Source organism: Pinus tabuliformis, chromosome 6 (genome assembly GCF_031772625.1).
Source record: "Pinus tabuliformis cultivar Carrire ecotype Pingquan chromosome 6, CPIR1, whole genome shotgun sequence".
In the NCBI taxonomy this organism is placed as follows: Eukaryota; Viridiplantae; Streptophyta; class Pinopsida; order Pinales; family Pinaceae; genus Pinus; species Pinus tabuliformis.
In genome coordinates this window covers 1,685,751,532-1,685,823,620 of record NC_142292.1, presented here as the reverse complement: position 1 = coordinate 1,685,823,620, position 72,089 = coordinate 1,685,751,532, and positions in this window count along the sequence as shown.

The window sequence follows — 72,089 nt, the reverse complement described above, 5'->3', positions numbered from 1 at the left end:
TGGGTTAAGTGAAATCCCATACCTTAAACATCGTTGAAAGATCTGTTTTAAGTCTCTGAGATGGTCGCTTCGCTTCTTGGAGTACACTGTTATATCATCCAAATAAATTACTACGGATTTATTGACTAAACCCTTGAATGCGATGTCCATGGCTCTCTGAAATGTAGCGCCGGCATTGATCAAACCAAATGGCATCTTCTGATATGCGTATGTGCCCCATTTAGTTCTGAATGTGGTTTTCAATTGATCATCGGGATGTACCAACACTTGATTATATCCTGAAAATCCATCCAAGAAAGACATTAGTTCTGAGCCTGCTACTGCCTTTAATATCTTTTCCATAGGTGGGAGAGGAAAATTGTCTTTTTGACAGGCTTTGTTGAGATTCCGAAAATCGATACAGATTCTAATATCTTCGCTTTTCTTTCTAACGGGTACCATATTGGAAACCCATTTGGAATTTCTGACGGGGAAAATTATTTTGGCTTTTAATAACTTATTTAGCTCGGTTTTTATCTGATTTTCTAAATTGGGGTGGATCTTTCTCAGTTTCTGTTGGACAGGTTTTTCGTTGTCAATCATAGGAATAGTGTGCTGAATGATAGAAGTGTTGTACATCTTCAGCTCATCGTAATTCCAGGCAAAGACATTTTTATATTGTCTCAAAAGACGAATATACGCTAGTTTTTCTTCCAGCGCCAGGCCTATGCCTAGAGTAAAGTTTTGTGGTTTATCATCAGTCCCTAGGTTTACTAATTCGTAGTTCAGAGTTGAACTGTAGAGCTTTGAATTGGCAGGCCTTTTAAGCCGATTTTTCAAATCGTATAAGTATTCTAACTTAACCACCGATTTAGGTATAGCATTATCAGTGCCATTTTGTTGTATTTGTCGATCGTGATGGTCTTCGTCAATTATCTTATTGGAGTAGGATCCTTCGGAAGTGAGGAAATTTACAATATCAGGATCATCGTTGAATACTCTCCAATTTGTAATGTTGTCAGGGATGGATGGTCTAAAGATTAATTCTATTGAGAATCTATCTGGACTAAACTCTTCGAAGGGAATAAGCCTAGAGGCTACGTTAGCCAAAAGGTCTGCACTTGCGTTTTGGAGTCTTGGGATTGAAGAAATATTGAATGCTATGAAATGCTTAGTCAGATCTTGTACTAAAGATTGATAGTGTTTTAAATGACTTGATAGGCAATGTATAGTATTACGTACCTGTTTGACGACAATCTCATAGTCTCCGAAGACTTGAAGATACTTGACATTCAACCTGATTGCTTTGTATAGGCCTTGCACCAAGGCTTCATATTCTGTTGTATTGTTTATGCAATCGAATTCAAGTCTGCACGTAAGCATGGTCTTATTTCCTTCTGGACTAATCAGAATGCATCCTGCTCCTGCTCCTTCGTTAGATTTAGAGCCATCAAAATATAATTTCCAAAACAAAGATGTATTTACAGGTTTATCTACAAAATTAACACACTTTGAATTATCAGTTTGGGAAAAAATTTCGACTTGGGATAAAACTGAATTTTCTAAGTAAGGTGATGTATGAGCATTGAAATTTCCGAGAAAAGAATCTACCGAGTAATTGCCTATGATACTGCAGTTATATGCTATTGCTTCATTTTCTCCCTCCAATTCCGTTACTATGTACTTCTGGTGTAACTCTCGTTCAACCTTTATTTGATTTGGTTTACCATTGTAGGGTAACCACATGTGTGACCAGTCGGTTGAAAAGTATCCATGGAGTTTCTCTGACCAATCCCTCCTAAGAATCAAGCCATAGAATTCTGGGATATCAGCCACTAGAATGTCGATAACCTGACATACCTTCGGGTTGGATGACAATCTTATGGTTACTTGATTAAGTTCACCAATCACTTTGACTTGAGATCGATCAAGCTGAACTATGCGCACTGCGGATTTTTGTGGTTGAACATTTAACTTGGCACATATTGATCTGGGTAAAATATTCGTTGAAGCACCAGAATCTACCAAACAATTGTGCACATTTTTATTGAAAATTTCATAAGTGAGAAGAAAAGGGGGAGTGTGAGATCTTGATCTTCCTCCAATCAAGGCGATGTCATTTGGATCAATATTATTGATCGTGTTGGTTGGAGGTCTTCCCATGTTGTGGGAAGCTACAGCTGTAGGCAAAGATGTAATAGGCACGGCATGTAATTCTTTCATCATTATCTTTTGTTGATGTTTCAATTTGCTCAATTCGTAAAGGGTAATATTAGCCCTAGTCTTTTTCATGTCGTCAATAATATTGTATTCCATTTCATCTGACACTATCAGTGTTCTTGATGGAGTTGTTTGATCTGGTTGGACTGGGCTAGATTGAGTCGCTTTAGCGGTCGTTTTCTTTGTTGCGACTTTATCTTTTATTGCAGAGCTTGTGCTCTTCTGCTTAGGGGTAGTTTGGGGAGGATCAAGTTGATTTTTGCTTCGTGTGCTAACCGGAAATGCTTCTTGATCTTCTTCTTGTGGGAGGATGAAATCCCACATTCCTTGTAATTCCACAACTTCTTCGTCATCAGTCTGTCCTTCAGTGGTACTTTCTTCTTCTTCCTCTTCTTCGGATTCGACATTTGAAATAGCGTTGGGTGGTTTCACATCCATTGAAGGACCTCTTTTAAAAGCTCTGTAGGGATTTTTTGAAGAAGTTTCTGCTACTTGTTTTTTTATGTCAATCATCTCATTGGACATGGTCTTTAATAATTTCTGCAATCCTTCCAAATCGAAAGGGTCTTTTGTTTGTTTCTTCTTGGAGTCTTCTTTGAAGGTGACTTTTTTAGACTTGTGTTCCTCTAACGCAGATCTCTTTTCCAGGGCTATTACGCGTTTCTCTACTGCTATCGCCTCTGTCAAGTTTTCAACTAAGGTTGTTTTATTTGCCCTATCCACGAAGATTGCTAAGTTTGATGGTAAGGCCGTAATATACCATTCACATCGTACTTCTTCGCTGGGTTGGGAAGCAGTGGGAATTTTGTTGAGGATCTTATTGAACCGTAAATTGAAATCTTTGATGGGTTCTCTAGCCTCGGCTTTAAGGTTGGATAGGTCATTGATTAACGTTGCCGTTGATCTATCATCACCAAACCTGGTGAGGAATTGACTTTGAAAATGTCCCAACTTGTGATAGACCCAGAGGGTAATGAAAAGTACCATGACCCGGCTGTTCCTTGCATTGTATAGGGAAAAAGGTGAACAACAGCATCTTCGTTAGTAACTCCGTTGAGATTGACAGAAAGCATGAAATTGTTTATGTGTTCTTCTGCTAGCATGCCTGCTTCTGGATTGAATTTGGGTAGCCATTTCTCAAGATGGGTCGGTATTTGACTCAAGGGTGGAGGCATTAAAACTGCCCTAGGATTATTCCATGGAGACTGGGCCATCGTTGAGTTGCTAGTGAATGAAAGTGCGGAAGATGATCCCTGTGGCTGGGAAGATGAGGATACTATGATCGTAGATGATTGAAGAAGGGTTGTGGGAGTTCCGGTAAGCGGATGAATGATGGTTTGGAATGAAGATGTGGGTGGCTGACTTCGCGGTGAGGGAGTTGAAATGGACGATGTAGATGAAAGAGTCTCAGTGTCAGACTCTTGTAGTGTTTTCCTTGCTCTTTTCCTGGTGGGGAGAGGGAATTCAGTTGGCTGGATGCCAAATTTTTCACTCTTTAATCTGGTCAGGGGATGAGCAGGATTGTACTGTGAAGTCACGTTGCTTTGAGATTTATCAGACCTCTGAGTAGAAATGGAAAATCCCTGGAGTTTGTGAATCAGAGTTTGAACTTCAGGGGGTTCAAAGGTAAATTGGTCTGAAATATTAAGGTGTGTAGTAGCGGTTAATACTCGAGCGACTTCTGACTCAAGATTTAAACTTGCTGGGGAAGTCGAGGGAGTTGATGAGGGCGATTTACTCTCAGAATGGTATTTAGATTTTGATTTAGGTGCCATTCATAGTTTGGGCCCTCCTTCTAGCGCCAAATATGTTGAAGCCCCGAAAATCGGGTCGACAACAAGGGGGATACCCACCCAGTCCGAACCTTGGTTGGCAGCTCCTTATCCGTTTGGTATAGCGGGTCCGACTGGGGATAATGGGACCAGTTTCCCAATCTAAGGGTGTGTGTGTGCAGAATTGGATATTGCTGATCTAAGGCTACTTAAAGCTAATCTAATTCAAAGTTTTAAACTAACTTTATGCTATTGTAATCTAATGAAAAACAGCACATCTAATCTATGCTAACCCGGGATGTATTTCTTCTATTATGCGATCTAAAAAGATTTCAGACAATAACTGGTAATAAAGATCATTCAGCTATCATAAGAATGGAAATCAATTAAGATAAACCACTTTGCATAAAAAGTTAGGCAAAACAGTTGTGAACAACATATCGCATAATAAGTTATTCATATATCAAACATAAATAAATGGCTCCACCGTACAAAAGTGCCAAATGGTAACTCACACATTCATGCAATAACATATAAACAACTACAGACTGTATATCACTTTAAGAATATAAGCAGAAATGGCCAAGAGATAAAAGTACCATTTATGACTGGTTCTACTCATAAGCTTCAAGCAACAATGATCTATCTCTCCTTGCTCTAACATCTACTAAGAGTACAGAAGTGCAACATCAGTAGCAGATATCAAATGCAAACATTAATAAACCTTGATCCATCCATTCATCAAAACCCCCTCCAAGGGTGCAAAAGTGCATGTTCTGAGGACAAGTTTTTGACAAATTTTTGGACCCTTCTCCAAATGCATGAGAAGGGTTTAAATACTGCTAACTAAAATAACTTAATTACATAAATTTCGGATACGGTTTAAATGACCGCCCTTTTTCTTAAGCAAAACTATTTCTAAAAATTGAATCTAATTCCTAATTATTTATGTATTTGCTCCTCAGTGCTGCGAGCATGCAACATTCGCCTGGGAAGAGTCGGCTGGTCCTCTTCTGCTTTTGTTTGAGCTATGAAAATAGAAATGGCAAGCGCTGGCACTACTTTCTAGTAAACTAGAAGGTATTTTTGAGAATCTTCCTTTGGCTGGGTGGATTTACTGCGTGTATACTTGGTAATAACCCAAATTTCTCTCAAATTGCTTATGCTTTTGCTATTTCGGTTTCCGTCCATGTGAATGACTAAGCAAGTTAGGGACTTTGCTTTCTGAACAATTTTCTTAGCGATGCACGATTAGCGCTAGGTGCTAATCGCACATCGAAAACTGCCTCCGTTCTTTGTTTCGGGCTTTTCTGGTGCATTTTCCGCCTTTAGCGCTTTTTCCTTTACCAGGTAGAAGTTTCAGGATTTTTCGTAAACATGCTGCTTTTGTGAGCTTTCTAACCCTGAATGTTGAATCACCTATTGACATCAGCATCTGTTGAGTGACACTCTGGAATCTGCGGTTCTGTTGCATGCAGCATCCGTTCATGAAGGCATCTCTTCTCTGTTCTCCGAGAATTGACGCTTTCCCCTTTTCCTTAGATGTTTCCTGCTCATTGCTTCATATTGTTTCCTGTTTTTCATTCCTGCAGTTCACGCAAAGGAAAAGAGTAATGATAATAAATACTGATACGAAAGGTCTAACCTCTATGAATGTATAAAATCATGACACTCATCGTGAACTGATTCTTCGAAAAACACAAAACTGTCCTTCTTGAATACTTTGGTGTACATTCATTAATTTCTTTTAAGGCGCGCGCCCAATTTTGGTTTATAGACAGCTTTTCTTGAATGTTGAGCCGAGGAAATTTGCGATGGGTGGTAGCAGCATCGCATCATCGCATTACCTAGATGTGTCATCACAACTTTTTCAGATTAGATTATCGCAGATCGCAGATCGCGTTTATCGCAGATCGCGACGAGTCGTTAAATCATTGGGTGTTGCTTATGCGATATTGCGATATGCGACGTCGCACATCGGCCGTCGGAGATTTCTTAAGATTTTCATTTAAGAGCGCTTCATAATGTATGCAATGCGACGAATTTCGCGTCGCTTCTTTGCAGTTCCTTATGCTCATAAGAAAATGCTTTATTCTCTTCTCGTGATGTGATATAGTTTTAAGGAGTTAAATACAAAAGTTTTTATAAAAATGTTTTTTGGATTTTTTATTAAGGGTCCCCATTTGCTTAGTGTTATTGCTAATACTAGACAAAGAGGGGGGTTGTTAGTGGCCAAAACAAATGCATATTAATAAATTAATTAGTAGTTTTGGCTTATTAAATTTTGGGGCGTGAAAAGTTTGGGATATGTGTAGATTAGGTGAAAGTAATGATATATTATTCTTATGTTTCTAAAATAAGCGACAGATGATAGTACAACACACTAGCCATGTGAGACTTAGTTATTTGTTTTCAATGTGAACCTGTAAGATGACAAACTTTATGTCATTTAACAGTAGAATTAGTGCATGTGTTTATCTTATTAAAACATGTCATTGTTACAAGGGCTAAATGCAAGCATGTTATCCATATCTTTTACACACATCAATAGCTTAAACAGCTCACCATATACCAGTAAAATCAAGGATTACCAAGAAAAGTAAACATTTTTCTTTCTATAATGAAACATTAGTGTTAATCATTGCAATCAAAGAATTACATCACAAAATATTTGTAATGACAACAGGTAGCATACAAACTGTTGAAAGCATTTAGTACTAAAACATGTGAGAAAGGACAAGTGTGCAAGGCAACCCCATATATGGGAAAACTGTGTCGAGATGAAAATGTTTGCAAAGGTACAGGAAGCTACAGTGATGGATACTCTGCACTTAGTATTAAAAAATTAAGTCCTAGCCATACTATTAACTTCTATTTAGTGAATCGACATGCAACCAAGCCATCGTTCAAGTTCTTAATAACATATACTTTGAAGCATTGTGTAATGATTACTGGTTGTAAGTGTTAGCTCTGCTGCATAATTTGGTATTTGCTAGGTCAAAGACACCGTGGCCGTGTGTTTTTTGCAAAAAGGGAGCTCGCAGCAGTTCATTTTATCCTTTCCCCTTCACTTTCTTTATACCCTTATTACTCTCGCTACCCCTGTTTCTCTCCGTTTTGCCTCCAAAACCCTCTATGAACCCATTTACCCCAAGCCCCCAGGTGCTAATAGCGTTACACCCATATGATTGCACCTTCGCAAAGTCCCCGGCCCGCGGCTTTCGCTGTGACATCAATCTTGTTAAACCCCGTTCAGTTCTGCACCGTCCAATCATTTGCCGCAGGATCTAACGTTGTTCGTGCCTCTCGCCACCAAAACCTGCGCACACGTTAACTCTCGATCACGGTGGTTTCCCACAAGTCCCATTTGCCACGGGTCGCTATTATTTTGGATCGCACGGTCGCGTACGAATACCGCCCACCTCCGATAAGCGGTGCGGGGAAACCACTTACCGTCGTCCCGTACAATCCCCGCGCATTATCTCCCGCGTAGCTCCTGCTCCCAATAGTCGTCGGATCTGCCCGACCGTGATTGGACGGCCCACATATGTCTTCGCCCATTTTCCCCGATAGCTCCCTCCGATTCAATCTCCTTCGTCCATCGGCAAGATCCGACGGCTGTTGTTTATTCCCTTCTCGCCCATGCATCCTCCATGTTTTTTTCATGCCTTTGACCTGTATCATTCACCCGAAGGATGAAGCGATCAGCTACCAAGTACTATGCGCAGTTAATATTTCAACTACTGCATTCAAGAGCAGTATAGCCGAAGAAGTAAGGACGTGCCTCGAGCGGTTAAATGTACTGATCAGTTATAAGCCCGTTTCATTTCATACTCCACCTGTGCAGGAAGGACGGCTAAGAAACAGAGAATGTCAAACTAATTTATTGAAGCAGAAGATTGTATCAAAGACCCATATTAAACAGTTAATGTGGTTGGTGGTCCATTATGACCCCTCCACGCATAGGATAGCAGATATTTTTGTAATCAACCTCCATATATACCGAGAAACAAGATGTAATGAGGGTTGATGGATATTGTTTTGATGTAAAGTTCAACTTCTGGAGACTGTAACTACTGTGATACCTGCAGCGTCTGGTCTTCATTTTCAGCTAATGCAAGCTTCTTTTGTTGTTAATTGCTCACTTTCCACTTCTTCTTTGTTCCAGGTTGTGCCTGTTATGCATTTTTCATGTGCTCTTAATTTTTAGCATTAGAGGGTTGTCATCCCACCTCTGTGTTAGAATCTAGTATGTATTATTGAATGTGTATGCAGGTTTCTGTTATTTTAATGCCAAAGAGCTGTCATCCTGCCTGTGCATTAAGAAATAGATTTACAGACCTTTTAACTGGTTGCAGCTGGCCATCACAGGGTCCTGTGCATCTGTTGGTGTGGTCAGTATTCTCCATGTTCACATGTTCCTTAAACTGTGAATAATTGGTGGTCTAAAGCCTTGTAGTCTAGAGGTGTTCACCCATGTCTGGGGTTAAGCATAGTAGAAGTGGTTATCTGGCTTGAATATGCATCATTCCTTCCATTCATCCACCATTTTCCAACATTTTTGTTGAGTTTGTAATGTTCCTGAGCATCTCTGATATACAACCTAGGAGAGTTTCTTGGGGTGATAACATTAATTGGCGCCGTTGCCGGGGAGAGGAGATTGAAGCTCAGCTTCCTTGGGAGAACGACACAGTTCCAAGATTTGATGATAGACAAGGTTTGGACACATTTCTGGTTGTAATCATCTATCTGGTGACTCCACTGGAGGAAGACCAACATTTGGCGACTCCACATTGAAGTTCTGGCTCAGTTTGTGAGACATACTCGAAGAAATCCTCAAAAATCACCAGCTGAACCAGTGCCTGACCCTGAGAGGGCTGTCAAATCGAGGAAAACATCACAGAAAGGGGCATCAGGATCAGGTAAGCCTAAGAAAACTCATGTATCTCTGAAAGATAAAGTGATAGTTGAAGATATACAGTTTGAAAATTTAGAGCTCAGCACTGTTAATAAGGAAATTCCTTCAGAGATTAATACAGCCCCTTGTGCAATTAGTTCCCCTCTAAATCTCAATCCAAAGAGAGTTTCCCATACAGTCCAAAACATCCCTTTGTCTTTGCCATCCATCACATTACTCCCTACCATTCAATCTGCCAGTATCCTTCCACATACCCCAGTCATGGCAGGTCAGCAAGCACCTACGAAAATAGAAATAATTGTAGTTGCCAGGTATGGACCCTTGGTCTTGCCTTTTCCTTTAAATCCCATGCCTATGGGATAATATCAAAAATATATGCCTAAGTTCACTGGCACAGAGGGAGTAACAGCTGAAGAACACCTTGAAGCTTTTTATAGTTACGCTGATAATTTAGATATAAGTGAAAATGATGTGTGGATGAGAGTTTTTGTCCACATCCTTGATGGAGAGGCCAGGAAGTGGTTTAGAGAAATAGCCCCTAGATCTATTGCTGATATTGAAGCTTTAGATGATGCATTTTTGAAGCACTGGCAGATAAAAAGGACTTGTTGTATTATCATACTGATTTTGGTAACTTGAAGAGGGAAAATGGTGAATCACTGCCTGATTTTAATAAAAGATTCAACAGTATGTATAGTAAGATACCAGCTGAGGTAAAGCCTACTCCTACCTCTACCAAACTCACTTATGCCAATGCTTTTGACTCTGATTTCTACGTGTTTTTGAGAGAAAGGAGATGTGCTACTCTGGCAGACATGCAGGATGTAGCCCTAGAAGTAGAGTCTAATATCATGGCTGCAGAAAAGCTCAAAAGTCAAGCTGACAGAAGGAGGCAGAGAGGTCAGGCTTCTACTTCCTCTACATCATCTTCAGAGCCTAAATTAGACAAAATGACTAAGATGATAGAGTCATTGGCTGCTAAAATATCTAAGCTGAAGGTTGAGCAAAATTCAGGAAAAACAAGGCAGCAGAACACATTTGCTCCAAGAAATCCAAATCCATTCAGAAGAGAAAATGAGTAGTTACAAATAATTCAGAGGGGTGAAGAATCAAAAGAAGAACAGAAAGTTAAAGCTCCTTTCCAGAATGTAGTCATGGAGGAGGAACAGTTTGAAGATGAGGATGAAATTCATTGCATGGAAGATAAAGGCAGCGCTGCATTTTTTACTTTGGCTGCTTATGAAGAATCATTGTTGCAGGAACAAGACAGTCAAGAATGGGATAGAGAAGCTATCCTACAAACTGGTGAACAACAAAGATACAATCTGAGGTCGAATGTAAAAAATGTCAAGCAGAGTCCTGCCCAAAGAGCTGCTGTCCAAACAGAGTCACAGAATATCAGACAGAGAAGGCCAGCAGCTGACCCAGTCATCTTAAAAGCACCAGTTCAAGAGGTAAGAGGTTCTGATAAGTTGCCTCCCTCTTACAGCTTTGAGTCAGAAGTCCATAAATTAAAAATATGTGTGCCTCTGGTAGAGTTGGTAAAGAGTGAAGTATTTAGAAAGTCTATCCTTGAGGCCCTTGAGCTGGAAATCACACAAACCTCCACTGACTCTGTCAATTTGCAAGATGACAAACCTGCCATTGTGCTTAGCCCCATGATTGAACCTGCTGATAATAATTCTCCATATTTTTATGTCTCCTTGACCATTCATGACAAAATCCTCCACAACTTCCTGTTAGATACAGGGGCCAGCCACAATTTGATGCCTAAAGCTGTCATGGAAGAGTTGGGCCTTGATATCACTAGACCCTATCATGATTTATTCTCTTTTGATTCAAGGAAAGTGAAATGCCTAGGATTAATCAAAGACCTGGCCATTACCTTAACTCAGTTGCCCATGAAGAGTATGATGATGGATATTGTGGTAGCAGATGTGCCTCCCAAGTTTGTCATGCTGTTGTCTAGATGATGGATTAAGAGACTAGGTGGGACATTACAAAATGATCTATCTTATGCCACTGTCCCAGTTTTTGGGGGTGAAAGAAAGAGGTTGTACAGAGAAGAACAGTTGGCATATATCATCAGTAATGAGAAGAATCCTACCAATCATCCCATATATGCAGTGGACACTGACTTTGGAGCATGTATTCTTCAAATAGAAGAATCTCAGAAGGCCTCAATGCAGATCAGGAAACCAACAAATCAGGCCGAGGAAGAGCAAGGAAATCAGGTTTGGGAGATGTTTTTTGATGGAGCATGTTCCAGGGAAACTGCAGGAGCAGGGGTGGTGCTAGTATCTCCAGAGAAAGAAAGCACACAGCTGTCTTTTAAGCTAGCTTTTCAAGTCACAAAAAATATAGCAGAATATGAAGCTCTTCTATTGGGCCTTAAGACAGCAAAAGACAGAGGAATCAGGAACATAAAGGTGTTTGGAGATGCTAATTTGATCATTCAGAAAGTAAATAAAACATTTCAGGCAAAGCACCCAAGGCTGATAGCATACAGAGATGAGGTATGGAGACTCAAAGATTCCTTTGAAAATTTTTGTATTTCATATATTCCTAGAGCCAAAAATCAGCTTGCTGATTCCCTTGCTGTGTCTGCTAGTCTATTTATCCCTCCCATGCCTCCCAAACTAGTTTATGAAGTCCAAATGAAATATATACCATCCTTGCCTGATAATGTCCAACATTGGAGAGTTTTTGAAGATGATGATGAATTAAATAGGTTCCTTCAAGTCATTTATGAGTTTTCCGAAATGAAAATTGACCAAGAGAATGAAGCCTTGGAGGAAAGTCCTCAATCCCAGCTTAGAAATAAAATTGGTAAAAATAGCATTGTCCAGCTTCCTAGCAATCATATTCCTAAGGGTTTAATTCCTCTAGAAAGACTGTTTGACCAGAATGATGTTCCTTACAAGGTTGCCCAAAAAGAAGATCAATCTGCAGTCTGTAAGCATGATATCGAGAGTCCAGGTCAGCGTAGATACATAAATTTTTCCACCCAACTATCTGCTGACCAAAGTTCTGAATACTGCAAATTAACGAAGCAATTTGCTGATGTGTTTGCCTGGGAATACAGTGACCTGAAAACCTATGATAAAAAAATTATTCAGCATAAAATACCTCTGGAGAAAGACACCATTCTTTTCAAACAGAAGCTGAGACCAATAAATCCTATGCTTCTTCCTCTAATTGAAAAAGAAATCGAAAAATTGTTGGCTGTCATGATCATAGTCCCTCTCAGATATTCAAAATGGGTAGCAAATTTGGTGGTATTGAGAAAGAAAAGTGGAGAAATCAGACTGTCTGTTGATTTCAGAAACTTAAATAAATGCTCTGAGAAAGACAACTATCCTCTACCCAAGATGGAGCATTTGTTGCAGAAGGTCTCAAGAGCCAAAGTAATGTCTTTCCTAGATGGATTTTTAGGTTTTAATCAGATTGTTGTGCATCCAAATGACCAAGAGAAGACTGCATTCACCACTCCTTGGGGCACTTTTATGTATGCCAAGATTCCTTTTGGGTTGATGAATGCTGGAGCTACCTTTCAGAGAGCTATGGATATAGCATTTGTGGGAGAGAAGGATAAATTTGTCCTTATCTACCTTGATGACATAACAGTATACTCCAGCAGCCATCAAAATCCTTTGCAACATTTGAAAAAAGTGTTCCTAAAGTGCAGGAGATTTGGAATTTTAGTCAATCCTAAAAACTCACAATTTGATTTAGAAGAAGGCAAGATGTTGGGATATATTGTTTCTGTTGCAGGTGTCCGGATTGATCCAGAAAGAGTAAAAGAAATACAGACTTTGTCTGTCCCGAGATCAAAGAAGGATATTCGATCCTTTTTGGGCAAACTTAATTTTGTAAGAAGGTTTACACCAAATTTTGCAGAACTGGTAAAGCATGTTACATCCATGTTGAAGCAAGGGTCGGAGATGAAATGGACTGATGCAACAAGAAAATCATTTGAGTTTATTAAAAAAGCTATTATGGAGGTCCCACTTTAATAAGTCCATATTACAGCAAGGAGTTCCATATATTTTCATTTGCCTCTGAAGACACTATTGCGGCAGTTTTATTGCAAGCTGATGAAGAAATTTTAGACCATCCAGTAGCTTTTTTCAGCAAGAACTTGAGGGATGCTAAACTAAGGTATGATATTATTGAAAAACAAGCATATTCTCTTATCAAATCCTTGAAATCTTTCAGAGTTTACATTCTGCATTCCAAGATAATTGCATATGTACCCTCTGCTGCAATAAAAGATGTCTTCACACAACCTGATGCTGATGGAAGAAGGGCTAAATAGATTGCAAAATTGATTGAATTTAATATAGAACTGAAGCCCACCAAGCTGGTCAGAGGTCAGGGTATTTCCAAGTTATTGGCTGAAGAAAATTGCAGATCATTGGATATTGATTTCCTGTGCACAATTGCAGAAAGTGGTCAGACAGATGAAGAAGAGGAAGCAACTAAACCAGACAGAGAGAAGTCAATGGCAGAAAATATAGCTTCTTGTGATTTGCATTCTGCAATAGTTAAATTCTTGCTGAAGATAGAAATTCCTTCAAACTTTAACCAAAGTCAAGCTAGAACAATAAAGCTTAGGGCAGTTAAATATTGCATCAATGCAAATCTGCTCTATTTGAAGGATTCATCTGGAATTCTTTTGAGGTGTCTGGACAAAGAACAGTCAATAGAAGTCATGCAGTAGTTTCATTCCACCATGTGTGGAGGACACCATTATTGGAAAACCACTGCCCATAAGATTCTCAAAGCTGGGTACTATTGGCCCACTTTGTTTTCTGATGTATTTTCATTTGTTAAATCTTGTGACAGGTGCCAAAGATTTGAAGGAAAGCAGCGGTTGAAGTCCCTGCCCTTAAAACCAATACATGCAAAAGGACCTTTTCAGCAGTGGGGCTTGGATTTCATTGGAGAAATCAATCCACATTCCAATGGCCAACACAGATGGATATTAGTAGCCACTGGTTATTTCACTAAGTGGATTGAAGCAGTCCCTACCAGAAAGGCTAATCATAATGTGGTCATAAAGTTTTTGATAGAGAATATCTTCAGCAAATTTGGTTGTCCACATAAATTAGTCATAGACAATGCACCAGCCTTCAGGGCAAAAGAATTGGTGGATATGTGTGATTCAATGGGTATAAAACTGGTTCATTCCACCTCGTACTATCCTCAAGGTAATGGTCTAGCAGAATCTTCAAATAAAAGCCTGATAAGGATAATTAAGAAGATGTTAGAGGACAATAAAAAGAATTGGGATTCTAAGCTCAAGTATGCACTGTGGGCTGACAGAGTGACCATTAAAAAATCCATAGGGAATTCTCCTTTCAAGCTGGTATCTGGCACTGAAGTTGTATTCCCAATTCAGTTGACTCTCCCTGTGGCAAAATTCCTTCAAGCAGAACAGAATGAAGAAGAAGACATGGCAAAGAGGATCACTGATTTAGCAGAAGTACATCAGATTAGAGAATAGCTGGTTGAAAAGGCTACAGCACATCAGAAAAAGGTCAAGGAAGCTTTTGACAAGAAGGAAAAAACAGATAATTTTCAGGTTGGAAACATGGTGTTGAAATGGGATGCACTAAAAGAAAAGAAAGGCAACCATGGGAAATTTGACGCTTTCTGGACAGGCCCTTTTATAATTTCTCAGATTCAAGGGAACAACACCTTCATACTGGAAAGTATGGGAGGAGAAGCAGTTTTTGATGGCCCAGTTAATGGGCGATTTTTGAAAATTTATGTGTTTTAAGGTCTTTTGGCCTTAAAGGTTGTAAATATTTGGTTTTATCAGTTTTAATCAGACTCCATGCCCAATGGAACGCTAGGAATTTTGCTAATTTGTTTTCATCAGGAAGGCAATGATCTACAGGTTCTTGAGACCTCACAGGGAGGATCTCATCCCCAGAAGGAGCCAGTGTTAGCTCTGCTGCATAATTTGGTATTTGTTGGGTCAAAGACACCGTGGCCGTGTGTTTTACAAAAAGGGAGCTCGCAGCAGTTCATTTTTTCCTTTCCCCTTCACTTGCTTTATACCCTTATAACTCCCGCTACCCCTGTTTCTCTCGGTTTTTCCTCCAAAACCCTCTATGAACCCATTTTCCCCAGGCCCCCAGGCGCTAATAGCGTTACACCCATATGACTGCACCTTCGCAAAGTCCCTGACCCGTGGCTTTTGTTGTCACATTAGTCTTATTAAACCCCGTTGAGTTCTGCGTCGTCCAATCATTTGCCGCAGGATCCGACATTGTTCGCGCCTCCCACCGCTGAAACCTGCCCGCGTGTTAACTCGCGATCATGGTGGTTTCCCACCACTCCCATCTGCCATGCGTCGTTGTTATGTTGGATCACGTGGTTGCGTACAAATACCGCCCACCTCCGATAAGCGGTGCGGGGAAACCGCTTACCACCGTCCCGTACGATCCCCGTGCGTTATCTCTCGCGCAACTCCCGCTCCCGATAGTCGTCGGATCTGCCCAATCGCAATCCGATGGCCCACATCTGTCTTCGCCCGTTTTCCCTGATAGCTCCCTCCGATTCAATCTCCGCCGTCCATCGGCAAGATCCGACGGCTGTTGCTTATTCCCTTCTCGCCCATGCATCCTCCATGTTGTTTTTGTGCCTTTGACCTGTATCATTCACCCGAAGGATGAAGTGATCAGCTACCAAGTACTCTATGCAGTTAATACTTCAACTACTGCATTCAAGAGTAGTATAGATGAAGAAGTAAGGATGTGCCTCGAGCAGTTAAACATACTGATCAGTTATGAGCCTGTTTCATTTCATACTCCACCTGTGCAAGAAGGACGGCTGAGCAACAAAGAATGTCAAACTAATTTATTGAAGCAACAGATTTTATCAAAGACCCATATCAAACAGTTAATGCGGTTGGTGGTCCATTATGACCCCTCCACGCATAGGATAGCAGATATTTTTGTAATCAACCTCCATATATACCGAGAAACAAGATGTAATGAGGGTTGATGGATATTGTTTTGATGTAAAGTTCATCTTTTGGACATTGTAACTACTGTGATACCTGCAGCGTCTGGTCTTCATTTTCAGCTAATCCAAGCTTCTTTTGTTGTTAATTGCTCACTTTCCACTTCTTATTTGTTCCAGGTTGTGCCTGTTATGCATTTTTCATGTGCTCTTGATGTTTAGCATTAGAGGGTTGTCATCCCACCTCTATGTTAGAATCTAGTATGTATTATTGAATGTGTATGCAGGTTTCTGTTATTTTAATGCCGGAGAGTTGTCATCCTGTCTGTGCATTAAGAAATAGATTTACAAACCTTTTAACTGGTTGCAATTGGCCATCACAGGGTCCTGTGCATCTGCTGGTGTGGTCAGTATTCTCCATGTTCATCTGTTCCTTAAACTGTGAGTAATTGGTGGTCTAAAGCCTTGTAGTCTAGGGGTGTTCACCCATGTCTGGGGTTAAGCATAGTAGAAGTGGTTATCTGGCTTGAATAGGCATCATTCCTTCCATTCATCCACCATTTTCCAACATTTTTGTTGAGTTTGTAATGTTCCTAAGAATCTCTGATATACAACCTAGGAGAGTTTCTTGGGGTGATAACAGTAAGAATATCAAGAAGATTATATCTATCGATATTATAAAATCGTCTTTTTGGTACTTATTCTTTGAATCGACACATGATCAAACATATCATTTGAGTGCTTAATATCATTTACTGCTTGTAAAATAGTCAATAAGATGCACAAGGCTCCGCAACCAGCATTCGTTATAGCAAATTGAAATGATGTGTCGACCCCCTCCACATACTTCTTCCATATGTTTCCTCGTTTTTCGGCAATGATTTGGTGAAATGTTACATAGATTCAATTAATCGACACTTATGGATTAATGGATAAATAAATAAATAAATAATAAAAAATTGACATAATTTTATGATTAATTGAAGCTTCGTGGCCAGTAAATGTGAGTTGGTGAATCAACTTGTAATCAGGACATTGTTCAAATGCTTGATAACATATTAAAATAATAATTAAGGCTTAATCCTACAAAATTTACATTCCTGGTAAACATAAACATGTATTTGATAAATCAACGTGCAACCCATAAATCATTCCAATGCTTAATAGCATTTACTCTAACGCATTGTGGAATGATTAATGGTTGTTAACAAATCAAGAAGATTGTATATATCGATATTATAAAATAATATTTTCAAAATTTATTGGGCGAATTGGTGTGTAATCAAGACATCGTTCGAGTGCTTAATAGTATTTACTGGTCGTAAACAAATTAAGAAGCTCTACATGGCTCCCCAACCAATATAAATTCTAGCAGATTGGAAGGATGTGCAGAAGAGAGATATGTGTGCGAGAACCTTTGTTCCCTCATTCTACACCTCCACATACGTTACCCCTCTATACATATCAACTTCTCGCAGCGCAGATTGGCAGATATTAACAACTTATACATGGCTTAATCCTATGATTAACAGTTATCTTTTCAAATCTTAATGGAAAGTAATATTGAAATCATAAGCGTTCATACCTGAGTAATGGTAAAATAATGATATATTTAGAGCTTCTGCGAACTAAATTATATTGAATTTTTCTTGTGGTTCTTGTTTGTTCGTGCCACTGAGTTGTCTCAATAATTCATTGTTCATACTAAGAATAAATTGCAACAGGTTCCTCTTGTCTAAAAGTTGTCTAAGTTAGAATGAAAGAGGGAACATGGGCCAATGAAATATGGACCCTTGTTAAGAATCCAGAAGTGAATTGGGAAACAAAGCTTAGTTATTTTGTTTCAGCATTGTAGAAAGCAACACGGCTTAGTATACATTACTAAGTAAACCCATAATGTTTACAACATCTAAGGCCAAAGTTTAGTACACAAAAAGGAATGAAGCAGCAAGTTCAATTGACATCTGTGAGAAACTCATAGCTTATAAATCTACTCTTTATGGCAAGAGTATTTATAGTACCCTTTGTCTTATTTGCTTAGTTATCATCTCATTGTGAGAAGGATGATGAAGAAGCTGAGAGACCTCTATCTTGCAATACAAAAAGAGGTAACTGATTCTGATTGTATTTTATTCAATACTTAAAACTAGCAACCATTAAAGATAAGAAATTAGAAAATGGGGTGACAACAGCTCCAGGATTTTCAAGGAAAATTTAAGTATATGCAGAGGACTCAATCTGAGATCTATGTTTACTTAGGTCATGCCCATATCAACAGAGATTTCTAAAGCAATGCAATCAAGATGATTGCTTCAAGAACATTGTCTTAGAATCCATGTGGATATATTTCTATCTACTACACCGGCTACTTACACATAATCACATTGAATATAATAAAGCATCAACTGTAATTTGTCCAAATTTCATGAATTATGGCATTTGTTCTAATTGCATGTAATCTAGTTATTGTTTACTAATTTCGCTATATGTATTTATGTCAATATTGAAATTTTAAATGATTATAGAAATATAATATTTATGATTTAAATTTTGCTTTTTATGTTGCAATTGTTTCAATAACTATTGAAATAAATGCAACTGGCGGAGCATCTATATCTATCATGCATATTCGATCTTGGAAATAGAAAACTAATAAAACAAGTTCAGTTATGTTATTGCAAACATTCATTAAATTGAGGATATTTGCAAATAAATGAGACAATCATCATAGCCGTCGTCAAAGCCTCTAGAGTTGATAATCATGTAATTCCTTTTTTTCCTATTTTAAAATTGTATTGCAACCTTTGAGAAATAGGGAAATTAAATTAGGAAAAATATTTTAAAGTTAGGGAAATATTTTGTGGTTTACAGAAAGATGGGGAAAATAAATTTTAACACTCGGAGTATGGTAACAGCGAAATCAATGGTGATCTACATTGATGTAGGATATAGCAAACAAATAAAAAAGAGGTATACATATACATGTTACCAATGGGAACTAAATGTTATTTATTCAGTAAATCTGATAAGATGTTATTATGTTGTTCAAAGATGGGCATGCCAAGAACTACGCAGCAGCCCTCTTCCAAATTCCTAGTTCGATAACGAGGTAAGGTGGAACGCTTCTATGCTCCAATTTCATCTGATCACTTTTTTTGTATTTTATTTTTTTGGTTGGGTTGTTTGACCTTGTATTTCTATTTTTGTTTGGATTTTGAAGGTCCATCCAGAGTAGACAACTCTAGGAGATTGACTTTATGGTTGTGTATCTTTGTTCTGACTGGATTCTTGGGAGTTTTGTAACTTTTCTTTTGCAGTATGTGACTATTCATTTATACAGTTTCATTTCAGACTGCATCCTAGTTCATTGCACTATGAGATTGGGTAGGTTTTTGTTGTTCTTAGTTGGGTTAGTATTCTATTTAATGTAAAAGGTTTTGTTAGTTTAGCTCATCCATAGCATTCTTGTATTCCAATCTTTCTTTTTTTTGGTAAAATACAAGATTCAATCTTAGTGAGGTAGAGTAAGGCATGGAGTTGATAAAGGAGGGGAGTCAAGCTAGTGTCACCAAGAAAGCATTGGTCAAGGTGAGGCTATAGATCCCAACCCTATCAATAGAACTAATTTTAATAACCCTGCATCTGATCAACAAAACTTTGGCAAATAGCTTGGATATCTCAAGATTCTTCAGGAACAACTCATAAGAGACAAATATGATGACCGGAATATGATCATATCATTCATGAATGATCTCCAATGCAATTAGTGGCAGATGTAGGATAGATTAGGGAATCTGCAAAGGAGATAGGGGTGTCTACAAGAAAAACTAGACTACTTTGAAGGCAGATTCGCTCACATGGAGAAACATGTACACTATGTTTCAGCCTCCACAATCACTTGGCTCAAGACCAAAGAATTTTGTTCAGTAACTACCCCTCATAGTTAATGGCTCCTGGTTGTGTACTAATCCTGAATTTTTTATGGTTCTATTTACCTTTTCATTTTTGGACAGTGAAACAATTTATCACAATTTGTAACGGTTTTTTACTAATTACCTACTAGTCAATAAATCTAGTAAGAGTGAGGCTGGTAATATTTTGTCAAGTTATTCTCAACAATGTAATCTTTTTGCATAAATGAAAACCTGAGATTCACAAAAACTCATAATATTATATGTTGACAAAAATTAATGCATATTACGAGTTACATACATGCAACACAAACATAGAGCCACAATTCACCATAATTATATAATTGGAGGAACTTATTACTTGTGCGGCAGAAGAATCAAGGCATGTGACTATGTGCAGAGATAAAGTAATTGCTAAATTTGTTTTACCAATCATAACATTAAGCCTTAATTAATTTTTTAATATGCGCTAGTCTGTGGTGCGGGAAGTTGATTGAGTTTATGTGACATTTCGTCAAAACGTTGTTGCAGAACAAGAAAATATGTGTATCAAATAACATGAAAATTGATGATTTGTTGTGCAGAAGAAGTGTACGAAGGGGGAATATGTGAAGAGGTGCGGATGTGGGGGAATAAAATTTCTCACCCACAACACTCTTCCACATGTCATTTCAATTTGTTAACAGTAAATGATGTTAAGCACTTCAACGATGTCTTGATTACTCATTGATTTATCGAACAAATGCCCAAAAGACTTATATTTACTGGCATAAAAAGATTTTGTTAATTGTACAATTAAACCCTCAATTAATTTTTTAATATGCAGTGATCTAAAATGTGAGAGGTTGGTTGAGTTTATGTTATATTTCACCAAAACGTTACTATTGAACATTAAAATATGTGTCTCAAATAACGTCAGAACTGACCTTTTTGCAATATGTGGAAGGAGTGTACAAAGAGAGAATGTATGCAAAGTTTCCCAAGCAAAGGGATAAAGGTTCTCATGCACATATGCCTCTTTTGCAAATCCTTTATTCTGCACACTAAAATTTAAAATCTTTCCATTCTACAGAGTTAAGTTACGAAACTAGTTTTAAAATGCCAATTTAAAATTAGTTTCAAAGTTATGAATTTAGTTAATAATAATATTAATCCTTAATTAATGTTTAAATATATGCTACTCCCCAACATTGGAAGTTGATTGAGTTTATGTGACATTTCGCCAAAACATTTTCGTGTAACAAGAAAATATGTGTGTCAAATACTTTGAAAGTTGACGTTTTATAGCATGCAGAAGAAGTGTCCGGAGGGAGAGTCCACGGAGGTGCGGATGTGAGCGAATAAGGGTTCTCCCACACATGTCCCTCATATGCACATCATTTCAATCTGATAGAACGGATACTAACTACGAAGCTCTTTGCACCTTCTTGATTTGTTTAGAACTAGTGAACATTACACAATGTTTGAGAATAAATGTTATCAAGCATTCAAACTATGCCATGCTTATGCTAGATTAAGCCTTAATTAATTTTTGAATATGTTTTGATTGACACCAAGACAAGTTGGTTGAGTTTATGTGATACTTCGATAAAATTTTGTTGCAGAATGTCAAAATATCTACATCAAAATTGAGTTTTTTCACTGTGCAGAAGGTGAATGTATGCACAAATGTGGAAATGGTGGAACAAAGGTTCTCGTGTGCATACCCCTCTTCTGCACATCCTTTACTCCGTACACTAAAAATTTAAATGCTATATTAAAAAATGGAGAATCGTTTTAAAAGGCTAATTTTTATCCTAACATGAACCGGTAGAAAATTAACGTGCCCATGTAGCTTGTCGTTAAAATGTCAATGTGTCGAAGGGAAATGCATGCAGAGATATGGTATGTGCTCTGTTATTCACCATATCGAGTTAAGTTACAAAATCGGGTCGTGGAGAGAGTTAATTGTCTACCCTTATTCCACATTCGATATACACGTAAACTGAACTTTTCATGCTCCAAACTTTAACAAGCCAAAACTGCTAATTAATTGATTAATGTGTAGTATTGTGCAAAAGAGAAGTGTGCGGAACAAATGCGCTGAGAGAGAATGTATGTGCAAGTGCATAACATTGCAAAAGAATGTTAATGTTCTTTGTTTTGCACACGTGTTCTCTTGCACAACACTACTTTCTCACACATATTAAAAACACACTTCATTTGATATTGGATAATACACAAATGTGAAATCCCTAATTCACTTAGTATTGAGGAAATGTGAATATAAAAATTCCTTGACTCTATTTTGATAGTAAAAAATTGGCTAGTAGTGAAACAATTTGAGAGATTAAATGTTATTAACCACTCAAACGATATCAACGAAGTTACCAACTTAAGAAGAGCTGTATCAAGTTCTCATTTTTTTAGAGGTTGCAAAAAAATATCTGATTTTGAAAAGTGTTAATGTAAAATCAACCTTATTTTTTGGAACATATTTTTGACACTTTAATTTTTCCTATTTATTAAGTATAGAAAACATTTTTTTGAATGTTAGTGATTTTCATGCCAATTTTGAAAAATATTGATGCAGTGTCAATCCCCTTTTTTAGGGCTTATTTTTGACACTTTAAATTTTCTTATGTATTAAGTATAGATAAAAAAAATTAAATGTTGGTGATTTTCATACTAATTTTGAAAAGTGTTGATATAACATCAACTTTTATTGGGGGGTGGAATATTTTTGACACTTGTAATTCTCTTATGGCCTAAGTAAGTACTTTTTTTTAAATATTGGTTATTTAACCATTTTTTCGAGTTGTCTTCTTCTTCTTCTTTCTTCGAATGCTTGTTTTTTAAAGGTTTTTCAAGTTTGTCTTTTTTATTTTTACTTATAATGTTTTTTTGTAATGAATTTTTTTTTTTTTTTGCAAAGTTTAAAAATAGATATAAATAAATAAATAAATATCCATTTCGGGACCTTTTTGCTAAAAATGACATGTCAAATAAAGGATTTTTATGGAAAAAATTGCACCAAAAAAATTTGAAAAAAAAAATAGCAATTTTTATGAATTGTATATCTAGAGATCATAACAATTGCTTTTGTTTTTCAAAAATAATGATTTGCATAAATTTTTAAATAAAAATAGCAAATCAAAAAAAAAATTGTGAAAAAATCAGCATTTAAAATAAACCAAAGTAACAAATTAAAACTATATTGTTTATAATTATTAAAAAAAATGACAAGAACATTTCAAACAAATATTTAAAGAAAATATGACATTATAAAAAACCAGGGAAAAAAATTGTAAAATTATAAATCAATAAAATGTAAATTTATTAAAAAAATTATTGGCAAAAGAAAATTAATATATATATATATATATATATAAAATAATCAAAAATTTAAAAAAAAATAATAATAATAAATATAATATATTTTATATTTTATTTTTATTTTTAAAAAATAAAATAAATAAACATTCAAAAAAATAAAAATTAAAAATTAAAAATATTAAAAAAAAATAAAAAATAAGAATAAGAAAAATATGAGAGTTCAGTGAATTAACAAATAAAAAATAAAACGAATAAATTAAAAAACACACACACAACAAAATTAAAATAATGAAAAAACTAAATAACTAAATAAGTAAAGAAATCAAATTTAAAAGATAATTTAAAACAAAAACACACACATACACACCAATAAACACCAATAAAGAAATTTAATTATAGTTCATTTATATTTTTCATTTTTCACTTATTTTATTTTATTATTTTTAAATTTTTTTAAATATTGTGTTTGAATTTTTGTATTTATGGGTTATTTTAGGTTTTTTTATAAATCGTTAATGATTGATGTTTTTTTTCTTATAATTCTTTTGTCAAGTTGTCTGAGTTCGACTACATCCTTGACATGTGGCTTGAGAAACCATGACCCAAGAGTATCAAATCACTAGAGAATCATACCTGGTCTAGGCCACACCAACACTTAACATGGCTAAATTTTTTCCCACGAAGTTTCGAACCGGTGAGCTTCACATCACAGAGCGACTTAATAGTACACCCCATCGTTGTCTAGTCTACGCCTTATGGTTAGTTTTGTTTTTGTTGTAAGCGTAGGTCACCTGTTCAAATCTTGTTATAGATATTCAGCAACTATATGGCTTGTGCATATTGTATCGCATCGACAAGAGGGTATTTAATATGATATTACAGGCAGAGGAAAGGCGAAGTGTCAAAAGGACTTCTGGACTGGGACGCAGCCGACAAAGAACATCTAGGCGAAGAATAAACAAACTGGCAACATTGAACCCAACGTGAATCGAACACGCAACATTCTGATTTGGAGTCAGACACGCTACCATTGCACCACGGATACCTATTTATTAGTCTTTGGAAGTTCACGTAATCAAGTTGGGCGAAGGTCGCGGCGGAGCTGGGCGAAGGTCGCGGCGGAGCTGGGCGGAGGAATCGCTGGCGGCCAGAGCCGGAGGTTTTTCCGGGTGGCGACGGAAACCAGGCCATTCCTCCGCCTAGGTAGACTACTCCTTTCTAATTTTGTAAATTTTGTTTTGTTTTTTTTTTTCATTTTTTTTATTTATCTATTTTTTTTCCTTTTTTTCGGTTGAGGGGTTATGTCGATGCTCGACTAGCACCCCGACATACTATGTGTCAATTTGATAGCTTATTTTTAAGCGTTTGTTACAATAGATCAAGTCTGACTACACTTTGTGTCAATTTCATGGTTAATTTATAATATTTCATTGCAATGGGTAAAGTGTGCCCTCATTATGTGTCTCTTTGATGAAATTTTCATTGTAATGTGTCAAATTATCTTAAGTTAAGATTTTAAAATATTTGTTTTATCTATATATATATATATATATATATATATATATATATGACTCTATCATATAGGTATTCATATAGGTATTCATTTTTAAGTAATTTTTTAGTCATGATATTTGGTTTAATACCATGAATAAAAAATGTTGGAATTTCAACCCCAAAAAAATTGTCGATGCAACATCAACACTATTTTTATTTCATGGTGATTTTTCATGTTTATTGCACACAAAATTTATATTTTAATGTCATTGTTAAAAAAAAAAAAAAAAAAATTGTTCCAACATCAACACTTTTCATTTTCAATGTGTTTTTACATGTTTTTTTACACAAAAAAATTGGTTTCTATTGTATTGTTAAAAAAATGTTGTAAAATTATCTTGAATAAAATAAAAATTATTGTTCTAGCATCAACACGTTTTTGGGTATTTTTGCACAAAAAAGGGGTTTTTTAGATAGAATTTTCGTTTTGAGGTTACGTCACTCATTAAGTCAGTAACTTTGTTTATCTTGATTATGTATAGATTTGCCGAATAAATGTCGAAAAGAATTACATTTATTGGCAAGTGAGGCTTTAGTTAAATGTAGGATTAAACTTTATGTTTTTTTTTTTTTTGTAACAAAACATTATTTCATATTTTTTGTATAATTTTTTTGAGATTTGTATCCCAAATCGAACATTAGGCTTCAACTAACACGGAAAATAGCACTTCCCTAAACAAGCAATAACCCAATGCAATAAAATCAATGTTTAAATGTCATTGTATCATTACGTAAATCTAAATAGAATATGAATTAGGATATTAATAATAAAGTATGTTGATATCGATTTCTAAAGTGTGTCAAACACAACAATCATGAAATGCAATCCTATGAATTGGACTATCTCAAGTGTGAAATTAAGAAAAATGCATATGGTTTATAATAACCGATATCGGAATAGTCTTTTGTGATTGCAGGTCGAGAAAATTAATACTAGTCAAATTGATGACGATCAGTGGTAAGAATACCATTAAAATCAATAGCAGTCAAATGTTCTTTCATAAATTTGATGTCAATTCGTGATTTAGATGACTTGTGGCCTTCGATGCACTATATGTAGGCATGTCGGCTCTGAACTGATTTATAAAATCTTTGTGAAATCAATTTGCTTCATTTGTTATAAACCTAAAGAGCGTTATCGAGGTTTGATCTATCATATGTCAATTGTTTTTTGAATTTCCTTAATCTTGTTATAGGCCCATTAACATTGAACACGTTTCTAAAAGCTCTATGCAAGTGGTTGATTTGTTTATTTTGAAGCTGACAAGTGTGATCAGGATTTGCTTTATCATATGTCTATTGTTTTTTGAATTCTCGGTCTTGTTGGTATCATTGTTGTCAGAAATTTTCCTCTAGTCAAGTGCCTTCTGAAATTGTTTTTGTTTTAAGCCTAAATTACTCTAAATGAAAACTCTGTTAGGACTTTGAAAAAGGATTTCAATATTATTGTCTTTATTAATTTGGCATTCCACTAGAATCTATTGTAGTAGTTCCAAACAACTGGCAAGCTGAACGGGGGGACGGGAGTGCTTTTTCGCTCATAATATCGCAGTTTAGTTGTTACTATTATAATATTAACAGTGAGACAAATGGTCAAACGTAGCAATGGCATAAGGATGCAAGAAGATTTATATGAAATCATCCAAGATATCTTAATGCTTAGCCAATATGTCTTAATTCTTAGCCAATATATCTTAATGTTGGTAAATAGTATATTGGAACTTCAAGAGAGGCTTGGACGGCTGGAAGATGAATTGGATGCCATAAGAACGCAATTAGTAGATATCTTGCAAAACATGAATGGAGCAAACAAACCTCCATTCCCACAACAAAATCAGAAGAAATGTCAACCTCCAAGAACCATCGTTGATTAATAAAGAAATCGTTACCAATTTTTGCTACTTTCTCAGCCAATTTTGAAATTCACTATATGCTAAAGGATATTTATTGCAATTTTCCGAAGGCAGTAAAACAAATACATTTTCAAAACATGTAGCAGAATAGTCCAATAACCTTTCATCACCTATATCAAGTTCATGGGACATATATTTTGTAAATTAAGCCAAATTGGATCATTAGACTAACATAAATATTATGTTTGAAAGTATTTTATTTTATTTACTAATCAAATTATGCAATTGCAGATAGAAAATTATTGTTCTCTCCTTTAGAAAAATTTACATGCTAGCAATTACAAACAGACAGATCTTGTTCCTTCCTTTTGGAAAAGTTACATGCTTCCATTAAATTTTCTTATCGTTTTGTTTAAGAATGTGATGGAAAATTTTATGCAAATATAAACTATGTGTGAAGGAAAAACGTTTTCTAATATTGTTTTATTAATCATAGAATTTTTAAATTTGATAAATAAATAAAACAATGCAAAAAATACATACATGACATAGAACAATGACCTAGCTACACATTATATACTGCAAATGTTAGAGAATATATAATGTAAGATATTAGCATAATACAAGACATGGAACTTAAAAAAAAAAAATCATTGAAGTACATTTTTATACAATGTTAATAGCTACATATCAAGAAACCACATGATAAAATCAGACCTCAACCATCCAACAAACCAGAAAATATCTTGAGCGATGGTCAAACTCTTCAAGCATAAAGTAGAAGGTAGAATTAGCATTGGAATTGCAGAGATGCGGAAGTGTAGACACACCCCCACCCCTCGCAACTAGTCAATGGTAATCCAGTCTTGCTAGTTATTGGTAACAGGGAGATCTACACATTTCGTACAACACTTCTTGATTTTGGTAACTCGACAATAATACAAGTTCATGAAGTTGGTCGTGTTATACCATCTCTAGAATACCCTTAGTAGATTGCTTAACAATGCAACTAAAACCTGATTGTGTCATCATTACATTGCTCGACAATGCAAATAAAGAGACCCTTCGTTGTATACACAAAATCAAGTTTTGATGGTTTATTGTAAATGTGTCATGGATCTCGAAACTAGAAAACAAATCAATAACAACTAATTTGTCCGCACAGTATTTCTATTATGAAATTTTTTGTGGATCAAGAAATACCTTTCCACACATCTTAGAACACAATACATTATATTCATGTCTTTTGCATGTATCATACAATTTAACCTATGGAAATAAACAAAATGACAGTTTTTTCTACAAATGGTACAATAAACGATAGTTTCATTCATAGTTTTAGTAGTTCCAATTGGATTACTGCATTTCGCACATAGAGTCTCAAAGGAATTCGTATATGCACTATTTGTTGTTATTAGTCCTTGCAAGTGCTACAAAATTGATATAGAAAATAAAGAGTTGGAAACATGAAATAAAATCAACTCTCTCTCTCTCTCTCTCTCTCTCTCTCTATACATATATATATATATATATATATATATATATATATATATATATATATTACCATACATACCCCACTCGCCAAAGAAATCAGTTTTCTCAGACTTTCCATTTTCTTCTTTGGTTTCAGTGAACATATGAACGTCAATTGTGAAGTCTGGAAAACTTTGTCTTCTTTTTTAACTATACTTTTTAGCAAGATGAGCATAAAAAACATTTTCTTGCAATTGGCTTTGGATCAAAAGATATAATAAAATAAGTTTTTTGTGCACTTGAACTTGTCACATACATATTATTTGTAAAAAATACACATAAATCTATAAGAGATGGACAATAACTTGTTATCATTGAAAAATTCAAATAAATCTAAGATTATTATTTCACTGTCCTAATTAGTATTCTCGCCTTTGATTTCCAGTACATATTGCATCCCTATCTGTGTTGCTAAAATTGCAATGGCACCGATTGCGCCAAGCTTGAAGATCCCTCTTGATGTGCTCTTCCTTTAGGATGGACTCCATGCCCAATCTGCATCGGTGAAACCTTGAAGCTTCACTACCTTTGTCTGTTTGTACCACAATCCATACTAAGTAGTGCCTCTAAGGTATCTCGGCACATGCTTGGTCACCTTCCAATACATCTTGGTAGGCCTAACCATCGTGTGACTAAGTTGGATAACTTCATAGCACATGTTCGGTCATGTGTTCTCTAAATACATGAGTGAACCCACAAGCTTCCTGTAAACAGTAGCTTCCAATACTTCACCTAAAGTAGTATCCTTCGTCCTCCAATTACTTGCTAGAGGAGTCTCCATGGGTTTACTACTCTCCATGTGGAACCTTTTCAATATCTCGTTGGCATAATTTCCCAGAGAGAAAAAAAGGTCCCCATCACCTTGCCATACTTCCATGCCCATAAAGTAGTGCATGAGCCCCAGTCTTTCATTTCAAACTCTCTTGAAAGATCCTCCTTGCAAGACTTGATCAACTTATCATCACCTGTCAGAATCAAATCGTCGACATATAAAACAATAATCAATAATTTACCTTCCACCGAAATATGGTACAAGTTCGCATCTACTTCACTTTTGTTGAAGCCTAACCTGGTGAATTAGCTATCAATCCTAGTGTACCAAGCATGGGGTGCTTGCTTCATCCCATACAACACTCGCTTGAGTCGGCACACATGTGACTCATGGTCAAAGGTGTCAAAACCTTTAGGCTTCTCAATGTACACCTCTTCCTCAATCATTCCATTATGGAAGGTTGTCTTTACATCCATTTGATCTATCTTCGAACCCATCTGCGCTAGTAGTTCCACAATGGATCTGATTGATGAGTACCTTGCAACAGGAGCAAAGGTCTCATCGTAGTCAATCCCCTCTACCTGAGAAAAGCCTCGGGCCACAAACCTGGCCTTATGTTTCTCCACACTACCATTCATTGCTCGCTACCTTGTAAAGCCATCAGGATCTCACCACTGACTTGTCTGTCGGTCTTGGGACCACATCCCAAACACTGTTACGAACAATGGATTCATACTCCTCCACCATGGCATCAACCCAAACCAGTTGTTGCACTACCTCCTCAAAGGAAGATGGCTTTGTCTCAACACATTCGCTCATAAGAGCCATGTATCTAGTGTACCTCTCAGGTGACCTCCTCTGTCTGTGTTGTGATGTGGGTGCTCCCACATTCTCTCTCGCATCCTGCAATAACCTGTTAGCCTCTCTGGTGCACTTTCTCCCATCTTTGGAAGACTCTGCCTGAGTGGATGTCTCCACTCCCGGATCCTCTACATGTGGCTGCTCCACATCAATTTGAGGCTCCTCCTTAGGAGCTAAAATCTCCTCAACCGCATGTAGTTGAATCTCCCTCTCAATGGAACATCTCATGGCCTTCTCTTCATTGAATTTGTCATCCCTATGAACCACTATCATCCTGTTGGTTGGTAGATACACCCGATAGTTATGAGTTGTATCAATGTACCCCACAAATATCCCCAACTATGTTGTCATCTCAAGCTTCTTCCATGAATCTTTGGTCACATGGAAATATGTTGATGAGCCAAAAATCCTGAAGTGACCCACATCTGGTCTCTTCCCTGGGAAAGCCTCCTCTGGGGTACTCATCCCAAGAATCCAATGAGGACTTATGTTCTACAAATAAATAGCTTTGTTGCATGCCTCGTCCCACAAGTGTAGTGGTAGGCCCTGATCATGGAACATCACCCGTGCTACCCCTACAATGCTTATATTCTTCCTTTCAACCACCCCATTCTTTTGTGGGTTATGGGGTGCTATAAACTCTTGTTTAATCGCTTCTGCCGCACAGAAGTTTTTAAACTCATTTGACACATACTCTCCACCATTATCACTCCTGAGAGATTTAACCTTCCTACCAGTATCTTTCTCGACCAATGCTTTAAATTCACAAACATTTTCAAAAGTTTGATCTTTCTTCTACATGAAAAAAATCCAGCATTTACGAGAAAAATCATCAACAAATATAACATAATACTTGTGTTTGGTCGTGGATGTTGTTGAGAACGTTCCACACACATCTGAATGGACTCTATCTAGAACCGTTTATGCTCGACTGTCTTTGTCGTGAAAAGAATATTTGGTGAATTTTCCCAAAGTACAACCTTTGCATGTGTCAACTTTCTCTAGTGTACCTTTGGGAAGACCGGTAGAAATCTGTTGCGTGATTTTCAAAGCGCCATGATACAAGTGACCCAATCTCCTGTGCCACAACTCACTGATGTATCAGCTTTGCACCTTCTCTAATTTTTTGCTCAAGGAAGCACAATCTTCTACCTCCAACTTAGATATTCTTCACCTAAATCCCTATCCTCTTTACAAGTCCCGTGGCTATGTGATGAAGGAACGCATTTCCTTTACTAAAGATCACATCATAGCCTCTATCCTCCAACATGGAAACAAATACCAAGTTCTTCTTCAAACCAAGAACATACATAATATCTAGCAAAGTGATGTGAGCACCCGAATCCCTCTGAAAAATAATTTTACCCAACCCAGTAGCACTATACCTCTTATCATCACCCATCTCGATATGCATCTAGAGATCCTTCTCCTCCAACTCACTGAAGAGCTCCTTGTTACCAGTCATGTTGAAAGAAGCTCCACTATCTAGGTACCATACACTACCCATCATCGACGACACCATGCATGAGATGAGGGTAAATTCCAATTCGAAATGTGAGGCAATAGCCTCACTTACCGCTCATCCTGAGGACTTCTTGAGCGAACAATTTGTAGCAAAATTTCCTAGCTCGTGACAATGAAATCACTTGACTTTCGACATGTCTTTCTTCTTCCCTCCATGACAAGAATATGTTTTGGAATGGGATGCCTTCCCCGTCCCTTTCTTTTCCTTACCTGCTAAGGCACAATTTTCCTCATCATCAGTCTTTGACAAGGATCTGTCTCTGGTGCTCCTCTGAATCTCTTCTGGTACCAAATTCAACCACATTTGTTCCCAATCTGGCAGCTTCTCCCTCCCATTGATAGAGTCCTAATAACTGTGTCAACTCTTAGGGAGTCCTATAAGAGCTAGGCTCACCATATCATCCTCAGCAACAGTAATATCAACACTTCCAAGCTCATCTCAACAATGAGTTAACATGGTCAAGTATTTTGGGATTGAGTCGCCCTTCTCCATCTTAATCTTTCTGAGTTTTTCCTTCAGTGCCAACTTCCTATGGTCACTGCTATTCTGAAATAGGTCTTTCAATGCCTTCCACATAACATATAGAGTTTTCTTGCCATGGAGACTCAAGACAGTGTGGTCTTGAACTCCCTCAAGAATAATCTGCCTCTCCTTTTCCACACACTTTCTCCATTCATCGATATCATTAGCATCTTATGTTGGAGGCTTAGGAATGTATTGATCAATGAATTCTTTGAGGCCATTTTCTTCTAGCACTACTTCCATCCTATCCTTCCAGGCTATGTAATTCGAGTTGCCTTCTAAGGCATACTCAAGTCTCAAACCGTAGAAATCCATTTTTCGACTCTAAAGTATGAATTGCAAATTTGAATATCACCTACACAACCAAACTCGAAATCTCCTCTTCTATATTGTCTTCAAATCTGATTCCATGTAGATTTTTCTAGAGATTCAATAACTCATGTAATTTTCTAAAACACAAGACAAGAATCTACTCTACTTTCAACTGTGGAAACCAATAATGATCGATGAAAACAATAATCAACAAGAGGAATAATATCAATTGTACATAACACAATATGTCTCTGGGGAAAGCAACTGCTCACAAACCCGACTATCTATATTGCATTAATTAGAAATCTGAGAAGAAAATACAATGCTTGGTCTCACTAGAACAATCCCTACACAAGTATGATAAATTATTTGCTTCACAAGACCGCTCTAGCCAACACTTAGCCACTTTTTCTTCCTTCCAAGCCCCTATTTCCTTGCGAAATTCCTAAGGGGATCAGCCCATATTTAATTGGGAAATCCTTCTTCCAAAACTTCGCAATCCAATCTTAGGTCCTCAACTGATTGCATGCATGATCTATACAACTCGAAAAATCATATAGCTGATAGTACATTGTCTCTGCACTCTAGTCTCAACTGGGTCTTCCTCTGAACTCACATGCATGAATTATTTGTGACTGAATCTTCAGTTAACTGGTGTGGCACTGAGGATGCACTGGTGCACTGACTCACTACTAAACCTCTACTAGTTCCTCTAATAGTTAGAACTAGTTTAGCTTAATATAACTCAGTTATTTGTGAGTGAATCTTCAGTTAACTGGTGTGGCACTGAGGATGCACTGGTGCACTAACTCACTACTAAACCTCTACTAGTTCCTCCAACAATTAGAACTAGTTTAACTTAATATAACTCAGTTGAACTGAGTTATCTAATTATAACTCCAAAGAACTCAACCTGGACCCCTAAAATTTAGGGATCACACTTACATGACTCCATATAGACTTCCAACTTGAAATTCCTAAGCCAATTAAGTCAACTTAACTTAATTAATTATTCACAAGTTGCTATGAGAATAAAATTCGATTTTAATTCACAATCCAATTCAAGGAAAAATTAAATTGGAATTTCTTGTTGCTTTTTTTAATAGTACCAATACGATCAGGCTCCCACAGGGTGATGAACTTGGCCTGATGTTCCCTTTCTATAATAGCTCCTGTCTCCTCTTAATTTCATCATTCTCCAGAATAGAGTGTCGGTAGATTGTTTCGTTGGGTATCAGTACGCCGAGGCAGATTGATGGAGTGCTTGACCTGACAGTGTAGGGGTACCCCTATGGGTGAGGTGAATATGTCCCTGTACTCTTCCACAATCTTGTCCATCTGTTGTTGTTGTGTGGAGGAGCCCTGTCTAGAGGTTATGGATGTGACCATATTTTTCTTCTTGCACTGAGGGTGAATAATAAGGAAGAAAAATTTCCCAGTGTGGGAAATGATCTTACTGCATTGCTTCATAGAGATCAAAGAGATGGCAGTAGGTAGTGCTACCTCTTGTATCATGTATAACTTATTTCCCAAATAAATAATGATAGTGTGAGGCCTAGACTTAAATACAGCATGAGGCCTCCACAATCACGGTTTGCATAATAATACATCACAAAATTCAAGAGGAGAAACAGCATACAGTACCTCATCTGTGAAGGGCTCGATGTTGTCTGAAGGTGACACTATTGGCTGACGCAAAGATCTCTCCCTTGGTGAAGAAACCCGATGGTGTACGATTGCAAGTTTGATGTGGTCGTTAGGCCCAACTTCTTCATGACCTTTGCTAAAATGAGGTTCTCTTGGTTTCTGCTATAAACAATGAACTGCAAGATAGAACCCTTCACCCACATATGTGAGTGGAAGAGTCTCTCCCCCTCCTTTGGATCTTCAACGTCAATATTCTAGATATTTGTGGTGGCAATGGTGGCGCTAGGATTTGCATGAATACTTTGCTTCCCTTTGTCATTTCCCTTATCAATTTCTGACTCAGAGTTGCAACATGCATCTGATTCGGACACCTTCAGCTTGACCACTAGTGACTGCTTGACCCGACACTCACTTGTGTTGTGAGTAGGGATCTTATGGAACTCACACCATTTCCTTGTGTCCTTTGTCTTCATGGTTTTTTTCTTTTCTTGCGGCTTTAGAGGGTTGTCTTTGGTCGCACTGCCTTTCCTTTGTCCTTTGTTCTGTGGTTTGGGGGCACCTTTCCCTTACTTCGGATTTGCAGACCCAAAGTCTTGCTTCTTTTGTTTAAATTTTTGTTCGATCTTGACAGTATATTGATGGGTGACACCAAGCTAGGAGATGTCTAGGAAATCCATCTCTTCTTGGATTTACTTTCATAAATAGTTGTGGTATTTAAGTACCAAATGCCTCTCAAAATACTTGATACCCAGCTTCGTGCGAAGGGTATGAAAAATATTTGTGAACTCTGACACATCTTGGTCCCTTCCCTGTCGCAACGTGGTCCACTTTATGTATTTGCCTTCATAGCTCTCAGCAGAGTAATATTGTTCCTTGATGGCATCTCGGAAATAATTCCAAGTGGGTGCGGCTAAAAACAGTGAAGATTCCCTCTCATCCTTTTGTTCACAGTAGGTTTCCCACTAGTCCTTGACATGGGGGTTGACTTTGAGAAGGGCAAAAGTAATATTTTCCTGATTGGAAAAGTCATGAACCAAAAAATATCCTTCCAACATATCTATCTGGACTTCAAATATGGGAATGATTCCCAAATTTAATTTGTACCTTAAAAAGAGTGGTGCCTCCAAAGTGGTTATTGGATGAAGATGTGTCACATGTGGGTAGTCACCAAAGGATCTAGGCAAAGTTATCCATCATCGTGCTCCAATGTCACTCGAGAGCTTCCTCGAGCAATATTTTGAAAGGATCTCCTACTCCCTCATCTTTCTTTTCTTCCACCATGACAGGTCATCAAGTTTTGCAAGGCTGGTCTTGAAAAGGTTCAACCACTTCGAGCCCTAACTCCTTATACCCTAAACTTTTTGGGGACATGCAAAGAAAAACATAAAAAGAGCAAACCACTCTGATACCATTGATCCAGACTTGTGCAAGAACATAAAAAATACAGATATAAACATAAACACAAAGATGCAGCAAAAATAAAACTTCATTTCCTTAATATCAAAGAACTGAAAGATGCTTACATACAGAATGGAAATAAACTAGATCGGGTAATGGTAGCCTATCTATGAGAAGAGATGTGGTGGCTACATACCTCTAAATTGTGTTACAAGGAGGCTCAAGGGAATTTTTATTATTTAACAACAAAGTAAAACCTTAAACAACCAAAACCCTAACCCCAAGAGATGAAACACCAAGAGATTGTGGGCCTTGTTGGGGTAAGTTGGGAAGCCAACTTCTGGGGGTCGTAACTTCATCATATGATCTTCGTTTATCACATACAATACCTCGTTGGAAATATATCTCTGAGTACTACAATATTTTCTGCAAGCCCATGCCTATAAATACAGTCATCCTACGGACCTCAAAAAAATGCTGCTTAGGGGGTAAAAACAGCTCCAGAAGTTTAGGACCCGAAAATTGTTAAAAATAGTAAATGTTGCTATAATCAAGGAAATAGACGAAACCGACTAGAGGTCTAGGTGGAATAGGTAGGTGGCCACAAATATCCACCTGGATCAGTTGTAATATATATTGTATAAGCACTCTAAGAATTCACATATATAAGGAAGGACACAGCGTTTACCTAATATAAATGCTACACCTTTTTTACTTGTGTTTGAATTGAGCTTGTAGAGAAAATCCTTCATATCATGCAACCACCACAACGTCCACCATAGAGTCTGGAGAACAAATCTTTCTGTAATCAGCTCCCCTGAAAAGTAATTGAACATATGTTGGCAATGTGTATGCTAAAAATTGCATGATAAACACTTGGTCAATGCACCTATGGACATAATAACTAAAACTACTCGTTACAATTGTCACAATACTTTTTTAAATTTCAGCATATGTATTAGATACTAACTAATGATGATATGTTATTCATGATATCTTATTTTGAACTTCTAACCAATGCACCTTCGGAAAAAATTAATAGGATTAGTAGTTGGAATCATCACATTACTGTTACACTAAAAAATGTCACCATGACTATTCACAGTTAGGATGGCTCTATCAACAGTCATGCTACCCTCTTAGGCAAGTCTTATGCCTCTGCTTTCCATGTCAAACTCCAAAAAAGAGAGAAAGTCTTTCTAAATGTATTTATCTCTGGGGACGCAGGTTCTCTCAACCTTACCTGCGGGGACGCACCCAATGTTCACAAAAGCTGCGTCTTTGGACGCTCTGTATGTAAAGGTGCAGGTGCGTCCCCCTGAAAAGGTTAAAATGCGCAAGTTTCATCTTTAAAAAGTCACTTGTGGTCATTTCTAGAGCATTCTAGAAGGTTGTTCGACGTGTATTGAGCGCCTCCAGATGGTTCATGCACTCCTACCAAAGAGGAACTTATCCCATCAATAGGGGAGCTATCCCATCCAAAGAGGGGATTATCCCATTGATGGTGGACCTGATTAACTTCCTCTTGAGCACTATAAATACAGGCATTGGGCCAGAAGGAGGGGAGGTTGAAAGCTATACATTTCTAAGGGTAAATGCTGCAGGAATTAGGACTCCCATTTAGAAGCTTGTGAGGAGAGATTGCCATCTTTGCTTGTTCTATTTGGAAGTGGGTGAGCTTTGTCAAAGTAAAGGAGAACTCTTGATGGACCCTGGGAGGGACTTGCACAACACCAAGGCTCAGGTTGTATTTGTTCCTTTTGTTACCTATTAATGCAAATGAGTCCATTCTTCTCAATAACTTGTTATTTATGAGTTGTTTCATGTACTCCTTGGTCTATGTGTTAAATATGTTTTACTCTATGACATTATCAAGTGCTATTTAATCGTTTGATTGTTAGTGTATGCAGGTTTCAAAGTGAAGGAGGAGCTCATCCGGATCAGTGGAGCTGGACTGCTACAACAGCGTTGGATTACAGGTAGGATCTAAACACTTGATTTCCCGTATAGTAAATGCATGTTTAGAGAAGGATTGCTCTTGTTTGTCTTGTTTGTCACTAGAGAGTCTTAGGCTCCTAGGGAGGTTGGTTGTGTCCGCACAATCGACTCTTTCCGCCTGACAAATTGGCGACTCCGCTGGGGATTCCATTGATGTGAAAAGTCTTTTCCTTTGTGTGAACTTTGCTCTGAGAAAATTGGTTTATTTTTCTGGTTTTGGCTCTGTGACTTTGTCTGTGGGTGGGTTAGCTAAGGATTAGATTCATTTTGGTTTTTCTTGAGTTTTTCAGTAGGACGCACCCTCTGAGTGTTGCACAGTGCGTCCCTGGATGCACTGTCGCTGTGTGCACAGAGCGGGCCCGCACCTGTGCTAACGGGTCGCCTGCGTCCCCTGCTAAAATTTGAGAAAATCCCATTTTTTGCATTTTTGCTCTTAGATTTTGTTTTTTCTTAGTTTTTACTGCCCAGATTCATTAGTCCCTTGTCAAAGATCTTCACCTGAACTTGTTTCAATAGCATTGAGCGTTTTAGTGGATTTCATCGAAGTTTTAAGCCCTAGGGTTTGATTTTTGAGTAGGTCTTGTAGTGACTTTGGTGGTAGAAGTTGTCAAGCCTTAGATCTCTCTGGTTTTGTCAGCATTCTAAGAAGTCAGACCTGTCCTAAAGTCTACCTGTGAGAGTGACTTACCATTGAGTTGTCTCTTTGGGCAAATTTCGAAGTGCTTGTTGATTAAGTCTTGAATTCCATTTTACAAAAAGAACAAAAAGATTTGAATTTTGTTTTGACTAGTCTTTTGATTCTGCATTAGCTGGTCCTTGATTTGATTTTGGTCAAGTAAAACAACCTAGAATCATCTTTGTGAGCTTTTGCCTTGTTAGGTTTGCTTAGAGTAATTTCCCTTTTGATTTGCTTGTGAGTCAAGTTTTCATAGATTTTATAGCTTTTGAGATTGTTTTTTGTTAAGATAGGTTTATATGCTTTATTAAAAAGAGAAAATACAAAAACATCTCCTTTGAAAAGCTTTGTTTCAAGTAGCTTTGAAAAGTTTTGAAAGAAAAAGAGTTTTTCGTGCACGTAAGGAGTGGTCATGTTTGTATGCTTGAAAAGATAAAGAGAATTGTTTCTTTGATTGTCTTTTCTAAGGAAGTGGTTTTCTATAAAATTTGCATCTCTCAACTCTCTTAGTTAAGAATTTCATTGAAAAAGGAAAGTAGCGTAAATCATCTTAGGTGCATCTTTGTAGTGGTTTGAGTCGAGTCTACACACCATTGGTTTCACTTCCGCTACCTCTTGTCTTTAAGAAAAACCATAAAATTAACGCTTAAAGTAAAATCGACGTAGTAACTTTTATTTACTAGGGCTCTGAAACACCAATTTAGATCAGGCTAGTGTCTTGGAGTAGGTGAGTAATTAACTCTCCAAGACAACAAAACCAAACAAGTAGCTTATCTTGTGATAGAATAAATCCAATTGTCTCACTTGTACTCTGGGAAAGCTCCTCTTAAAGGAGAAGCACGAGCTCGTGTCCGAACCAGTGAGGGGATCAATCCCCCCTCGTTGGGAACGACGCCAGACACGCACGTATTACAAACGGTAAACCTCGGATTAACCATTGTCGAGGAGCCAGGGGTCACTTGTCGGTAAACCTTGGATTATTGTCAAGGAGCCGGCAAAGGGATTGAGCTTGCTACTCTGCCCTTGCGTGCTGTCGGAGTTTAGACTGCTCCCCCAGGTGCATTTGTTGCGGTTGGTAACCTTAGTGACCATTATCTTTAGGATTCTACCGAGGTGACGGTGGAGGGAAGGTCCCACTGTACCTGGAGCAGACGTCGGCTAGACTCACTTGGATTTTCTGGGGTGTTCACTTCACTCGAGACAGTTAAAGTGGAGGAACTTGGTCCAGTCTATTCATTAAGCAGGTTGTCGGGGTAACTGTTCCACCCGCCACTTCTGTACTGAATCCAGCGATGTTGGGCTTCATCACCAACTAGCGCTTTCAGTCTGGAAGGCTACTGTTTGTGCTTGGTTTGACGCTCTAGATTCTTTAGGCGTGTGATTCACATTTGTTTGGTTCTTTAAAGACTTTAGGTGGTTTGATTTGAAATTTTATTTTGTTTTCGTGTGTAGTAGTTAAAAGTTTTAGCTGTGGCGGAATTACCGAGGCAGTTCCGTAGACTTCGGGGCCAGTCTCCTGAAGTTGTTTCTGTGGCCGAATTGTTGAGAAGATCCCGTAGGCTTAGGGGATCACCTCCTCGAGACGACCCAGGTAATCTAGAAGGTTTAAAGGTCCTTGTAACTCCTCCTAGTGGCAGTAGAGTAGGTTCACCTGAAGAAGGGGAATCTTCCTTGGTAGTCCATTCAGATTACCAAGGCTTAGAGACAGGTTATAATCCCGAAGCTGTTACAGTTTCTGAGCTTGTTGGTAGTTTTTCGTCTGCTAGTGATACAGGCGAAGAACCAGAAATATCTGAACCTGTTACTCTGACTTCTAGTGTTCCTGATTCACCAAGAATAGAAAGAATTATCACCGAAAATCTTCCTACTGGTTTGATTGCTATCGAAGAACTTGCTCCAGAGGAAGAAATAGGCGTCTCTAATCTTGAAGATCAACTTACTATTGATCTAAGGGAGCGTGAATCTATCTTTTACAGTCCTCCTAGAAGTACTACTTGGTACCTTTCGTTAACCAATTATTTAGACAACTTTGGGCTAGGTTTTTCTACACCTCGTACTCCTTTTCCACCTGGAGGTATTCATACTCCTGTCAATATGGCTGGTCCCTCGTTCGTGTTTACTCAAAGTCCTGAATCTTTCTTACATGGCGGTCCTTCTGTTCCCACTGGGTATCAATCTCTTTCTGGTACCTTTGCGGGGGCATCTCCTCAACCCGTTGATCATGGGTTATTAGTTGGAAACAGTGGTAATGTACCATTAGGTGTAGGAGACATTTACATGATGTCAGGCTCAGTTCCCGTTTCCCAACCTCAAGGTGGCCAATTACCGCCTGGGGGGCAGCCTCAGTTAATGTCTGGGGGGCAACCTCAAGGTACATCATTTGTGTCTGGGGGGCAACCTCAAGGTCAGTACACGCCTATGGGGAAATACATACCTCAAGGTCAACCCCAGCCTCAATATGTACCCCAGGGTCAACCTCAGTATCAATATCAGCCCCAAGGATGGCAATCCCAAGGGTATCAACCCCAAGGGTATCAACCTCAAGGGTACCAACCTCAAGGTCAAGGTCAACCCCAGTATCCGTATTTACCTCAAGGTTATCAACCTCAAGGTCAATACTCAGGTCAAAGTTATCAACCACCTCAAGGTCAATCATATAGTCAAGGTATGGGAACTGCACCTTACAATTATCAATCCTATCCTCAATCCGGCTATGGATCTCAATATCCTCAACCTGTTACGGGTCAATACCCTGGAATGTTAGTGTGGGATCTGTCACAGGGTCAACAGGTGTTGCATCCAAGTATACAGTTGGTACCTCAAGCTGGACAACCCGTAGTTTCTGGTCCACCCCAGCAACCGCAACCTGTCCAGTCAAATGTTCAAACTTCTGTAACTTCGGTAGTTACTCAGCCGCCAATTGCACCTAGTACTCCATCTCAAACAGCTGTTGCAACTACCGCCACATCTACCATACTCACTTCTTGAGTATCGACGGCTCCGGTTTCTACTGTCTCTGTAACCACTCCTCAGACATCTTTACCATTGTCTGGATCTACGATTCAAACCACGGTCCAGATGCCTGCAGGTCAGCCTGGTATAAGTACGGTTGTGACTACTCAACCTCAATTTGTTCACCAACCGTACCAGGGACAGTACCAACCTGGGCAAGCTGTCCAACAACCGGTTTACCAGTATCAACCGTATCCTGGGTACACTTATCAACAACCTCAACAACCCCAGTACGGTTCGGTTAATCCTGGTTTTCCAGGAGGATATAATATCCCAAATGCGACTCTTGTTCCTAGTTATCCTGGATATCCTCCTCCTGGGGCCGGTATTGTGACCCAGAGTTTTAGAGATCCTAACCGGTAGTTACCGTTTATCGCAACTTTGGATTTACCAGACTTGACACGCCTAACGAACGATCCAATTCAATATCTTCCGTTCTGGCCGCCAATGCCAAATAAGTTTCCCAGCGATATACCCAAGTTCGAAGGTAAGTCTGGAGAGGATCCGTCCAATCACGTGATGACTTACCACCTCTGGTGTGCTTCAAATTCTATCTTGGATGATTCGATCCGCTTACGTCTTTTCCAGCGTACACTCATTGGTCTCGCGGCCAAGTGGTACATTGAGTTACCACGGGCCTCTTTTTACAATTTTAGCCAGTTAGCTACCTCGTTCTTAACTCACTTTCAGTTGCCGGTCAGATACGATAATGGCACGGAATTATTAACTTCACTAAAACAATCAACGTCCACGTATATTTCTGATCACATTCATGAGTGGAGACGTCGAAGAAGGCTAGTGAAAGTTTCTATCCCGGACCAAATCTTAGCTGAATGGTTTGTTAAATCATTATTACCGAAGATTACTGAAGATGTAGCTAAGGCCGGAGTAGTTACTGAGGAGCAAGTCATTGCTCAGGCGCAATACCTTGACTTAGTTTACACTCAGTCGGGTACGTTACACGAGAAGATTCCGGATCTTCCAAAGTCGAATCAAATCGCTGCTGCTCCTTCGGGATCTCATGCCGCTGATGGTATGATTGGTATCGTGAATACAAAGAGCAAGAAGAAGTCTTCCAAGGCTTCAACTACTCCTATTATCACTTTGCCCGATTCCCCGACAGGAGAGTCTTCTCCTGAACTTACTGCCGATATTCACGCTGTAGAGTCATCTACGGCCAAATCAAAAAACGGCAGAAAGAAGAAAGGAAAGAAGAAGGCTAAAGCAGACAAGGCTCCGAAGGAGAAAACGGAAAAGTCGGAAACCAATGACGAAAAGCGCAAACCTCGATATCCTTGTCTTATTTGTGAAGAGGATCATTTTACGAGAGATTTCCCTCATCGGGCCGAGGTTGTGAAAATAGTCAAAAGTTCTCCCACTCCTGCTGTGTTAAAAAATCCATTTCCAGAGCAGGAGAATAAGATGATAGGTTCTTCCTCGAATGCCAGTGAAGAACCCATTTTGATGATGTCTCATGTGAGGATTGCGACTCGATCGCAAGATTATGGTAGTAAGAATCCTGTTGATGGTAAGGAAGCAGAATCTTCTCACTCTAACCCATCAACCTCAGCTCCCGGTTCCGATCCACTACAGATCGAGAAACCTAACCCGGACTTAGTAATTAAACCGCCCGCCAAGGGTGTACTTCGAAGGTCTGCTTTCAATCCACATGCGAGAGCAGCCCAGAATTACAATATTGTTGAGGACTTAGCTGTTTCACCCTCATCAATGTCGGCTTTAGAAGTGCTGCAATCATGCCCAGCACAACGAAAATTACTTTTGTCGGCTATAGGAGCTGTTGATGTTCAGGACCCGAATCTAATAATCTTCGATCTAGAAAATAGTACACCGCATCTCCCCCATCAAATGGCTTTCCAAATTCCAGTGATAGTCAAAAACAGGCCTATTCATAGGACTGTGATTGATGAGGGAGCTTCTACGTGTATTATGTTGATTCAATGTTGGAGATCCCTTGGTTCTCCTTCGTTGAACCAATCCCCCACCATCCTTAAGTCCTTTGATGGCCGTGGGTTCCGTCCGTTTGGTATTCTACAGGAATTGCCTATAGGGGTAGAAGGTAAAACCGTTAGTCTGGATGTGGAAGTGGTTGATGCCCCTCTAGACTACAACCTTCTTTTGGGTCGAAGTTGGTCATATGCTATGACGGCGGTCGTTTCATCGATCTTCAGAGTAATTAAGTTTCCACATAACGGTAAGATCGTGACTATTGATCAGCTGACATACTTTTCATCCGACCCAGTCTCTTCAGAGAGTATCCAGCATGTCGGTAAGACGACAATTCCTTATAGGGACGTTGGTGTAGGTTTAGTTAAGGATTCTGGTTTACTGGGAACTTTTCCTCTCCCTCCACTCAGCGTAGAACCTTCATTTGCAACAATTCATATGATTACATCAGAAAACATTATTTATGATGATCCTTGGACTGTCCCATCTGACTCTGAGATAGACTCGTTCGGTGATGCTATGCCTTTGAGTCCATATGAAATTGCTTATGAAGTTGTCATGTCTTTTACCGACTCTCATTCAACCGAGATCGACCCATTGAATGTGGTCAGTGAAGAATCACTTTTCACCTCAACCTTAGAACGGATAGCGTTTCCCGAAGTCGTGTCATCTGATGAACAACTTCGCCAAATCCTAAGTGTAGACGATCTACCATGGGAGGATCTCCATCACAGATCTTCGTTTTTACCTAAGGATGATGCATTTGAAAATGATTTTTCATCTATCTTTACCGTTGAATATGTCAAAGACGCTCAGGATCCAACGAAACATTCTGATTCAGAGTTGAATTTAGGGAATATTTCTCGTACTATTCCCATTGATATTTCAGTGAAGCCCGGAATTGAGGAGAACATTCATATAGGTGCCGCATGTACAGAAGATGAAATCCAAACTTACAAGGCCCTGTTCCAAGAATTCCGCGATGTGTTTGCCTGGTCTTACGAGGAAATGCCGGGAATTGATCCTGCCATTGTTGTTCACGAAATAAAGACCTACCCGGATGCTAAACCCGTCTGGCAACGGTTGCGTCAGATTCACCCTCGAAAAGCGGCTGCCATTAAAGCAGAAGTCGAAAAGCTGTTGAAAGCAGGTTTCATTTATCCGATCCCGTTAACGGATTGGGTATCGAATATTGTTCCGGTCAACAAGAAACAAGGAACAATAAGAATCTGTATCGACTATAGGGATATCAATCGAGCTTGTCCAAAAGACAACTATCCTACGCCTTATATCGATCAAATTATTGATGATTGTGCCGGAAGTGAAATGTTTTCCTTCATGGATGGTTTTTCGGGCTATAATCAAATCAATATTCTACCTGCCGACCAACCAAAAACGGCATTCATTTGTCCATGGGGGACATTTGCTTATTGCAAATTACCTTTTGGGCTTAAGAATGCCGGGGCCACTTTTCAGCGGGCAATGTCTTATGCATTTCATGATATCAAGCACATTGTGCAACCGTATCTCGATGATTTGCCTGCTCATTCATTCCATCGAGCTGATCACCTTGTCCACTTACGAGCAATCTTTATGAGGTGTAGGCATTATCGAATTCGGTTGAATCCCCACAAATGTGTTTTCTGTATAGAAACAGGTCGATTGCTGGGATTTGTTGTTTCAAAAGCCGGCATTTGCGTCGATCCCTCGAAAGTCGAAGCTATCATCAAATTGCCTCCTCCTTCGAGTTTGCGCCAACTCCAAAGTTTGCAAGGGAAAGCGAACTTTTTACGACGATTCATCCCAAACTACGCCGAGGTCACTAAAGGTTTTACACGGTTGTTGAAACAGAACGTTCAATTATTTTGGGACGAGATTTCCCAACAATCTTTTGATGCACTTAAACACGCGTTGACCCATGCACCGTTGTTGCATCCTCCCAACTACAACCAGGACTACTTCTTATACCTCGCAGCTTCGCATTCCACCATTGGAATGGTGTTAGTTCAAGAAGATGAATTCGGAGCAGAACATGTGATATATTATCTCAGTAGGACCTTAACTCCCACTGAGCTAAAATATTCGCATGTGGAGAAATTGGCCCTGGCAGCCGTTCAAGCTGTCCAGTGTTTTCGTCACTACATTCTTCTCCGTAAAACTACAGTTATTTCGGATTTCAACCCTATGATTTACATTTTGACAAAACAACTGCTAGGGGGCAAGTACTCTAAATGGATCGTTATCCTGCAAGAGTTCGACTTGGAGTTCGAGAAGTCCAAGTCTAAGAAATCCTTAGTTTTTGCGGAATTGATGTGTGATTTCCCGCGTACTGACACAGAAACTGTGGCAGAGGAGTCCATTGCGGACGAATATTTGTTTCTTATCAGTACTTTAGATCCGTGGTACGGGGACGGTGTAGGGAAGGTGTCTGGGGGGCAACCTCAAGGTCAGTACGCGCCTATGGGGCAATACATACCTCAAGGTCAACCCCAGCCTCAATATGTACCCCAGGGTCAACCTCAGTATCAATATCAGCCCCAAGGATGGCAACCCCAAGGGTATCAACCTCAAGGGTACCAACCTCAAGGTCAAGGTCAACCCCAGTATCCGTATTTACCTCAAGGTTATCAACCTCAAGGTCAATACTCAGGTCAAAGTTATCAACCACCTCAAGGTCAATCATATGGTCAAGGTATGGGAACTACACCTTACAATTATCAATCCTATCCTCAATCCGGCTATGGATCTCAGTATCCTCAACCTGTTACGGGTCAATACCCTGGAATGTTAGTGTGGGATCCATCACAGGGTCAACAGGTGTTGCAGCCAAGTATACAGTTGGTACCTCAAGCTGGACAACCCGTAGTTTCTGGTCCACCCCAGCAACCGCAACCTGTCCAGTCAAATGTTCAAACTTCTGTAACTTCGGTAGTTACTCAACCGCCAATTGCACCTAGTACTCCATCTCAAACGGCTGCTGCAACTACCGCCACATCTACCATACTCACTTCTGGAGTATCGACGGCTTCGGTTTCTACTGTCTCTGTAACCACTCCTCAGACATCTTTACCATTGTCTGGATCTACGATTCAAACCACGGTCCAGATGCCTGCAGGTCAGCCTGGTATAAGTACGGTTGTCACTACTCAACCTCAATTTGTTCACCAACCGTACCAGGGACAGTACCAACCTGAGCAAGCTGTCCAACAACCGGTTTACCAGTATCAACCGTATCCTGGGTACACTTATCAACAACCTCAACAACCCCAGTACGGTTCGGTTAATCCTGGTTTTCCAGGAGGATATAATATCCCAAATGCGACTCCTGTTCCTAGTTATCCTGGATATCCTCCTCCTGGGGCCGGTATTGTGACCCAGAGTTTTAGAGATCCTAACCGGTAGTTACCGTTTATCGCAACTTTGGATTTACCGGACTTGACATGCCTAACGAACGATCCAATTCAATATCTTCCGTTCTGGCCGCCAATGCCAAATAAGTTGCCCATCGATATACCCAAGTTCGAAGGTAAGTCTGGAGAGGATCCGTCCAATCACGTGATGACTTACCACCTCTGGTGTGCTTCAAATTCTATCTCGGATGATTCGATCCGCTTACGTCTTTTCCAGCGTACACTCATTGGTCTCGCGGCCAAGTGGTACATTGAGTTACCACGGGCCTCTTTTTACAATTTTAGCCAGTTAGCTACCTCGTTCTTAACTCACTTTCAGTTGTCGGTCAGATACGACAATGGCACGGAATTATTAACTTCACTAAAACAATCAACGTCCACGTATATTTCTGATCACATTCATGAGTGGAGACGTCGAAGAAGGCTAGTGAAAGTTTTTATCCCGGACCAAATCTTAGCTGAATGGTTTGTTAAATCATTATTACCGAAGATTAATGAAGATGTAGCTAAGGCCGGAGTAGTTACTGAGGAGCAAGTCATTGCTCAGGCGCAATACCTTGACTTAGTTTACACTCAGTCGGGTACGTTACACGAGAAGATTCCGGATCTTCCAAAGTCGAATCAAATCGCTGCTGCTCCTTCGGGATCTCATGCCGCTGATGGTATGATTGGTATCGTGAATACAAAGAGCAAGAAGAAGTCTTCCAAGGCTTCAACTACTCCTATTATCACTTTGCCCGATTCCCCGACAGGAGAGTCTTCTCCTGAACTTACTGCCGATATTCACGCTGTAGAGTCATCTACGGCCAAATCAAAAAACGGCGGAAAGAAGAAGGCTAAAGCAGACAAGGCTCCGAAGGAGAAAACGGAAAAGTTGGAAACCAATGACGAAAAGCGCAAACCTCGATATCCTTGTCTTATTTGTGAAGAGGATCATTTTACGAGAGATTGCCCTCATCGGGCCGAGGTTGTGAAAATAGTCAAAAGTTCTCCCACTCCTGTTGTGTTAAAAAATCCATTTCCGGAGCAGGAGAATAAGATGATAGGTTCTTCCTCGAATGCCAGTGAAGAACCCATTTTGATGATGTCTCATGTGATGATTGCGACTCGATCGCAAGATTATGGTAGTAAGAATCCTGTTGATGGTAAGGAAGCAGAATCTTCTCACTCTAACCCATCAACCTCAGCTCCCGGTTCCGATCCACTACAGATCGAGAAACCTAACCTGGACTTAGTAATTAAACCGCCTGCCAAGGGTTTACTTCGAAGGTCTGCTTTCAATCCACATGCGAGAGCAGCCCAGAATTACAACATTGTTGAGGACTTAGCTGTTTCACCCTCAGCAATGTCGGCTTTAGAAGTGCTGCAATCATGCCCAGCACAACGAAAATTACTTTTGTCGGCTATAGGAGCTGTTGATGTTCAGGACCCGAATCTAATAATCTTCGATCTAGAAAATAGTACACCGCGTCTTCCCCATCAAATGGCTTTCCAAATTCCAGTGATAGTCAAAAACAGGCCTATTCATAGGACTGTGATTGATGAGGGAGCTTCTACGTGTATTATGTTGATTCAATGTTGGAGATCCCTTGGTTCTCCTTCGTTGAACCAATCCCCCACCATCCTTAAGGCCTTTGATGGCCGTGGGTTCCGTCCGTTTGGTATTCTACAGGAATTTCCTATAGGGGTAGAAGGTAAAACCGTTAGTCTGGATGTGGAAGTGGTTGATGCCCCTCTAGACTACAACCTTCTTTTGGGTCGAAGTTGGTCATATGCTATGACGGCGGTCGTTTCATCGGTCTTCAGAGTAATTAAGTTTCCACATAACGGTAAGATCGTGACTATTGATCAGCTGACATACTTTTCATCCGACCCAGCCTCTTCAGAGAGTATCCAGCATGTCGGTAAGACGACAATCCCTTATAGGGACGTTGGTGTAGGTTTAGTTAAGGATTCCGGTTTACTGGGAACTTTTCCTCTCCCTCCACTCAGCGTAGAACCTTCATTTGCAACAATTCATATGATTACATCAGAAAACATTATTTATGATGATCCTTGGACTGTCCCATCTGACTCTGAGATAGACTCGTTCGGTGATGCTATGCCTTTGAGTCCATATGAAATTGCTTGTGAAGTTGTCATGTCTTTTACCGACTCTCATTCAACCGAGATCGACCCAATGAATGTGGTCAGTGAAGAATCACTTTTCACCTCAACCTTAGAACGGATAGCGTTTCCCGAAGTCGTGTCATCTGACGAACAACTTCGCGAAATCCTAAGTGTAGACGATCTACCATGGGAGGATCTCCATCACAGATCTTCGTTTTTACCTAAGGATGATGCATTTGAAAATGATTTTTCATCTATCTTTACCGCTGAATATGTCAAAGACGCTCAGGATCCAACGAAACATTCTGATTCAGAGTTGAATTTAGGGAATATTTCTCGTACTATTCCCATTGATATTTCAGTGAAGCCCGGAATTGAGGAGAACATTCATATAGGTGCCGCATGTGCAGAAGATGAAATCCAAACTTACAAGGCCCTATTCCAAGAATTCTGCGATGTGTTTGCCTGGTCTTATGAGGAAATGCCGGGAATCGATCCTGCCATTGTTGTTCACGAAATAAAGACCTACCCGGATGCTAAATCCGTCCGGCAACGGTTGCGTCAGATTCACCCTCGAAAAGCGGCTGCCATTAAAGCAGAAGTCGAAAAGCTGTTGAAAGCAGGTTTCATTTATCCGATCCCGTTAACGGATTGGGTATCGAATATTGTTCCGGTCAACAAGAAACAAGGAACAATAAGAATCTGTATCGACTATAGGGATATCAATCAAGCTTTTCCAAAAGACAACTATCCTACGCCTTATATCGATCAAATTATTGATGATTGTGCCGGAAGTGAAATGTTTTCCTTCATGGATGGTTTTTCGGGCTATAATCAAATCAATATTCTACCTGCCGACCAACCAAAAACGGCATTCATTTGTCCATGGGGGATATTTGCTTATTGCAAATTACCTTTTGGGCTTAAGAATGCCGGGGCCACTTTTCAACGGGCAATTTCTTACGCATTTCATGATATCAAGCACATTGTGCAACCGTATCTCGATGATTTGCCTGCTCATTCATTCCATCGAGCTGATCACCTTGTCCACTTACGAGCAATCTTTATGAGGTGTAGGCATTATCGAATTCGGTTGAATCCCCACAAATGTGTTTTCTGTATAGAAACAGGTCGATTGCTGGGATTTGTTGTTTCAAAAGCCGACATTCGCGTCGATCCCTCGAAAGTCGAAGCTATCATCAAATTGCCTCCTCCTTCGAGTTTGCGCCAACTCCAAAGTTTGCAAGGGAAAGCGAACTTTTTACGACGATTCATCCCAAACTACGCCGAGGTCACTAAAGGTTTTACACGGTTGTTGAAACAGAACGTTCAATTCTTTTGGGACGAGATTTCCCAACAATCTTTTGATGCACTTAAACACGCGTTGACCCATGCACCGTTGTTGCATCCTCCCAACTACAACCAGGACTACTTCTTATACCTCGCAGCTTCGCATTCCACCATTGGAATGGTGTTAGTTCAAGAAGATGAATTCGGAGCAGAACATGTGATATATTATCTCAGTAGGACCTTAACTCCCACTGAGCTAAAATATTCGCATGTGGAGAAATTGGCCCTGGCAGCCGTTCAAGCTGTCCAGCGTTTTCGTCACTACATTCTTCTCCGTAAAACTACAGTTATTTCGGATTGCAACCCTATGATTTACATTTTGACAAACCAACTGCTAGGGGGCAAGTACTCTAAATGGATCGTTATCCTGCAAGAGTTCGACTTGGAGTTCGAGAAGTCCAAGTCTAAGAAATCCTTAGTTTTTGCGGAATTGATGTGTGATTTCCCGCGTACTGACACAGAAACTGTGGCAGAGGAGTCCATTGCGGACGAATCTTTGTTTCTTATCAGTACTTTAGATCCGTGGTACGGGGATATAATCATCTATCTCCAAACCCAAACCTTTCGGCCTGAAGCTTCAAAGGCGGAACGTCGAAAAATTCGGTTTCAATCCCAGCAATACAAAATTATTGGAGATACACTTTATCGCCGGGGGGCAGACTTAGTTTTTCGACGTTGTTTAACTCACGAAGAGGCTGAGAGGGTTTTGAATGATTGTCACTCTGGAGCATGTGGGGGTCATATGTCTGGGTATGCCACAGCTCAGAAGGTGTTGCGCGCTGGTTACTTCTGGCCATCTATGTTTAAAGATAGTATCATTGCAGTCCGGAAGTGCCACAACTGCCAAGTGTTTGATCGAAAGATGCGCGCACCACCTGCTCCTCTCCACCCTATAATTGTCGTTGGTCCATTCGCCAAATGGGGTATCGACTTTATTACTTGTAACCCTCACTCGGCCAGGGGGCATGCGTATATCATCCTCGCGGTTGATTATTTCACTAAATGGGCCGAGGCGATGCCTACATTCGACGCAAGCGGCAAAACAGCTGCAGTTTTCGTATTCAAGCATATTATAACTAGGTTTGGTGTCCCACAAGCAATCATTACTGACCATGGGGGCCATTTTCGAAACATCATGATGACTGAGCTTACAAGCCAGCTTGGTTTGCGCCACGATAGCTCTACTCCTTATTATCTGCAAGCCAACGGTTTGGTTGAGTCTATCAACAAAGTTTTGGTTATCATGATCCGACGAACCATTGGTATTCATCCTATGAATTGGCACAACATGTTATTTTCAGCGCTATGGGCATACCGAAACATCATGATGACTGAGCTTACAAGCCAGCTTGGTTTGCGCCACAATAGCTCTACTGACCATGGGAGCCATTTTCGAAACATCATGATGACTGAGCTTACAAGCCAGCTTGGTTTGCGCCACGATAGCTCTACTCCTTATTATCCGCAAGCCAATGGTTTGGTTGAGTCTATCAACAAAGTTCTAGTTATCATGATCCGACGAACCATTGGTATTCATCGGTCGAATTGGCACAACATGTTATTTTCAGCGCTATGGGCATACCGAACCTCAGTAAAAACTTCAACAGGGTTCACTCCTTTCCAGCTAGTTTATGGCTTGGAAGCTGTGTTACCCATTGAATGCGAAATCCCATCACTTCAAATGGCTGTCGAATTACTCCCAGCTACTTCCGAAGAGGAGAAACGTTTATTGTACTTAGCTAAATTAGATGAGACTCGACGTGACGCTGCATTGGCAATCGAGACTCACGCGAAGCGAATGAAAGCTCAGTATGATAGAAATGTGACCCCTCGAAGTTTTTCGGAAGGAGACCTAGTGCTGTTATATGATCAAGCTAACGATAAGCTAGGTGCTGGAAAATTCGTTCCTATGTGGCATGGACCCTATATTGTAAAGCGAAAGCTAGAAAAAGGGGCTTATGAGCTGGTAGATTTTGATGGGGACTCTTTGGGTAAACCCAGAAATGGACTTTACCTAAAGAGGTATTATGCTTAAATGGTGGGTATGGAGAAGTTTTAGTTAGGTTAGGTTTTCTTTCTAGCTAGTATGTTTGTTAGTTAGTCAGTGTGCTTAGATTAGCGAGTGTGTTTTTCATCGTTATTCTGGCTTATCTTGGTTTTACTCTTGATATTGCAGATGTCGACGCCTCTCCAAACATACATTGGATTCGCTGATGGTGCTTGTCGTAGTACACGGAATATCTCTTCCGCAGCTTGGGTTATTTATTCACCCTCTGACGAGTTAGTTTATATGCATGGGGTAAGCCTCGGTCAAACAACGAACAACATTGCAGAATACAGTGCAGTGGTTGAATTATTATCCGAATCTATTTCATTTGGAATTCGACGTTTGATAGTGAGGTTAGATTCTGAACTTGTTGTATTACAGCTTAATAGAGTTTATGCCATTAGAAATCCTGTGTTATTAAGGTTGTTTTTGAGAGTGCGTCTCTTGGAACGTGAATTTGATTACATTGAATATCAGCATATTCCAAGGTCTTTAAATACATTAGCAGATGCAATTGCTTCTCGAGTGTTGGACAGACATTTACGATAATCATGCAAGTAAATTTAAAAACATTTCATCACATATGTTAAACAAGATAAGCCGGTAATAGTGATATATATATAGATAGGAGTGTGTCAAAAATATACATCGTCTTCGATCATAGGTTGAAAAACACCTTATGATCGGCAAAAATGATAAAGTACAAAAAGTCAAAAATGTCACATGTGTCTACAAAGTGACTAGCCAATCACTGGTGGTGCTCCCTATACGACACCACTGCACGGGCTACCTTACGCAAAAATCTCCTAAACGGTCTAGGGACTGCGACTACATAGCGCTGAAGCCTGATAGGAATATCATCCATAGTAGTCTCAAGCATATCCGCCGTCAGACGCTCTAGATCATGCTCCAACTCAGCTAGTACCTCTGCAGCCGCGTCCTGTGGGGCCTGTACCGGTGCAACTGGATGTCTCCTCTCAAAAGGCCGGAGGTTGGCTGGCCGCTGTGGACCAACATCTGCATTTTGAAAATTTTACTGTCAGTTTTGAGACGATATATATAAAAAACAAAAAAATACATAATTTAAAAACTTGTGAAAATAAAGTACCTCTGTCATCCCATTGTTCTCCCTGTGGAAGAACCATGTCCGGATCACCTCGAAAATCTACTCCGGCATACGGAAAGTCCTGGATCGAGAAAACCTGGTCCTCTAACCAGTGAAAGTAACTATCAGAAAATCGAACCACTGTCGCGCCCTCGTCAGGATGCCGTGCCATCACCGCAACCCATCGTACCAGCTTTGGCTCCCGAGGACCCAAGATATCAACAGTGAGTTGCTGAGGGATCAGCATCGGAACTCTCTCTAAGGCAAAGCTCACGACTAAAGGCCCATATCCAAAAGTTTTCAGTCGTCCGTTCTTTGCCTTAGTAAGTTGGCTCTTCACATTAGCCGACACAGCATCACACCAGTTGAAAATGGTGCCTTGGTAACAGTCAATTTCCATCCGCATTTGGGACCCGGAAGCAATGTGTAAAGCGGATGCGCCGCAAATTCTAGTAACCGTGAACGCTATAACTTTGAGTTCACGCAGAGAGATGTGTTTGATTTCCACGCCTTTCGAATGGTGTGCACCAGGTGTGCACCAATCTTCCCGGAGACTAACAAGGGATTGGCCACCCGGCCTAGTCCTGGCTAGATTGAGTTGCTCGCCTCTATTTGGCAAGCCAGTGAGAAAGTATACATCAGAGGGCTCTATCTCGAGCTGGGGCCCTCCTATGTAAAAGCATTGCTCTTGAACGTTCCATCTCTCAACCAGCCATTCTAAGAATCTCACCTGAGCCCTCATGCCAGGTATGGCCCAGTATTTATATAGCCTGCATTCTTTTAGGGCATCAATGGAACGTTGATGTTCAATTGCAGCTAAATCAACGTCCTCGTGCTCTCTTTCTCTCCAATCCAACATGGTGAGTGCCCTACACACCAAGAAACAATGATTAGAACTGATTTGGGGAAATTTGAATGGTTACTTGTGGAGATTGGGGTTTTAAAATCCACCTTTCACGGAGGACGCACCCCGCGTTTACAACACAGGGCGTCCGGACGCAGCTAGCCTGAAGGTGGGCTGCGTCCCCCGACCATTTTCCTGTATAGGAAAAAGTCGGGGGACGCAGGTCACCCGAAGGGCACCTGCGTCCACCGAGGGGCGCATTTTGAAACCTAAACCCCCCCAAAAAACAAAACTAAAACCTAAAAATCAACTTTAATCGGATGAAATTGAAGAGTAGGATGTTGTAAAATACCTGGAAGAGACGGCGTTCGATTCTGACGGTCGGATTTTCCGCAGCGACCACGGGAAGTTTCTTGCCAAAAGCTCTTTTTTCAACCTCAACAGTAAAATGGTAAAAATGATATTGTAAAAAGTCTTTTTATAGGTTTTTTGGATGAACTTGTTCATTTTTCACCATGGAAGGATGTTTTTCGATGTATTTTTGCCTATCTTAAACAGGTATGAGTAATGTGTTGCTTTTGTGCAGGACAAAGGGACTTAGAGGGAAAATTGTCATTTTTCACGAACCAAAATATCATAGTCATCTTTTAAGCCCTTTTCTGACTCCTAAAAAATGAAAAGATTGTCGAGTGTTTCTTTTACACTCGTTAAAACGGAATTAAAAGACGGTCCCCTTATAGCTCTTTTCTGACCGTAGAATCAGGAAAAGATTGCCGAGTTTTTGTCGTTTCAAACTCGATACGGAAATAAAACGACGTGTCCTTGATCGCTTTTTATTTTTCAGGTCAGTGACACTAATTATGAAAGTACTCCTTGGTCGCAAGATCAAGCGGTTCCCCCAGGTATTATTTTATACTTTTTCGGGCTTGAGGGACACAAATCTACGAAAAAGTTCAACTTGGAGTCTTCTTAAGTTTTTCAGACTCTCTAAAATTGAAAAACACCGAGTTTCTCCTATACTGGGCTCGTTAAACATTTCACAGTAAAGGACCTGTTCAATTACAAACAGGAACGAACCACTCCTTCCTAAGGTTCGAATCAAAACTAGGTTGGACTCATCCGAAGGATGAGCTTATAATCAAGCATATGTTATCCTCCTCAAGCTTGTTAAAAATAAAGAGGTACTTGCCAGAAATGGTGGGGGAAAAGAGAGAAGAATGAGCCTATTTGTTACCTTTTGTCTCAGAAGAAACTTTATTACCACTCTTGAACACAACACTTTTCATTCACCTGGGTTGGGAAATCCTTTACCTCACAGTTGATCAAACCACTTTGAAAGTCTTCAGCCGGGTTCCGGGGATTAACTTTTTGTTATTCAACACCAAGCCATCTGTCGTGTCGTTATGTGTTCAAGAGGTCTGCAAGCAAAACTTTCATCTGCAAAATACTTGTCATACATTTGACCATCCCTGAGTCAGTCCTTACAGCAACATTTCTTCAACTTGAACAATGATTTCTTGTTGCGGGCTTGCCTACAACGGGTCACTTTCTATCGACATCAGCACATTATCTAGAGAGATGACTTAGAAATCGTTAGTACCTTGAAGTCTGCATGCATCAATGGTAGGTTTCTCGCCTTTGACGTCAGTTTACATCATTGACTTTCGATCGAAGGATTCCGTGAAATGTTCGACATCAACTCATTCATTCACATCTCATGGATTGTACTGGGTACTTTGAGAACCATTGACATTACTGGTGGTCTCTCTCACGCTTGTTAACAGTTTACATCATCGACTGGTAATCAAGTGGTTTCTACCATGTTCGACATCAACTCATTTATTCGCATGGCTAGAATCGTACCAATTCGGGAAGTAGAAATGAAGACCCTGGATCTAATTTCCACCATCCAGGCTGCGAGGAATTTTGTATTCATTATCTAAGTAGACTAATCATAAACAGATGGTTGCGCCCATACTGTGTCTACAAAATTCTATGATTATGATGTACTGCAAGATCATTCCTGTATCAGAGTAGTTAGTCTGTTAGTTAAAGTTTTAAATCTGAGTATGGGAATGCCTACCTCAGTGATGATATAATCTTATACATGTATTTTGCGTTGAAAATTGCAGGTTCTGACCAGGCTCTCCACGAGATAATCCTTGAAATGATAAAGCGCTTCACCCTTCCTAGATAATACAAAACCCTAATCTATTTCAGGCTTCGCACTTTAGGGGGCAATCTGTTACACTAAAAAATGTCACCATGACTATTCACAGTTAGGATGGCTCTATCAACAGTCATGCTACCCTCTTAGGCAAGTCTTATGCCTCTGCTTTCCATGTCAAACTCCAAAAAAGAGAGAAAGTCTTTCTAAATGTATTTATCTCTGGGGACGCAGGTTCTCTCAACCTTACCTGCGGGGACGCACCCAATGTTCACAAAAGTTGCGTCTTTGGACGCTCTGTATGTAAAGGTGCAGGTGCGTCCCCCTGAAAAGGTTAAAATGCGCAAGTTTCATCTTTAAAAAGTCACTTGTGGTCATTTCTAGAGCATTCTAGAAGGTTGTTCGACGTGTATTGAGCGCCTCCAGATGGTTCATGCACTCCTACCAAAGAGGAACTTATCCCATCAATAGGGGAGCTATCCCATCCAAAGAGGGGATTATCCCATTGATGGTGGACCTGATTAACTTCCTCTTGAGCACTATAAATACAGGCATTGGGCCAGAAGGAGGAGAGGTTGAAAGCTATACATTTCTAAGGGTAAATGCTGCAGGAATTAGGACTCCCATTTAGAAGCTTGTGAGGAGAGATTGTCATCTTTGCTTGTTCTATTTGGAAGTGGGTGAGCTTTGTCAAAGTAAAGGAGAACTCTTGATGGACCCTGGGAGGGACTTGCACAACACCAAGGCTCAGGTTGTATTTGTTCCTTTTGTTACCTATTAATGCAAATGAGTCCATTCTTCTCAATAACTTGTTATTTATGAGTTGTTTCATGTACTCCTTGGTCTATGTGTTAAATATGTTTTACTCTATGACATTATCAAGTGCTATTTAATCGTTTGATTGTTAGTGTATGCAGGTTTCAAAGTGAAGGAGGAGCTCATCCGGATCAGTGGAGCTGGACTGCTACAACAGCGTTGTATTACAGGTAGGATCTAAACACTTGATTTCCCATATAGTAAATGCATGTTTAGAGAAGGATTGCTCTTGTTTGTCACTAGAGAGTCTTAGGCTCCTAGGGAGGTTGGTTGTGTCCGCACAATCGACTCTTTCCGCCTGACAATTACCTTTCAAAATTTCATGATATATTATAGATACTAAGTAATAATGACAATATGTTATTCATGAAATCCTATTAGTCCCTGCCTCATTATACATTATATGTAGTAAATACTAATTATACTTGACATGTAGTAGATACTAACTAATAAAAACTTTGGTTAAAGTTACAAAAACTTTCGTTAAATTTACATTTCTTGTGTACAAGGCATATGCAAGGAGTAGAAAACATATCAGCAAAAGACATGAATCTATTCTGTTTATAAGTTGTTATGTGTGTGACAATGTGGGCCATAAGGCCAAAGTTTGCAAGTTGCCCCTGTGTTACAGGTGATCCAATCAAAATGAGAAGATAATGAAATTTCAACTACACAAGAAGAAAGAAGGTGATTTGCACGTCAAAGGTCAGCCTACTAAGGTATTGGGGAGAAAGGAGAAGCAAGAGACTCCTACTAGAAATGGAGGCCCACATGGTCTCAAAGGGAGTATACAGTCACATCTTGAGTTGCACATAGATCCTTGGAGGTGCAACGATATCGAAGAGGTTGCATGAAGACAAATTTGTTACAATTTTTCAACAGTTGGATCAACCACATATATATTTTTCAATAGCTTGGGAGCAATTGCATGTTGATTTTTATGATATTTTTGAATACATAACAGCCATGCATTTGAACTAATGTGTGCCACAATTATTTATGCTACTAATGTTGCATTTGTTGAAGTTATTGTGATCAAGAATTTGTGATGAGAGCATGAGAGTTTTCCAAGGTGTGGAGACTATATGGAGATAGCACATGTCTAGGAGGAGCATTTCATATGCCTCATGTGTTTCAATGGTTTATTGATGGCATCATGGTTCCTTGCTAGAAAAAGAGGAAAAAACTTTGTTTGGAGGAGTTTGATATTTTCCTCGTGGTATGTGCTTATTTGACATTAGATTGTTTCAGGAGTAGATACCTTGGTTTTGCATGGCATATGTGCTACCTCATAATTTTTATGAGTTAATGTGTAGTTGTTATGTATTAGCTTGAGGTATAAATTTGTTTCAAGTTGATGGTTATTTGAGCTTATGATATGGCATGGATAATTATCATTATTATATAAGCAAGTTGTGTATGTTGCTAGTGAGAGTGAGATTGTCGGCATTGTGTTTATTGTAGGGGAGCTTGTGATGCATATACTTGACTCAAGTTTATTGCAGGAAGATGTTGAGTAATGGTTTGTTGTTACTTCCACATATTGTTGTCAGGGCGAGACAATATTCTTACATGGCATGGTTGATATATTGCTAGATCACATTTATGTCATGTATTATCATGTGTGTGGTTGTTATGTGCATGTGTGTATTGATGTTTATCATGGCTCTTATGTGTTTATTTTATGTTGAATTTATCTATTGATGTTATGATGTGTTTGATTGTTCATTGAACCAACAAAAAGATTGTGCATATTGTTCCTCATGTCTTATATGTCTATATGTATGATGTGTGTTGTTGCTAAGATGTTTTTCATGAGGATGGTTGAGTTGTGATGGGTTTTTGCACTTGTGCTAGTTCGATTAGAGGTATATTGTTGTTGATGCATGGAAAGAGTATGATGTTATTTGAGTCTCATGAGAGTATGTATGTTTCCTATGATGTTTTTGGTCTGAGAAATCGATATGCTTTTGCTACTTGAGGATTGTGGCTCTTTCTATATGTGGAGAGAGTGTGTTGACCTTGATAGCATGAGGTCAAGGAGATGATTAATTGATGGCCTTTTTACAAAGCTTTATTGCAAAATCTTATGTTTTGCTATTATTGCTTAGTGCTTCTTAAATGCATCGTGTATTTGGCATGTTGATGATGTAGGAGAGATTGTTGTTACATTATCTTATATGCTTGTTGATTTGTTGTTTGAAGCTAGAGTTGGTGCTACAATAATATGCTTCTATATTGTTGAGCTCGTTGATGATGAGGATGTATATGCTATTGTTATTATGCCATGATATTCATATTGTTGCTTTCAAATTATCATATTACATGTCTATGCAAAGTATGGTGGTGGCTAGTGGAGTTCATTATTGGTATTTGATATGTTACTTATCAGTGTTACTTTGCTTCATAGAGATTACATTTATATGTTCTTGAGAGCTCCACATATGTTATTGTTGAGATCCTTGATTATGGTTGAGGTGTTGAGAGAAGCCATGTTATTGTAGAAATTTCTCATTTCCCACCTCGGTTTTCAGTTTCTCTTTATTTCTCCCATATAGTTAAATTCCCTTTCCCATAACCATACATCTAACAAGCTGGAAAAAAATAAATTTGCTGAAAACACAAATTCTGGAAATTTTACATAATGCTGGAAATTGCAGAAATAAAAATCAGCAGTAATAAACAGTCATTAAAACACATTTAAACACTGAGATTTTTGGTCAATGTGACCCTGGAAAAACCCCCTACAACTCTTGGGGAAAACCAGTTTGAGAGCTCTTCTTTATTTCTGGAAAATGCCATTTTACAGTAAGAGAAATATTCAGCAAAAATCAGCAAGCAAACTTTTACAACTTATCTCAGCCATGTTGAAACTCTGCCTTGCTGAAACTCTGCCCTGCTGAAACTCCGTTGTACAGACTTGCTGAAACTCAACCTTGTTGAAACTCCGCTGCTAATACTCCATTGCTGAAACTCCGCTCTGCTGAAACTCCGCAGCTCACTGTCCAGAAATCTCTCTTGCTCTCTTGCTCTCCTTCTCTCAATCTGCTCATGAAAGAATTAATGATCTTTTCCTCCTTTAATCTAACCCCAAGTGACTTTTGGGTGATCCAAGTGACTTTTGGGTGATCCCTAAATCCAATGGCTGAAATAGATTGAGATCTAAGGCTGAGATTGAATGCTCATTTAAATCTCACTTTTTATTTTTTAATTCACCCCACTTTCATAAAGACCCACTTAGCCATTTATTTCCAAAGTCACTTTTCCTTTCTAATTTTTCATTGACTTTATAAAAGTCACTTTAAAATTAGACTTAGTAACTTTATCACTTAAAGTCACTTTTAAATTAGATTTAACTTTATAAAATTATAAAGTCACTTTAGGAGAAAAATTAAATTATTTTGGACACTTTTCCCTAGGCCAAAGATCAAAGCCTAAGGGAACCACCTGTCCTCCGGTACCAAATTTCAACACTCCCTCTTACCGAGGAAGGTGTTCCTCACCACACCCATCTTGTCTCTGAAGTAGACATGCTTGCCCCGTGGTAAGGCTTTGGTAAGAATATCTACAACCTGCTCATCAGTGGAAATATACTCAAGCTTCACAGCTCCCTTCTGAACATAGTCTTTGATGAAATGATATTTGATCCCGATATGCTTTGACATGTCATGAAATACTAGATTCTCCGTGAGTTTAATGCAACTCTGATTATCACAGTAAATCACTGAAAAGGTCTCAACGACTGACCAAATAAGCCAAACAACATCTTGCGAAGCCAGATAGCCTCACAACTAGCTAGATTGGCTACCATATACTATGCTTCTGCTGAACTTAGTGCTACTGACTGCTGCTTCCGGCTGAACCATGACACTACTGCTGAACCCAACCCAAAACAGCACCCTGAAGTGCTCTTCCTATCAGAAGCACAACCTGCCCAATCAGAATCAGTGTATCCTGCCAATCTCACTCCATCTCCCTGTCTGTAGTCCAGACCATAATTCACTGTCCCCTGTAAGTACCGCAAAATGTGTTTTGCAGCCACCGAGTGAACCTTCCTAGGCTCACACATAAACTGACTCATCGTGTTGACTGCAAAATAGATATATGGTTTATTGTTGACCAAATACATCAAGGAACCAATCAGTTGCCTGTACAATGTGGGATCCACCAACTCGGAATCCGAAGCATGAAGCTTCTTCCAGTTGGTGATCATTGGTGTCGACATGGGTCTACAATCCTCCATGTGGAATCTGCTAAGGATGTCCACAATATACTTCCCCTGCCCCAGGAAGAAATGCCCCTCCTCCTGCCACACCTCCAAGCCCAAAAGGTAATGCATCAAGCCGATGTATTTCATCTCAAACTCCATCGCAAGATCTCTCTTGCAGTTCTCTATGAGTCTCTCTGCACTTGTAATGACCAAGTCATCCACATACAGCACCAGAATGAGAGGCTCCTCACCAATCACAATAAAGTAAAGGTTCGGATCTGCCTCACTCTTTGTGAAACCCATCCCCTGCAAATATGTATCTATCCTGGAGTACCAAGCTCTGGGAGCTTGCTTCAGGCCATAAAGGGCCTTCTTCAGTGTGCACACATGGGACTCCTTCCCATGCACCTCAAAGCCCTGTGGCTGCTCAATGTACACCTCCTCCTGTATGAAGCCATTGAGAAATGCAATCTTCACATCCATCTGGTGGATCTTCCAACCCATCTCTGTTGCTATCGATATAATGGAGTGGATCGAAGTATATCGAGCCACAGGAGCGAAGGTCTCCTCATAATCAACTCCCTCTACCTGGGAGAACCCTCTAGCCACAAACCTTGCTTTGAATTTCTCAATGCTGCCATCTGCAGCATGCTTTACCTTGTAAAGCCATCTGGAAGTAACCACAGATTTGCCCTCAGGCCTCGGCACCACCTCCCAAACATCATTCTTCATGATAGAAGAATACTCCTCCTGACGTGACGAGAGTTTTCCAAGGTGTGGAGACTATATGGAGATAGCACATGTCTAGGAGGAGCATTTCATATGCCTCATGTGTTTCAATGGTTTATTGATGGCATCATGGTTCCTTGCTAGCAAAAGAGGAAAAAACTTTGTTTGGAGGAGTTTGATATTTTCCTCGTGGTATGTGCTTATTTGACATTAGATTGTTTCAGGAGTAGATACCTTGGTTTTGCATGGCATATGTGCTACCTCATAATTTTTATGAGTTAATGTGTAGTTGTTATGTATTAGCTTGAGGTATAAATTTGTTTCAAGTTGATGGTTATTTGAGCTTATGATATGGCATGGATAATTATCATTATTATATAAGCAAGTTGTGTATGTTGCTAGTGAGAGTGAGATTGTTGGCATTGTATTTATTGTAGGGGAGCTTGTGATGCATATACTTGACTCAAGTTTATTGCAGGAAGATGTTGAGTAATGGTTTGTTGTTACTTCCACATATTGTTGTCAGGGCGAGACAATATTCTTACATGGCATGGTTGATATATTGCTAGATCACATTTATGTCATGTATTATCATGTGTGTGGTTGTTATGTGCATGTGTGTATTGATGTTTATCATGGCTCTTATGTGTTTATTTTATGTTGAATTTATCTATTGATGTTATGATGTGTTTGATTGTTCATTGAACCAACAAAAAGATTGTGCATATTGTTCCTCATGTCTTATATGTCTATATGTATGATGTGTGTTGTTGCTAAGATGTTTTTCATGAGGATGGTTGAGTTGTGATGGGTTTTTGCACTTGTGCTAGTTCGATTAGAGGTATATTGTTGTTGATGCATGGAAAGAGTATGATGTTATTTGAGTCTCATGAGAGTATGTATGTTTCCTATGATGTTTTTGGTCTGAGAAATCGATATGCTTTTGCTACTTGAGGATTGTGGCTCTTTCTATATGTGGAGAGAGTGTGTTGACCTTGATAGCATGAGGTCAAGGAGATGATTAATTGATGGCCTTTTTACAAAGCTTTATTGCAAAATCTTATGTTTTGCTATTATTGCTTAGTGCTTCTTAAATGCATCGTGTATTTGGCATGTTGATGATGTAGGAGAGATTGTTGTTACATTATCTTATATGCTTGTTGATTTGTTGTTTGAAGCTAGAGTTGGTGCTACAATAATATGCTTCTATATTGTTGAGCTCGTTGATGATGAGGATGTATATGCTATTGTTATTATGCCATGATATTCATATTGTTGCTTTCAAATTATTATATTACATGTCTATGCAAAGTATGGTGGTGGCTAGTGGAGTTCATTATTGGTATTTGATATGTTACTTATCAGTGTTACTTTGCTTCATAGAGATTACATTTATATGTTCTTGAGAGCTCCACATATGTTATTGTTGAGATCCTTGATTATGGTTGAGGTGTTGAGAGAAGCCATGTTATTGTAGAAATTTCTCATTTCCCACCTCGGTTTTCAGTTTCTCTTTATTTCTCCCATATAGTTAAATTCCCTTTCCCATAACCATACATCTAACAAGCTGGAAAAAAATAAATTTGCTGAAAACACAAATTCTGGAAATTTTACATAATGCTGGAAATTGCAGAAATAAAAATCAGCAGTAATAAACAGTCATTAAAACACATTTAAACACTGAGATTTTTGGTCAATGTGACCCTGGAAAAACCCCCTACAACTCTTGGGGAAAACCAGTTTGAGAGCTCTTCTTTATTTCTGGAAAATGCCATTTTACAGTAAGAGAAATATTCAGCAAAAATCAGCAAGCAAACTTTTACAACTTATCTCAGCCATGTTGAAACTCTGCCTTGCTGAAACTCTGCCCTGCTGAAACTCCGTTGTACAGACTTGCTGAAACTCAACCTTGTTGAAACTCCGCTGCTGATACTCCATTGCTGAAACTCCGCTCTGCTGAAACTCCGCAGCTCACTGTCCAGAAATCTCTCTTGCTCTCTTGCTCTCCTTCTCTCAATCTGCTCATGAAAGAATTAATGATCTTTTCCTCCTTTAATCTAACCCCAAGTGACTTTTGGGTGATCCAAGTGACTTTTGGGTGATCCCTAAATCCAATGGCTGAAATAGATTGAGATCTAAGGCTGAGATTAAATGCTCATTTAAATCTCACTTTTTATTTTTTAATTCACCCCACTTTCATAAAGACCCACTTAGCCATTTATTTCCAAAGTCACTTTTCCTTTCTAATTTTTCATTGACTTTATAAAAGTCACTTTAAAATTAGACTTAGTAACTTTATCACTTAAAGTCACTTTTAAATTAGATTTAACTTTATAAAATTATAAAGTCACTTTAGGAGAAAAATTAAATTATTTTGGACACTTTTCCCTAGGCCAAAGATCAAAGCCTAAGGGAACCACCTGTCCTCCGGTACCAAATTTCAACACTCCCTCTTACCGAGGAAGGTGTTCCTCACCACACCCATCTTGTCTCTGAAGTAGACATGCTTGCCCCGTGGTAAGGCTTTGGTAAGAATATCTACAACCTGCTCATCAGTGGAAATATACTCAAGCTTCGCAGCTCCCTTCTGAACATAGTCTTTGATGAAATGATATCTGATCCCGATATGCTTTGACATGTCATGAAATACTAGATTCTCCGTGAGTTTAATGCAACTCTGATTATCACAGTAAATCACTGAAAAGGTCTCAACGACTGACCAAATAAGCCAAACAACATCTTGCGAAGCCAGATAGCCTCACAACTAGCTAGATTGGCTACCATATACTATGCTTCTGCTGAACTTAGTGCTACTGACTGCTGCTTCCGGCTGAACCATGACACTACTGCTGAACCCAACCCAAAACAGCACCCTGAAGTGCTCTTCCTATCAGAAGCACAACCTGCCCAATCAGAATCAGTGTATCCTGCCAATCTCACTCCATCTCCCTGTCTGTAGTCCAGACCATAATTCACTGTCCCCTGTAAGTACCGCAAAATGTGTTTTGCAGCCACCGAGTGAACCTTCCTAGGCTCACACATAAACTGACTCATCGTGTTGACTGCAAAATAGATATATGGTTTATTGTTGACCAAATACATCAAGGAACCAATCAGTTGCCTGTACAATGTGGGATCCACCAACTCGGAATCCGAAGCATGAAGCTTCTTCCAGTTGGTGATCATTGGTGTCGACATGGGTCTACAATCCTCCATGTGGAATCTGCTAAGGATGTCCACAATATACTTCCCCTGCCCCAGGAAGAAATGCCCCTCCTCCTGCCACACCTCCAAGCCCAAAAGGTAATGCATCAAGCCGATGTATTTCATCTCAAACTCCATCGCAAGATCTCTCTTGCAGTTCTCTATGAGTCTCTCTGCACTTGTAATGACCAAGTCATCCACATACAGCACCAGAATGAGAGGCTCCTCACCAATCACAATAAAGTAAAGGTTCGGATCTGCCTCACTCTTTGTGAAACCCATCCCCTGCAAATATGTATCTATCCTGGAGTACCAAGCTCTGGGAGCTTGCTTCAGGCCATAAAGGGCCTTCTTCAGTCTGCACACATGGGACTCCTTCCCATGCACCTCAAAGCCCTCTGGCTGCTCAATGTACACCTCCTCCTGTATGAAGCCATTGAGAAATGCAATCTTCACATCCATCTGGTGGATCTTCCAACCCATCTCTGTTGCTATCGATATAATGGAGTGAATCGAAGTATATCGAGCCACAGGAGCGAAGGTCTCCTCATAATCAACTCCCTCTACCTGGGAGAACCCTCTAGCCACAAACCTTGCTTTGAATTTCTCAATGCTGCCATCTGCAGCATGCTTTACCTTGTAAAGCCATCTGGAAGTAACCACAGATTTGCCCTCAGGCCTCGGCACCACCTCCCAAACATCATTCTTCATGATAGAAGAATACTCCTCCTGACGTGACGAGAGTTTTCCAAGGTGTGGAGACTATATGGAGATAGCACATGTCTAGGAGGAGCATTTCATATGCCTCATGTGTTTCAATGGTTTATTGATGGCATCATGGTCCCTTGCTAGCAAAAGAGGAAAAAACTTTGTTTGGAGGAGTTTGATATTTTCCTCGTGGTATGTGCTTATTTGACATTAGATTGTTTCAGGAGTAGATACCTTGGTTTTGCATGGCATATGTGCTACCTCATAATTTTTATGAGTTAATGTGTAGTTGTTATGTATTAGCTTGAGGTATAAATTTGTTTCAAGTTGATGGTTATTTGAGCTTATGATATGGCATGGATAATTATCATTATTATATAAGCAAGTTGTGTATGTTGCTAGTGAGAGTGAGATTGTTGGCATTGTATTTATTGTAGGGGAGCTTGTGATGCATATACTTGACTCAAGTTTATTGCAGGAAGATGTTGAGTAATGGTTTGTTGTTACTTCCACATATTGTTGTCAGGGCGAGACAATATTCTTACATGGCATAGTTGATATATTGCTAGATCACATTTATGTCATGTATTATCATGTGTGTGGTTGTTATGTGCATGTGTGTATTGATGTTTATCATGGCTCTTATGTGTTTATTTTATGTTGAATGTATCTATTGATGTTATGATGTGTTTGATTGTTCATTGAACCAACAAAAAGATTGTGCATATTCTTCCTCATGTCTTATATGTCTATATGTATGATGTGTGTTGTTGCTAAGATGTTTTTCATGAGGATGGTTGAGTTGTGATGGGTTTTTGCACTTGTGCTAGTTCGATTAGAGGTATATTGTTGTTGATGCATGGAAAGAGTATGATGTTATTTGAGTCTCATGAGAGTATGTATGTTTCCTATGATGTTTTTGGTCTGAGAAATCGATATGCTTTTGCTACTTGAGGATTGTGGCTCTTTCTATATGTGGAGAGAGTGTGTTGACCTTGATAGCATGAGGTCAAGGAGATGATTAATTGATGGCCTTTTTACAAAGCTTTATTGCAAAATCTTATGTTTTGCTATTATTGCTTAGTGCTTCTTAAATGCATCGTGTATTTGGCATGTTGATGATGTAGGAGAGATTGTTGTTACATTATCTTATATGCTTGTTGATTTGTTGTTTGAAGCTAGAGTTGGTGCTACAATAATATGCTTCTATATTGTTGAGCTCGTTGATGATGAGGATGTATATGCTATTGTTATTATGCCATGATATTCATATTGTTGCTTTCAAATTATTATATTACATGTCTATGCAAAGTATGGTGGTGGCTAGTGGAGTTCATTATTGGTATTTGATATGTTACTTATCAGTGTTACTTTGCTTCATAGAGATTACATTTATATGTTCTTGAGAGCTCCACATATGTTATTGTTGAGATCCTTGATTATGGTTGAGGTGTTGAGAGAAGCCATGTTATTGTAGAAATTTCTCATTTCCCACCTCGGTTTTCAGTTTCTCCTTATATCTCCCATACAGTTAAATTCTCTTTCCCATAACCATACATCTAACAAGCTGGAAAATATAAATTTGCTGAAAACACAAATTCTGGAAATTTTACATAATGCTGGAAATTGCAGAAATAAAAATCAGCAGTAATAAACAGCCATTAAAACACATTTAAACACTGAGATTTTTTGTCAATGTGACCCTGGAAAAACCCCCTACAACTCTTGGGGAAAACCAGTTTGAGAGCTCTTCTTTATTTCTGGAAAATGCCTTTTTACAGTAAGAGAAATATTCAGCAAAAATCAGCAAGCAAACTTTTACAACTTATCTCAGCCATGTTGAAACTCTGCCTTGCTGAAACTCTGCCCTGCTGAAACTCCGTTGTACAAACTTGCTGAAACTCAGCCTTGTTGAAACTCCGTTGCTGATACTCCATTGCTCAAAATCCGCTCTGCTGAAACTCCGCAGCTCACTGTCCAGAAATCTCTCTTGCTCTCTTGCTCTCCTTCTCTCAATCTGCTCATGAAAGAATTAATGATCTTTTCCTCCTTTAATATAACCCCAAGTGACTTTTGGGTGATCCAAGTGACTTTTGGGTGATCCCTAAATCCAATGGCTGAAATAGATTGAGATCTAAGGTTGAGACTAAATGCTCATTTAAATCTCACTTTTTATTTTTTAATTCACCCCACTTTAATAAAGACCCACTTAGCCATTTATTTCCAAAGTCACTTTTCCTTTCTAATTTTTCATTGACTTTATAAAAGTCACTTTAAAAATAGACTTAGTAACTTTATCACTTAAAGTCACTTTTAAATTAGATTTAACTTTATTAAATTATAAAGTCACTTTAGGAGAAAAATTAAATTATTTTGGACACTTTTCCCTAGGCCAAAGATCAAAGCCTAAGGGAACCACCTGTCCTCCGGTACCAAATTTCAACACTCCCTCTTACCGAGGAAGGTGTTCCTCACCACACCCATCTTGTCTCTGGAGTAGACATGCTTGCCCCGTGGTAAGGCTTTGGTAAGAATATCTACAACCTGCTCATCAGTGGAAATATACTCAAGCTTCACAGCTCCCTTCTGAACATAGTCTTTGATGAAATGATATCTGATCCCGATATGCTTTGACCTGTCATGAAATACTAGATTCTCCGTGAGTTTAATGCAACTCTGATTATCACAGTAAATCACTGAAAAGGTCTCAACGACTGACCAAATAAGCCAAACAACATCTTGCGAAGCCAGATAGCCTCACAACTAGCTAGATTGGCTACCATATACTCTGCTTCTGCTGAACTTAGTGCTACTGACTGCTACTTCTGGCTGAACCATGACACTACTGCTGAACCCAACCCAAAACAGCACCCTGAAGTGCTCTTCCTATCAGAAGCACAACCTGCCCAATCAGAATCAGTGTATCCTGCCAACCTCACTCCATCTCCCTGTCTGTAGTCCAGACCATAATTCACTGTCCCCTGTAAGTACCGCAAAATGTGTTTTGCAGCCACCGAGTGAACCTTCCTAGGCTCACACATAAACTGACTCATCGTGTTGACTGCAAAATAGATATATGGTTTAGTGTTGACCAAATACATCAAGGAACCAATCAGCTGCCTGTACAATGTGAGATCCACCAACTCGGAATCTGAAGCATGAAGCTTCTTCCAGTTGGTGATCATCGGTGTCGACATGGGTCTACAATCCTCCATGTGGAATCTGCTAAGGATGTCCACAATATACTTCCCCTGCCCCAGGAAGAAATGCCCCTCCTCCTGCCACACCTCCAAGCCCAAAAGGTAATGCATCAAGCCGATGTCTTTCATCTCAAACTCCGTCGCAAGATCTCTCTTGCAGTTCTCTATGAGTCTCTCTGCACCTGTAATGACCAAGTCATCCACATACAGCACCAGAATGAGAGGCTCCTCACCAATCACAATAAAGTAAAGGTTCGGATCTGCCTCACTCTTTGTGAAACCCATCCCCTGCAAATATGTATCTATCCTGGAGTACCAAGCTCTGGGAGCTTGCTTCATGCCATAAAGGGCCTTCTTCAGTCTGCACACATGGGACTCCTTCCCATGCACCTCAAAGCCCTGTGGCTGCTCAATGTACACCTCCTCCTGTATCAAGCCATTGAGAAATGCAATCTTCACATCCATCTGGTGGATCTTCCAACCCATCTCTGCTGCTATCGATATAATGGAGTGGATCGAAGTATATCGAGCCACAGGAGCGAAGGTCTCCTCATAATCAACTCCCTCTACCTGGGAGATCCCTCTAGCCACAAACCTTGCTTTGAATTTCTCAATGCTGCCATCTGCAACATGCTTTACCTTGTAAAGCCATCTGGAAGTAACCACAGATTTGCCCTCAGGCCTCGGCACCACCTCCCAAACATCATTCTTCATGATAGAAGAATACTCCTCCTGCATGGCCTCTCTCCAGACCTGCTGGCTAGCTACCTCCTCATAGCTAGAAGGCTTAGAGTCAAGGATGTTGGTAACCATCGCCATATAGCTACAAAACCTCTCAGGTGGTCTACTCTCTCTGACCGGCCTCTTCGGCTCAGCAACAGATGAGGCATCTCTCAAGGTGTCCTGAAGCCACTTGGGCTTCCTCATCCCTGAGTGCACTTCTCCCACCGGAGAATGAAGCTCCTCCTCATAATCATCAGGAGCCTGAACTCCTGACTGTCTGTCTGTTGTCCTCCCGCCTGCACCTAAACCTGTAGAAGTTGAGGTACCGTGTGAACTGTCCATCAGTGGACTCCCTAGTGAACTGCTCTGCATGCTGCCCGGAGCACCACCCCTCTGGCTCGGTGAGCCACTGCTCACTGACGGACCTGACATCCTCATAGATGTACCTCCTGATCCTCCTGATCCCTGCCCACTAGATCCCTATCACTGACTCAACTGTTGCTGAGGGTCTAGCTGATCCAGATACTCTAACTCTCGTGACCTCCTAAAGGCCCTGTCCTCTTCGAACTTCACTTCTCGTCTGACAACAACTCTCCTCTGTGCAGGAATGTAAATCTGAAAGGCCTTTGAGGTCTCACTGAAGCCCACAAAGATACCCTTCTCTGCGGTGGGCTCTAGTTTGGTCCTCTTCTCCTTTGGTATATAGGAGTATGTAATCAATATATTGATCATGCATACAAGGGAGTGCACTTGTGTGCATTTGTAAAAGCCATGTAGCAACATTGTCCCATCTTTTGGTGCATTGGTCATGAAGAGACCCATGGTGTCTAGCTTGTATTGTAAAAGTTGTCACATCAGCTATGTATGGCCTAATGGGTGTCCAAGTCATGTCTTATGTTGTATATCATTGATGTATCCCTATTGCATTTGGGTGAATGATGTTAACTTGTGTCCATAGAGTCATTGATTGGTGATAGGTATGCTTATAGACGAGTCATATGTCAGCCATATGTACTTATCACAGTCATGTATTTGCTCCGTGAAGCCTCATATGTGTATGGCACTTCATTGCATATCATTACTCAAAGTCGGTAGAGTCCTAGTCCATGAGGAATAGTCTCTTGCACTTGGCAAGGAGGCTTATTCAGAAGAAGCAAAGGCGTTACAACAACAGAAAAGAGAGTGTTTGCAAATCCATTGCATGCTTAAAGGGAGCACGTTCAACATGAGAGGATGCATGGTCTTGGCTAGAGACCTGTTGGCAATTGAGTTCATTGTTTTGCTTGCTTATCTTGCAAGAGAGAAATCCTTGGTTTATTGGTTTGTATCAACTTTGTATTAGCATGGTGTTGAGCATGAAAGGGGGAGTACTTCTCTCGTCCCTCGCATTGTTAGTATTGTTCTTCAACATTGGTATTTCCCTTTTCCATTGATGTCAAAGAGAAGAAAGAAATGAAGCGAGGATGGAGCAAGTATGGAGATCAGATCAGCCTCAAAGTTAAGGAAATTGGGTTGGGGTTGACATCGATGCCAAAGGGGGAGCATGTTGGCATTGTGGTGTCGGCATTGATGTCGACAGACACTTAGAAGAGTTTGTCTTGTGTTGATGTCAACCTGAATTGTATCTCACCCTTTTTTATTGCAATAAAGTTGCAAGAGGATGCACAAGTACCCAACAAGGTGGAGGTTTATGTTAATGCCTTGATGCTTGCAAAAAACATGTTTGGAGGCTTTGTCATCGTTATCGGACACTTGACATGGGTTTGCAGAGGTTCTACAGATTTAGGAGGTGCTTGAAGAGGTTGATGAACAAGTTTTGGAAGCCCTGAAACTGAGCAATTGGCAAAAACAAGACATTGATGACATAACGGAGGTTTGAGCCCAAAAATTGCACTACAACGCAAGTTTTTAAGGATAAATTGTGTTACCTCCCAGGATTTATGTTTCAAGAGTGTATTATAAGCATAAAATGGTAATGTCCCATTAAGTGCGTTATAATGAAAATATCAGCCTATCAAGTGGATTACAATATGTTCAGTAAATTTTCCAGATTGAGAGCGGATGCAGTTAATTCCAGTAGCAATTTATTTCTTTTTTTTGCACTTAGTAATTGGTCAAAAAGTTCATGGAAGTTACAAGGAAATGAACCAAGATTTGTATGATGTCATGACTAAGGAAAAAATCTTAAATGTTCTAACCTCCATAGAGAAAAAGCCCGGGGTGCCATGGATTGTTGGTTGAGTTCTATATCAGTGTTTTAGACTTAAACACTGTCATATGGTTGGTGGCTAATGTTTCATGAAGTTCCGGAAAATAACCCTTCGATCCATAAACAAAACTCACATTACTCTCATCCTCAAGAAGCATGACATATCTTCCTTTTCTAATTATAGGACTATATCATTTTGTAATGTTATATACAAGCTAGTGACAAAAGTAATATTGTCCACATCAAACTTGAGCAATGTTATCTCAAATGAACAACTTTAGCTTCCTACAAGGTAAACAAATTCACGATAACATAGCTAATACTCGAGACTATCCAATTAATTAAGTTGTGCAAAAAGCTTGATCAATGTATAATGATCATTCGTGCCTATCCAAGAATTGTCACCAATATGGACATTCAAATAACTACCTACTTTACTTTTCCTTTTCCTAAAATAACAAAACAATGTTATTAAAAATGAAGCTTATTAAATCATTACAAACTCTAGATCATGTGTATTTCACTTGATGGAATAATAAA